Source organism: Drosophila teissieri, chromosome 3R, assembly GCF_016746235.2.
Source record: "Drosophila teissieri strain GT53w chromosome 3R, Prin_Dtei_1.1, whole genome shotgun sequence".
Classification (NCBI taxonomy): domain Eukaryota; kingdom Metazoa; phylum Arthropoda; class Insecta; order Diptera; family Drosophilidae; genus Drosophila; species Drosophila teissieri.
In genome coordinates this window covers 9,173,512-9,234,459 of record NC_053032.1, presented here as the reverse complement: position 1 = coordinate 9,234,459, position 60,948 = coordinate 9,173,512, and the positions used below count along the sequence as shown (strand labels likewise).

General features: G+C 41.5%; 4 protein-coding genes across 10 annotated transcripts; 2 read left to right on the top strand and 2 right to left on the bottom strand.

Annotated features, from left to right (window-relative positions):
- Positions 1–8,254: 8,254 nt before the first annotated feature.
- Positions 8,255–13,441, bottom strand: LOC122621978 (opsin Rh3). 3 transcript variants are annotated; one of them, XM_043800041.1, is made up of 2 exons: positions 13,416–13,441; positions 8,255–9,359 (listed from the first exon to the last, which is right to left on the bottom strand). In XM_043800041.1, the coding sequence occupies exons 1-2, from the start codon at positions 13,439–13,441 to the stop codon at positions 8,255–8,257; spliced, it is 1,131 nt and encodes a 376-aa protein (XP_043655976.1). The 3 variants fall into 3 exon arrangements, with proteins under 3 accessions (XP_043655976.1, XP_043655975.1, XP_043655974.1); XM_043800040.1 differs by lacking the exon at positions 13,416–13,441 and adding an exon at positions 10,313–10,320 and having other exon boundaries at positions 8,255–9,380; XM_043800039.1 differs by lacking the exon at positions 13,416–13,441 and having other exon boundaries at positions 8,255–9,406.
- Positions 13,442–34,063: 20,622 nt separating this feature from the next.
- Positions 34,064–35,117, bottom strand: LOC122621304. Of its 5 annotated transcripts, none has more exons than XM_043799131.1 (4): positions 34,957–35,116; positions 34,690–34,892; positions 34,515–34,631; positions 34,064–34,458 (listed from the first exon to the last, which is right to left on the bottom strand). In XM_043799131.1, the coding sequence occupies exons 1-4, from the start codon at positions 34,999–35,001 to the stop codon at positions 34,248–34,250; spliced, it is 576 nt and encodes a 191-aa protein (XP_043655066.1). In that variant the 5' UTR covers positions 35,002–35,116; the 3' UTR covers positions 34,064–34,247. The 5 variants fall into 5 exon arrangements, with proteins under 5 accessions (XP_043655066.1, XP_043655067.1, XP_043655070.1 ...); XM_043799132.1 differs by having other exon boundaries at positions 34,690–34,877; positions 34,957–35,110; XM_043799133.1 differs by having other exon boundaries at positions 34,444–34,474.
- A 1,199-nt stretch (positions 35,118–36,316) lies between these two features.
- LOC122620758 (another transcription unit protein) lies at positions 36,317–38,927 on the top strand. Its single transcript, XM_043798365.1, has 3 exons — positions 36,317–36,473; positions 36,543–36,582; positions 36,639–38,927. Exons 1-3 carry the CDS (start codon positions 36,428–36,430, stop codon positions 38,860–38,862), a joined length of 2,310 nt encoding a protein of 769 aa, XP_043654300.1. The 5' UTR covers positions 36,317–36,427; the 3' UTR covers positions 38,863–38,927.
- A 4,156-nt stretch (positions 38,928–43,083) lies between these two features.
- On the top strand, positions 43,084–44,298 carry LOC122621929 (putative gustatory receptor 92a). Its single transcript, XM_043799946.1, has 2 exons — positions 43,084–44,082; positions 44,140–44,298. The coding sequence occupies exons 1-2, from the start codon at positions 43,084–43,086 to the stop codon at positions 44,296–44,298; spliced, it is 1,158 nt and encodes a 385-aa protein (XP_043655881.1).
- Positions 44,299–60,948: the final 16,650 nt, after the last annotated feature.

Here is a 60,948-nt window from a genome sequence, read left to right as displayed (position 1 = left end):
AATATTACTAAAATTGCCTACAAAATTATACAAACGATACTGTTCACAACGCTTCATAATTGAATAAGAATGTAAGGTTTATATACATATAGAGTACTTTTTGTGTGGTTATAAACAAAATTATTATGCCATCCGTTAAGTTATCTGTAAGGTATGCTATTTTGCTTGTGTGTTTACAATTCTTAAATAAAGCACATATAATATGAATTATCAGCAGTGTTCTATATAGAAAACACGCCTTTTGAGAGTTTGATTTTTAGGTTCACAAATCATTTTGTTCATTACTGACCACAGTTCATAAATAAAATAAGTGTGAGTCGTTAGCAACAATCGGATAAGTTGTCACACACTGAACTGCAAAAGACTCTTCACAGCGACTTACTGAGAGACTGACAGACTGACAAACTGACAGACTGACAAAGTGACAAACTGACAGTCTGACAGGCAGACGGCGATTTCGTTTGCAGTCACGATTCTGTGAACTTTCCCATGGCCAGACTGGGATCTCCCAGATTTTGAGCCGGCGGCAGGGCCGGGATGAGTCGCAGCCACTGGTGGACTTTATGCAAATTTTAATTTTATACATAGACACATAAAAATAAATTGTTTTTACTCGTTTTTACTCTGGCAACACTTGCCAGCATATGCGAAGCTCTGATTCGAATATATGTATATACTCGTATATGTGTATTTACGTGTGAGTTGTGGGGCTACTTGTCATGCAGGCATTGTGTCTAACCCCCGTTTTTGGCCCCATTGCGGAAATTACTGGCCCAACTTTCTCTGTGGCACTGCAGCATATTGATTTTCTATTTTAAGGGATTAAAAGGAAAATTATTTTACCAGAGATTTTGCATATTTATTGAACGTATCTGTGCTGGGAATCGGGTTGTGTACATCTGTGCTTAGTGCTTATGTAGTACGTAAGAGTATTTTGCATTCACTTTGTATGAATTCTGGTCTTTCGTACGCAATATGCAAAATAGTGGACGTCCAATGAGTGCGGCTTTGTTATGGAAATATGATTTGTAAGTTCTGTAAATTAGTCGGGTCCGTGCGGCCTTGGGTGAATCGGAAAAAATAATATTTATTCAATTGCATACCTTTACATTCGGTAGTCCAGAATAACACACTTTCTTATATGTCATCCATGAATCGGCAATTGATTTGAAAACACAAAGCCGAAAATCTGCTTTGGAAGCTCAAAGGCATTGGCCATTTCCTGTTTATACAGAGCAAACCAAGCAAATCCAAGCTTTTGTTTCTAATTTTGGGAATACTCGAAACTCGAAAGGCAAAAGTTTCGGTTCAGTTTCCTTTGTCGTTCGATTTAAGAGTAGCTCGGGGCCAAGTTTTTATACTTTCTGGCATAACAAATCAATTTCGTATTAGACTTGGGTCCTCTCAATCCAGCCCAATAAGCTTTGCCCGGAAATAACTTTCTGTTATTGTTGCCACAAACTATAACAAGGCGCTTAAAATATATAAAATATTGTTTTCGTTTTGTGGGATGGCAGGGGATGCATGGATTGAAATTGAAATGTGCCTGCGGGCAGCACCAAACTCCCCGAACGAAGAAAGTCGATCAAAACCAGCAGCCAAGGAAAGTAATAAAAACTTGCTGAAAGCTCGGCATTAAAAATATAACAAGCTAAAGGTTTTCTGTGTCATCCGTGCAACTTGAACTTGAAATTGAACTGCTTGAAAGTTGAGCGAGCATAAAAGGCAAAACGCAAATCAAAGACTTTCAACCCCATCTGGAAGCCACATGCGGGTCCGTAGCTCTGGATACACCGCCTCCTTTGCAGGGCTGTTTCCGATGTTTGCCTAATGCAGCTGCCAACATTGTCAACTAAAACTCGATGCTAACAAGCAGAAAATGGCAGGCAACTACATACCAAGTTGAGCTCGTAAAACTGCCGCCCAAGGGTAACTTTTTAACAACAGCTCGTGGTAGCTGGTAGCTGGAGCTGGAGATGGAGCTGGGAGCTACGAGCTTCCTGCCTAACTAGCAGCAGAGCAGATTGAGCCTGGGTCCTGGTTGACTCGGGATCGGGCAATTTGATTTTTACGAGGCTGGCTAACGAGCTTCAGCTGCAGTTTGCAGGGGGAACAAATAAATACAACGTGGCGTATGAGCCATATGACTAGGCAGAACGAAGGCAATCACCAGTGGGGCCACGTACACCGGGGACACCGGGGCGTATGCGTAGTCCGGCCCACTCCTAAGTGCCTCCAAGGCTGTGGTATCGGGTGGGTGTGGATATGTGGGCTAATCTGCCATTGCTGAGGTGTGTTAATTGCCTCAAATAAAGGCAGCTTCAACTTGGTCCGCAGGCATCTCTCATTTTTGCATGTGACCTCTCATTTCACCCATTTAAATGGCTAAGCAGATGTGTTTCGCACATGCGAAGACTTGTATTATTATTAGTTTTAAATGCAATTTTTAATGGAATTCATCTTCTGCTATGGCCAGGCGTAGAAGTGGGTTAACATCAGTTGTCAGCCGACAGGCAGACAGCACGCAGCCAACACGTGTCAGTCCTTAGTTGGCGGCTATGGAGAGTTTCGACAATCCGGCTAATTGAAAATATTTATGCAGTACCTCGAAGGCAAGGGGAAATAATTTTAATGTTCACTTAATTTGTCAAACAAAACAATTTGCATAAATTAGTAGCTTGTATTTCTGCTCTTTGCCTCTCGTAATTTTATTTATAAAGCGAAAGTTTCCCCGCGCCCGCTGTTAAGGATCTGGATCTGCCTCAAAGTTTGACATTTACATGACACGCGGACGGACGCGGAAGGGAATGGAACGCTGGGGGCCAGATGAGACCAGGAACGAGACCAGGAACGAGCCCAGGAACCCACGCGAAATATGTCAAGCAAGAGCAAATTTCACTTTGAGTCAATTAGGCGCATAAATTAGAAAAGTCTACCACAAGTTTAGCCGGCATCGCTGCCATGGTTAATGCGATTAGAGGCAGCCCCGAACAATGAACAATTTGCGTATAATTAATGCGCATAGTTGGCATTTTTATGACGCCTGGCGACGTCATTGCCGCGACTTTAAAGACGACATATCTTCACCGACACAGCGAACAGAGAAAAGTGCTCCCCTGACTCACTTGGCAGCGGAAATGAATGTGTTTATGTGCAGCCCATGGATTGGCTTGGCCGCCAGCCAAGTGCCTGCCTCAGACAGGCCAACACTTTTCTTCATTGTTTGCCCGGCAACAGCAAAACCAACATCAACTCAAGTCAAGGAAAAACAACAGGAAAACCAGTACTGGAAACAAACTGTGAATAAAAAGTTCTCAAACGAATACTTTTTGACGCGCCTGGGCCGCATTGCAGTTTGTGTCATTTCAACTTCCTAACCAAAAATGAACTTGGTGGCAGAGGTTAGGCAATGAAGCCAAGAGGTCACGTCAAATGTTGCCAATTCGGCGACTCTACTTCACTGTTCTGTGCCTTTTAAGTCTTATTTATCTCCAAGTATCTGGAGGGATACTAAATAGTTTCCACGCCTTAATAATTTCATTTAATTAGTGGCTTAGCTATACAAACGCCAAAACTGCATAGTACATGAAATTTTAATGCAGTCAATTATTTAGCTGTTTTACCTTTCTAATTTGTCGCCATTTGTATCGCCCGGAAATTGGGACAGCACTGGTCAAGTTTCGAAGAAACTTTAACAAAAATAAAATAAATAATTTGCATGCGGGCCAACGAACTCTTTTCCATTTGCAAAGGGTTCAAAATCCAATTTGCAGAAGTCAGCCACAGAAATTAAACGAAATTCGTTACTTTTGATAAAGTAAAACTCGTAGTTGTAAAACCAACACACAGATTCAGAAAGACATTTTTTATTCTAACTCTTCCAATCCGAATTGTATGTATATAATACAATTTGTATTGATATTTTTGATTGATTGCCCTGTCCAAAACATTACAAATACAAATGTTGATTGACTTAGGAATAAGTAGTTAGAAAGTCCTTTGTTTACTGAACTTAATGTCAGACATTTCCTGTAATAATTCCATTGTGGCCTCCGCCATCATCAATCGATGTGAGTACCTACAATGGCTCCGTTCGACGAGTCATTCAATTGGTGGAGACCGCTTTTGCCCAGCAGGCCGAGTGCTCCATGACTTGCAAATGCAGGCGCTAACCAGAAAGATTTGCATATTCCCATTTCGAGTCCAGACCATTACCGACCATCCTGGCCCGCCGACCGTCTACCCATCCGCAGATGAGGCTCCGACCATTTTAGCCCTCCACGTAGCAGGGCCTAAATTATGTCCTGTTGCGGAGTCTCGCTGTTCGCCGAGTTGGTTGAGTTGGTTGAGTTGGTCCGGCCACTGTGAGTCTGTGGCCACATTGCGTATACGCCCGCTAGTCCCTCGTTAATTGCAATGTTTGTCATTTGCCTGTCAATTTGCATTTAAATTACAAAATTTAAACGCTCTTTTTTGTTGCCATGCCAGGAACTTTACGACTGCCAAGATATGGACGAGAATGCCATTCACGAGGAGGAGTAGTACCGGCAGCCGGGATGAGGCTGTTGCGCCAGGAAAAAGAGGTGGCAACGAGGCATTTGTCATGATGGCCCATCCATGGAGAGTCACTTAGACGTATGCTCCATTCCGGATTCCCACGATCACGCTTAACCCAATCTTTTGTTTATGTGGATTCTGAATGAGGCACGGCCATGGTCGCGCAACGTTTTCGGGCTAATTTTGTTGCAAATTGCTGGGCTGTAAAAAATTGTGACGGCAGGGCGAAATGGCTGTGAAGCGTCGACTGGCAGATGACCTCGAACTTTGCTCTCTGACGCGCTGGATGTTGCCATTTAATTAAAGCGACACACAACTAGGCGCCACCCAAAACCCACCACCCACCACCCACAACCAGTTGGTCCTTAGTCCTGTGTGCGTGTTGACCTTATTATGTTGACTTTGTGTGCAGTGCATAAACTGTGATAAAAATCGCATATTCCACGCCGCATAGCTCCCTTCTCCGCCCTCCGCCCTCCGCCCACGTCCCCCCATCCGATAAGTGAACGTGGCATCCACCACCCCGTTTTTAAATGTCTATAATTTATGTTGGCCGTTAAACTCACTGCCTGACTTTAGCCTTCCCGTTTGCTGGCTTTTGCTATAGCTTTTGCCTTGCCTTTGCCGCTGCCGCTGCTTACAACAATTTGATGGCACATAATTATTAGTTCGTATAATTTATGGCTTCATTTTGGCTCACAAAGTTGTGAGCTGCCTTGTGTCTTGTGCATTTCAAGTCGAGTTTGCTGGAAAACAGCAAGGTTCGCCCCAGCTGATTTATAACTAATTTAGCTGACATTTTTATGAGCTATCGAGAATGCAGCTGCAAGTGATTTTAATCAGTCGAAGCAATATGCAAAAATATGAAAAGAAATTGCCTTTCGCAAGTCAAAAGGAAATCGAGTTTTGCTTCATCAAAGCCGAGTCGGAAATATAAACATGGCCAAGTGGGCAATGCAAGCTGGGAGTATTTAGAGAAACTTAAAATACATATATATATGCATACACTTTATTTAAATGGGCATCATTACTTGATAATTTTGTTAATGTTAAGCTGTTATGTAACAAACGGGTTATTTTAATCATAAATAACTTCATTTAGAGGAAACTGAAAGAAGAAATTATGTTTAACGGAAAGTTCTTTTAAGGTTTTTATTTGAAATATTATAAAATATTTTGAGCAGATATGTACTTCGTTTAACGGGTTGCGTCACTGTACAGTGAGCTCTGACGATGACAAATGGTTGGATTGCAAGCCACCGTGTCCGCAATTTCTGTTGCGGTTGCATTCAAAGGCTCCTTAAAATATATCTCTGCACAACAAAGGTCCTTGAATAAGCGGTTTTGCGACCATGTGGGGCAATCAAACGCAAGAAAGCCGCCAACCACTCATTAAGGAAAGCCCATAGAGAGTTTCCCCACGCGAAGTATGTATGTACTGCATGTACCCTATATGGGTAAGGGCAAATTGTTGAGCCCACTTCTCGGGAAATACTGCAACATGCGACGCTGAACTTTGAACTGTCACAAAATTCGCCGTTCTTGTTGCCCACATTTCGTTGTATTTTTGTATTCGGGTGCGTTTTCCATTCACTTTGGTCTTTTTTGCACGTTGAACTTTGAAGGCGTCGAAAAGGCCTAATTATCTTAATTAATGAGAGCCAAAGCGAATTTCGTGGAAGACAAATGTGCCGTGCCGTCGTGCGGTGGCTGCTTTTCGCATGGCCTGTGTGGGGGGCTGGGTGGTTTGGGTGGTTTGGGTGGTTTGGGTGGTTTGGGCGGTTTGTGTGGCGTTGCCTGGCGGCATTCACTCAGCGGTGCAAGGACGTTCTGTGGGTGCCATTTTAATTGTCTCTGCCCGCCGACCGCTCCGTCTGGCTGCCTGTCTGTTTTTGTATATATAAATATCAGGCTGGGTGTGTGCGTGTGTGTGTGTGTGATTTTCATTAATTTTACTTCGTTTTTACCATTTGCGCGCGTCGGTGGCTGCGACCGATTTTGGTTTATGGCCTCGCTACTCGCTCAGCGCTTTTCTGCCGCTTCTGCCTCGTTTCCCCCCTTGATATTCCCTGGCTTTTCCACCATTTTCCCAGCTCGTTTTGCGCTGGCTGTCTGTGTGCGGTTTTTGGGTTCGCCGCATAACGACGCAGGGAAAAGGCTCTGGCAAATGCCCGCCAGGCAATAAGTGGAAAAGCGTGCTAGGCTAGGCGCCAAGGAGAAAGGCAGAGATAGGAAAACTCAGGGGAGAAAGGGAGGGGCTTTACGAAAAGTGTGAAGGAAATGGTAGCTGGGAAAACAATAATAATGAGGCGCCACACAAACACACGGTGCAACACTTTGGCCAACAATTTGTTAAATGCCATTTGGGGTGGTGGTGGGCGTGAGCCAAAGTGGAGGCCATGTGGAAGTCGTGTGGCACAAAAATCTAGGCATCCTTTGTGGCCAAGGTTCTGCTGATTTACAGCCAGTTACCGCAGGCTCCAAAATCCAAAGGACGTGTTACTAATGAGACCGGGCTGCAAGTGGACTCCATGTGGACTTCGGCCGTTGTTTTGTTTACTCTGATGGCTAGGATACAAATGCAAATTCCCTAGGGTGCCACGTGCAGGTATTTGAGTGTGTGTGGATCCCAAGTTCGTTATTTATCAAAATTCCTGTAATATTCGGCCGTGTTCGATTCACCATTCCCAGATTTATGTTTCATTCCCAAAAATGTTTCATTTTTCCAAATGCGCAGGATCCTTCCAGCTGCTAAAGCTTTCGCTCTCCGCAGAAAGAGAGAGAGAGCACAAGAGAGAGCCGCTTTCCCGTCTGTGGATCCCATTGGAACTGGCACAATTCCCCCATTGTTCTTGGCCAACTCTTTTGCTGTTGGCCATCTCCGCTCCTGGGAGCATCGAGCCGCCTTCTTCGGCTCGTCTGAGTGCCCTGCAATGGCCGCGTCAAGTGCCCGATTGACAACTGACAAGGGGCCAAAGTTCAAAGCGCGGTTGGGTTCACTCCAATATTTTTACATAAATAGGGGAGAAAGAGGTTTTCCCCGGTGGATGAATGCACATTTTCGTTATCAGCTAAATAATAAAACTAAGAGTCACTTTAAGATTTCGATACACATACATGTAAGTAAAACTGGTGCAGCAATAAAGTTGTCTGCACTTTGTCTATTGAGTATATACTGATTATATACATCTTAAAGATTTGAAAGAATTCATTTAATCAATGTTATCAACTGAGTAAACATAATGCTTAGCGTTACCTACGGTTTACTTATTAAATTGATACCTGTGTTGTAAACCTGTTAAAGCTGTCACTGAAGATTAAGGTTCTTAACTTCTTTACTTTAGTTGCCTAACTTTGCTAGTAATTGAACATAAAGAATGTTGTGTAAAACTAAACCATCTTTGAGTTTGCCCATCATCATTTTAATAGTTCAACTTCAATTCAAAAGACCATTCTTTATAACGCTTTTTTCTGTAGCTTGCTGTAATTTTACTATATTTCTTTGATAAACACAAAAGTGACTACAAATCATAACAAGAAAACAGTTTTTACTCCTTGCACCAAGAGTGCTCCTGAAACTCCGTGAAATATTTATACAATTTTCCCTGGCGTTTGGTATTACGAGTTCGTTGCCGTTTCAGTTCATCATCATTGTCAGCATTTTTTGGAAGGGCTGGCTGCTGGGTGGGAATTTGCATTAGGCGGCGGTGGTTTGCTGCGGTTCCTGGGTGGTGCTGGTGGAGGCGACAGCCGACGATTCCGGCGCCTTTTCGTTGAGCGCCAGCCAGGGACATCGCTTTTGCAGCTCCATGCGGTATCTGGGGTGACTTATGGCGTACACGAACGGATCGATGCAGGCCACCATTTTGCAGGCACAGGCGGGAATCATTGTGGCTCCGGGCGTCAAAAGGGTCTTATCCCCAAAGGCGCCAATCAGCGACATAACTCCGTACGGCGTCCACGAGCAAAAGAACAGGAAGCAGATGGTGATGGCCGCTTTGGCTATCCGGATTTCCGCCGTCTCCTTGCTTTTGTCCACATTCGAGCGCAGAGACTCCACGTTCATCTTCTTAGCCTGATCTCTCAGTGCCTTTTCGTGGCTGAAGACATGGCCCACAATCTGGGAGTAGTAGTACGTGATCATCGTGGTGGGGCACACGAAGCTGAAGAAGAAGATGCAGCCCACAAAGAGGCGCGTATCAAAGTTGTCGGTTAGATAGTCGAAGGTGCAGGAGGTCAGATAGCCCTCCGGCACAAAACGACCCCAAGTCTCCGTGTAGCAGGCTACCACCCAAGGAGTGGCGTACATGTAGATGAATATGATCATGGCAATGGCCTTGCCATGCGTCATCTTGCCCTCCATGGGTCGCGTGATCACATTGAATCGATCGTAGGCTATAAACGCATTCGTGGCACCGGCAGCGATTCCCGTATAGGAGCCAATGATCCCAAAGATCTGGCATCCCAGATGACCCAGTGCGTATCCCTGGTGGAAACTATTGTAGATGAATATTGGAGTCTTGACCATCATCATGAAGTCGCAGAAGGCCAGATTGATGACCAGTATATTGGAGGGAGTGCGCAGCGATTTGGCTGCCGAGAAGACCCAGATCACCAGTCCATTGCCCAGCATCGACATCAGGGTGAAGAAGATGTACAGCGTGCCCAGCAGGTAGTTCATCGACTCGGGCGGCTCCGGATAAGTTAGCCAGTGCTCGGGGATGTGACGCAGCTCCTCCGGCGGCACATTCCAGCCCAGCAGTCGCGTTTCGGCGGAGAGCCGCGCCTCCGGCCGCAGCGCGGTGGACACGTTGCCAAACAGACTCGACGACACGTTAGCGGACTCCATGCTCCGGTCTTCGGGCCAAGACGAAATCACAGCCAGCACAGCTTGGGCCTTTTATACGTCCCATCGGAATTGGATTAGCAATGTCGCGGCGGGATTAGCCGTTTGGGATTGGCCTAGTCCCTTGCTGACATTTTCGCTGGCACTGCATTTGCATTGATTCTCGATTGAGGGTGCAGTGCAGCTCATCTGAAGGTTAGTGTATTGGCCTTTTTGGGTTCTACTAGAACAAACTGATTGCATAATAAATATTAGTTAACAAAACCTTTTTACACCGAAGCCATTTATCTTCTGATAGGAGTTTCACCTTGAACAGTATATACAAATTAGGAAGGGAAAAACAACTTATATGAAATATTTGAATGAATTTATATTAGCACTAATAATAATACTGATATCTGGTTGCTTTATTTGATTATGAATTATGTTAGTCGCGGTGCAATTTAGGGAATTTAGTCGGCTGCTCCATTAAACTTGAACTCGAAGACTTCTCCACACGGAACGAGGTGGTTCGATCCCAAGAGCGAGTGCAGCTCAGTCGACTGGTAAAATAATTTCTCCGACACCGAGGTACATTTTCTAAATTGCGTGCCCCAAAAGTATACTTGAAGAAGTTTGTGCTATCTGATCTACATACATCTGCACATACGTATATGTAGGTTTGAAAATTCCCCATCTGACAGTGAGGTGGCTGGGCGGCTATGTGGGTATCCGGTGCCCGGTGCCATAATCAGAGTGTAGCAATTGGGCTGGGGCCACGCCTACTTATTAACTCATAAAACAAAAAGTGTAGCATACTTTGGCGCGCGTCCCAAGACGACACACACACACGGCCAAAGCGATGTGTGTGTAATTATATGTACGCGAGCAGTAACAATTCAGGTCATAAATCATATGGAAAAAGTACACAAAGGCATGCAAATATTCCCCAATTCCCCGCAAAGCCGACAACCGCACACATATACATACGGCCTTGGATGTGTGTGGGTGTTTCATGGGGAGGGACAAGTGGGTGGGGATCATACGTGTGCATATGCTAAAAGTATGTACAAAGATTGATTTCCCTTTGTTTGCCTTTTAGTGTGTGTGAATGTGTTCTTCGCTTATTCACCTCGATTCCGCAGGTCTACAGAGCCCAAACCCTCGATTCTTCAACCCCCCAATTTACCACAGCTCTCAAAAGGCCCAATCCCCACCCCATATCCGCCAACGTGGGCTCCACATCATAGACTACGTACATCAACTACATAAAGCTCCATGGGTGGTAATATTATATGCTGAATGAGTTGCCTGTTGAAATAATATGTTATATTCACTTGGTTTCGATTTTTGCTTGCGCCTTTTGGCTTCCGCCACGTTTTTGCATTCCCTAACATAGAGTATTTTCATTCAGTATCGGTCGAGAAAATGGCATTATTTTGTGTTTATTTTATTTACTTATATAATTTCTACAAAGTATAAATATTATTTGTAAATGCATTTTGATAATCCAAAGAAAACTCTATTGTTAAGGTAGGAAGTCTAAAAAATATAATTGTTTAAGAATATTAGACAAATTTGGTTAGGCGCAATTTTTCGTATTATACAAGTCTTTTCTGTGGTAACAAAAATTCAGAGCGGTGTCAGAACCATGTCAAGCATTGCAATGGTATTAATGTTATAGAGTATCTAATTATACTTGCTGTAGTATAAAAGGCGAGCTTAATATGAAGCCAGAAAATGGGGCTTTAAGGGTATCCCTCAGCCTTCGAATCGAACTTTCCCTTTACTTGCCTTCGTTTTTTTGGTGGTGGCAAGGTGAATGACTCTGTGGGGACTTCGGTTGCGAGTGCGGGGCTGGGGCACGAATCTAGTGTGGATTTCCATGTAATTAAGGACAGCTGTCGGCGGCCCACAATTCCCTGGTGTCACTGGAGCAAGCGATGGCGATGGGGAGCCAAATAGCACTGAGCTCGCAGTGCCAGGTTGATTAGTGTGCAGCATAAATGGAACATGTGTTCCTAGAGAACTGAGCGGGAGAGCTGCCACTTCCACTTTGTCGATTGTCGCCGGCACTGATTAAATGATTTCATTAAGTGATTGCTGCCAAAGCTGACAGCGTCAATTAATGGCAAGCGGAAATGAAAGTTGCTGCTTAAAAAGAAGTGCCATCTAAACGTAATTGCCACGTAAAACGATAAAAAGCCAGCTGGGCTTTAATTTTTTCCGCCAGTCCAACTTTGCAGATCGAAAGTTAACTAAGCCAACTGTGGCGCATTTATTTTAAGAAAGTAATTACGTAGCTCAAATGTATCTTGAAGATAAGTATTCGATAACTAAGCCTTTAAATGCACTTTTTCAGATTTAAGAACCTTTTTCTTGGCTGGATCTACAGTCAGCCATAAATCCCTGCCTTTTGAATGCAAACAAGATTTGAGAAATGTTTAGCATTTGTGGCTGGCAATCCATTAATTGGTTTTAGATATGCAGCGACAAGGATATATTTACATGAACACGGCCAGCGGGTAGCAGCTGTTGGGCAGACACAAGCCAATTTGCAGTTTGTAATGAACATTTTTTGGTAAATCTGGGGGAATCCGGATATTTATTTGCATTACCACCTGCAACTGTGTGTGGGTGAACACATGCCCCTTGGCATAGACAATCCCGCATATTACTCATACGAGGCGTTACACAAAGTCGAGTGTATGCGGGGCATTTACTTGTGTTTGGGGTCATATGTGGTCCCCACAGGACCTCGGTCCTTTCCTTTCGGCTATGGCACGGTAATTGATTATCAAAGTCAGCGTTGCCATGGCTCCGGGCCATAAAAGGTTGAGTTGCAGCATCGCAGCATCGCAGCATTGGCCACAACGACCCCTTCTGCCGGCTGCTCCTTCTGAATCCCGTTCCTCGATTTCTTTTCCACATTCACTTCCTTTTTTTGCCCTCGTTGGCACAAAAAACTTTACTCGTCCTTTTTTTGGCATGCAAAAAATGGGCTCATGGGAGGCGTGGCATAATGTGTGCTTGCGTGTGTGTAGCTTGTGGAGTAGCGAACATATTTTTAATGTGCAAAAATCTGTGAAATTTGTGCTATGTCGCTTTGATTGCAGTTTGGTGAACATATTTTACTGTGCGTGTGTGTTTGGTATGTCATGCGGCAAAGGGAAAGATGTGAATTCACTTTGGGAAAGCTTATGCTCGCCAAATGGGAAAAAAGTTTGCAAAACGGTTTGCCGCATTAGCGAAACTATTTAAGGAGTGTTTATTTTTTATGATTTGGGAAGCAAAGATGGTACTTAAGCATATTGTTTTTATTTTCCTTTGTTTTGACTTGTCTAATTTATTCGTTTTTCCGGTATTTTTCTATTATTTTTATTTTTCTATTTATTACGGGAGAGAATTTTAAATTTCCATATTAAAGTCTATTTTTTAATTTTATGGCAAAAACATTAAGAGTTACCATGAACATTTAATTCTGTTTTTCAAAAACATCTAGGTAGCCAGACTATAATAAATTGTATTTATCCCAAAAATTGATAGTTCAGATAATTTTTGAACATTATAATCTGCTTATATTTAGGTAGAAGCGTCCAAGAGATAGCAGTTTTAAATTCTAGTTAAATTGAATTTCGCGTCAGCCAGTTTATCTTCATGCAATGAAACGATTAATCAAAAAACCAAATAAGTATACATAAATATTTTCTGTTTAATATTCTGTGTATTTCCCATGCGAAATTCAAGAACAGGCTAACGCAATTTACGAGTAATAATATAGTTCCACACAAGCTTTGATGCAACTACTGTTCTGTCAGCATTTAATAAAGTTTCATTGACAATTTGATTATTTTGATATCTCGGTAAATTCAATCAATAATTATCCCGGACATTCGTGGGTATATAATTTTGGCCCTAACCCCGATTTTCCAGTAATGATTTTTCCGGTTGGATCTTGATGGCGACTCCATAAAGTGATACCTCCCTCCTCCGCTGGCTAAAACAAATATAAACCCATTAAGGCATTTATTATTCTACGAGGTCAAACAAAAAGTGCATGGAAGCCCGTTATTGTTATCAATTCTAATTAATTAAAATGAAATTTGGTTGCGGCACCAAATTGAACATTTTTGCAATCAATTGAAATTCAATTAAAATACGTTGCCAGCTGCCAATAGCTATTGTAGAAAGCCCACGAATACAAATGCGTCAAGTGTAAGGGTTAAGTGGGCGGAGGTGGTGTGTGTTTGAAAGCCATTAGGCAGAATACCAACGGTTACATGACGCAAAACGAAATCCATTTAGTTCAATTAAATTTATTCATCAATAAAAAATAAAAGCTCAGCAACGGCAATTTTACAACAAAGGGGGCCACATAAACCCGAATTTCGAATTAATTACGTAAAGCGGAAACGGAAATGCGAGCACGCCACTTAGGCGAGCCCCAGCCAAAACATTCCCCCTTTCCCCATGGAAACACGCCTCGGCGGTCCTAAACATAATAAACTTGGTTATGCCGCAAATTATTCAAGCGAAGCGCTCGACTGAATCCGTTTTCCAAGCGAGCACTCGAGTCTTTGGGGCAGCTTTACCAGCGACCTTGAGCACAACTGTACTTCGGCCACAAGGACACGCCCCGCTCTTGGGCATGTGGCCATCAACCGCATGATTGTGTTCATCAATTAGTTATAAATCACACGCCTTTGGCCACGGCTTTCGACTCGGACTTGCGGAGCCAAAGAGGGAGATGCAATCCGCTGAAGCTAAGATCATTCCACAGTTGAATTCGGAGGCACACTGAGCAAAACTATAATGTTATCCTTCAATATATACTTCCCAATGAAAGGACGGTAAACGGAAGGTTATAATCTTTCAAAAGCCTGCAGCATTTAAAGCGCTAAAACTATTATTACTATAAATGAACTTTTTCGGGTAGTTCCGATACAAAGTAAGCCTATGAGATTAGGAGTGTATAAAATCTGTATAGTTATGTTCAGCACTGTGTGCCATAGAGTTTAGATGGGCCCTAACAAATTGCAATGTTTACAGACAATTGTGTGCCGGCCCATGCGGCGTATGCGTCATTTGTTGAGATGACCTCTGATTATCCTGTTACGAATGGGCGATTTATGATGTTCTTTGAAGAACATCGATGTGATTTTTCTTCCCCCATACTTCAAAATGTCAATAGATGATTAACTCGACCGTTGATTCGCATATCCTTGTTTGTAGGTTCATATAATATGTACACAAAGTGTCTCTGATATGTTTTTACATCCTCTTTGCAGCTTATTTATCTAACCCTAGAAAAACTCATCACACGACCATTGTGAGCATGTTGTTTGTGCCCGTGTGTACGTGGTCAGTAAAATAATCACTGCACAATTATTTGTATAACTCATTTAAGTGCTGGCCCAGATGCAGATGACCATGGCTAGGCTGTTGTCGTTGCTGTTTCACTGTCCGCTCCACTGTCAGTTTGTTTGTGTGCACTTTTGTTATGTAATTACCGCTGCGCACGAGCCCTGGATTGGCACTCTGATTCGGATTTGGATTCGGATTCTGACTCTGATTCTGATGCGAACCGGGCGGGCTTGTACGGCCAACTGTTACAACTGTTTATGCTGGCGCTAAACAAACAGCCCAAATAGCCGCCCACACATGGCCAAGGACACAAAGGAACAATGTGGCAGCAGCACAGAGAAGTTCGTTTTCCAATGGAAAATAATATTTTACCTAAAAACAGGGGACATATAAGGTTGCCTAGTTTTAATGTGGTAGCAGTTCGTTTCAACAAAGCAGCAACTTGTTACTGATGGCAAGTTCGCAAAACTGTATCCAATTCTGATAAGGCTATGAAATTATTTATATATTTGTGATATAGAAAATCTTTTTTTGTTAAATGGTAGAAAATATACAGCAAACCTTTTCTCTGTGTGCATCCAGTAGGATCTGTTGTTGCCCCTGCTGGATTTCCTTTAATTTGCCCACTACAAATGCGAAAATGTCAACAGGCAAGTGCGCAAATGCATTTCAGCCGAGGGGTGGAGAAGTGGGTTTGCTGCCACTTCCTGCTGGACTGTTTTCCGTTTGTTACGAAGAGTGTGTGCCTTGTGCTGATTTTTCACGGATAAGCCGGGAAAAGTGCGAAAAGTGAGAAAAGTCGGGCTATCTGGATGAGCTCGCTCAGAGGCTGATAAGATGATTCCTTCGATTTGCATGATGGCCCACTTAGAAAACAATTTTGCCACAAAACTAATCGCAAATCCAATTACTCGTACCAATCAACTGCAATCCCGAGCCAACTGGAACTATTTTCAACTTGTTTTGGCTTGGTTACTGTCGAAATTTATAGTTTTGAACTTGGCCGGGACGACCAGCGGAGAGGAGGGAGACAGTCTGAGTTGCCCATAATGTTGTCGTTAATTTTTACGATATTTGCCAAGTTTAATGCATTTTGCCGATGTTTGCGCACAAGTTTAATGATGGCAAGCGCACGGATGGCCCATCTCTCCGACTTTCTGCATATTTCTTCGTTTTCCTCCCGGGAAAGGACCGCAAATGTAAACTTGCTGACGGCGCAAGGGGGCAAAGGGTGGAGTCGGATGGCAAATGCTTATCATGAAATGTTTCCAAAGCACTTTACAGCAAACCAAAGGGGGACGTGAGGCCGACTAGACAACGCTAAAGGTTAATGGCATAAAGTTTATCTGCAATTACGATATGGGTTGGCAATCAGCCACGCCCCGAGTCTGCAGAAATCCACTCCACCGCCACCCTCTAGTAAATATTTATGGCTCTATTTTAAAATGCACTTTAATGCATTGACGACGAAGCTTGAGGACAACGATAATGGCATCGAAATGGAGACATTTGCTTTATGTGCAGTGAGCTCCCACCACTTTCATCAAGATGAAGATATATCCGTGCGCAATCTGATCTGGAACATCAAAAATGAATTTTAATTCAATTCAATTTAATATTTCTCCCCAAAAAAGAGAGCGACAAAGTTGTCACAACAAACAGTCGGTCCCGCAAATAGAAACTGAAATGAAAATTTCTATTTGTCTCCCAGGGAAATCCAATTAATCAAAAATGCGAATTAGATGGGGCCGGGTCGAAAGGATGTGGGCCCAGTAAACTTCGGGCACAGCGGACGACATCATATTGCATCAGGACGTAGACAAACGATAATTTATCATTTTCAGGACCAGGAAATACAATTGCCGGCGGTGGGCAGGGTGGGCAGATTCCAGTTTCAAGGGTTTTCAGATTGTGAAATTGGAAGCGTAAATGAAAATGTGCAAAAAGGCTTTGCCAGCAGGTGGAAGTGTAGGACTAGGACATGTCCTCAGCCAGAGCCCAGGCCCCAAAGCGTGGGCAAAGCCGAAAATTCTCGTTACATGCAAACTGGCTCAGCCTCGGGGCTTGTCACTTGAGCTGAGGCTGACACAAACATGTCTGCATAGGATAGTTGACTAAGGAAAGCGAACGGACACTCTTTTAGCCAAACAGTAGGGTGGGATGGACTACTGCTGCTGGTCCGCCGCTGGTGTTTGTCATGCAAACGATTATAAAATCATCATTTATCACATTAAGTCACTCTCCCCATCGCTGGCAACAGTCCGAGGAGACGTTCTAGGCTCTGACCCAGACTGAACTCGGTCTGAACTCAGAGTTTATGCCTGAAATAATGACGTCTCTTGATATATGACAAGGTAACCGAAGCTTATGCTCTGACATTGTCAAATATATATAATTTAATTTGAGAACCTTACGGCGCTCACTAATCTTTGTATGATATTGATAATGTGTATTTAATTAATTAATATTCACAGACATCAATTGTATTTAAAATCACTCGTAAAGCTGTATTGATTTGACGTGAATTTGAGTAAACGTAAGGATTTCTTGGGTTCTCCATGTCCTTTTACAAAACTAGGAAAATTTAAGCAACTTTTTCAGACTCTTCTGTATAACTCTAGAATTAGGAATCCCGCAAAATCCCGATGCGCACTTGCTGGACGGCGTCACATACTATATGACGAACTTTAACGAAAGAACAACTTTAGCATGACATGGGAATACGAATATATGTACTAAACATGTTCCATTGCACACAGCCCACATCGGAGGAGTGGTCCTTGAAGTCGTATTCCCATTCGTATTCACTGCAAAACAATGGCGAAGCGAAACTATTTCACATTGTGGAGAAGCGGAGGAAATGCAAACGTCGCACTTAAAACTCTCGAATATCCTTCGGGAACCCTTCAATGACATTAAGTAAAAGTAATTTTCTAACTGCACCACTTTCTTTTTCGCCCATCCTCTGTTTTTTCCATTCTCTGTCTATCTTTCGCTCTGCTTTTCTTGGCCCAAATGCAACTTTCACTTTCGGGTTCGTGTGACATTAAATTTTACGTGAATTGCTTCATCTTCTACAAGTATTTTTTGCACCTTGGGCCGGCTACGCGTTTGTCTGTGTTTTCTCAGCTGGAAAACTGAAAATGTTGCCCGCTGGCGGTTGGATAAGTTTTCTGAAAGGGGAAACCGAATTACGTGGGTCGCTTCAATGCCAGTGTTGAGAAGTGCTACATAACAGTTTAATGATGATGGAAAAGGGGAAAGATGTTAACATGAACGGATACTAAAGTAACTTTGAAATGGTTTAATAAAGTTACATTAACTCGATTTATTCAGTATTGGTAGGAACACAATTGCCATTTAAGCTCAGTGTTGATAAGCGTTATATGTTGTTGATACTCACTAGAGAGCAGGAATTTCGATTCTAAAAACTGATCCTACAAAGTATCAAAAGACTCTTTACTCCGACTTTTTTAAATAACTATTTTTTGGCTTTAAATACAGAAGAAAAGTCGGATAGATAAGCAATCGCTGGTGGAAGGGGTGGGAGCGTAACAGTTGAGTAAGCCTGTCAACATGTCAGTCGTGTCCAAAAGCAATTTGTCAACCAGTTGTGATTGGCAGCTAAAGCGAGGCAGAGGACCACTATCGACCACACTTACACACACAGAGGCACAGATACAGATACAGATACAGATACAGAGATACCCACAAATACACGCAAGCACCTAGGAAGAGAAACCGGAAATTCGCAGCATAAACAAAATGGTGACACATGAGCCGAAATGCCCAACAGGCTTGTCAGGAGCTAAGACAATCTCCTGCCCATGCCATCGACTTATAAATTTGATTGCTGTCGCCCTGATGCTGAAGTTAGCGCAACCGAAGCGTACACAGTTAATATTCAATAATGCACAAATAGATTCCTGGCAATTGTTATTACCTTTCTGGCTCCTTCCAGTCCGAAAATTAAAGTTATTATGTAAGCCACTTTGAATCAATATCTTGTGTAATTGGCTGAATTGATGGCCTCTATTGTAAGGTAATGTTGTTGATTCTACGTATATAATTGAATTATGTGAAATGCGCTTACGTAATTTAATATGTCTATAAGCGATTTTGAATTGTTATATCATGCAGATCTAAATTACATCCAATAGGACATCCAATAGGGCTGACCAAGATTTGCATTTTAATATAAAGTAATACCAACTTATCAGCAATGCTTGAAGTACCAAAATATGCTGATAAAAAACAAAAAACTATGGAAATGAAAAACTTTATAGCTGCTAAAAGAAATGATATGGACGTGCTATACTAGTTAATATTAAGGTATATTCATAGAGTGGCTAAGAAGATAACGGTCCGTTTTAACGACATCCATTATCTTCAAGATGAGATGGAAAGCAGCTGAAGTAAATAAACTATTTTCTAAACTGTCTGCTTTTATGGCTACCGATAAAAGCGATAAAAAATGTCATTCTTTCAACCATTGAGTCTTGTAGCTGTCACCTCTTTTTGTCAATCTGAATAGACTTCCGGGGACGCACTGGCAGTAGAAAAAAGAATGGCGCTCTTGAGGTGCAAAGCATGGACATAAAAGTGTATGGGGTCAACGGAAAGTATCGAAAGTATAATTAGAAAGTGGGGGGTTGTGATACTGAAACTGAGATTGCACGACGTGGCCATAGAGGAAATTGAAAATCTTTAGAGTGGAACACATTTCAAAAATTAATTTAAACTTTTCCCACATTTACTCATTAGCAGCAAGTTTTCGACCAAATATATTAGAAGAGCGCAAACTTGTAGCTCAACAAGTTTGCCCGAGAGCGAGAGGGACAGCACTAGGAGTGGGAGCGAGAGGGGCGAAAGCAACTAATTTGCCTGTGATTTGTGTGGGAGGCAGCTCCTTGCACACTTTGGGCCAAGATTTATTCGAGTTGGCCAAAGTAACATAATTTGCAAATAACGGCAGCGCGAACGCAAAACGCCATGGCGGCCGCCATTGTGCAATTGCAAAGTGGCAAAAGGGCGAAATGGCGAAATGGCGGCCAAGTTAGGCTCGAAAAAAGTTGCAAATGCAAAAGAGAAATGATTTAAAAACTTGGCTAGCTAGGTGGGAGTTCGAGTGTTTGGGCCCCCTGAAGTCAACAATGACCCCTCCAGCCACTTTTGGCGGAAGTTCGCCGTAAATAACTTTTTTCTCCTATTTTTTCAACTTGAAGCGGGAGAGCAACAATGGCGCTCAGTTGCATTAGTTGCATAAACCAAGACCAGGCTCAGACTTCACAAAAGTGATGGCCAAAACCCTCCCCTCTCTTCACCCTTCCTCTCTCTTTCTCACCAGCTTTCTACACACTTTTCTTTATTTTTCGACTGCAGTGAGACCATAAATCATGCACGCGCTGCCTTTTGGTGCTAGTCTGCACTTGAGTGCGTGTGTGTGATGGAGTAAATTTTAAGCCGATTTCCGCTACATGGCCGAAAGCCATATATATGGTCGTGAGTGTGTGTGTGTGTGTGTGTGTCGCATGTTGGCCATCAACGCCATTGCGGTCATAAAGTTCACAATAACAAGGCAAACAAATGAACAGATATCGTGATTCCGTTGTCAAAGTTTATGGGGTCGAAGTTTATAGTTAAGAAAGGCAGGAATATATCGAAGGGTTCAGTTTTCAACAAAATATTGACGAAGGGCGTGAAAAACACAGGAAGAGAAACAAGTAGGACACTTTCTACTAGTCCTCAAAAATGTACCAAAACGTCTTTTGCAAAATTAATTTTTGATTCTAATATAACTTTTCTTCTGGCATTACTATATGTCTAATCATTTTTAGGTTCTGATAAAACATGATAAGTAATTAACTTTAAAGTAATTGTCATTTCATCTAAGTTAGTTTAGGCGTAACACAAATTTATTTTTCATGCTACAGAATTTTTGATTCCCGTTTGATTTCAACCCTCTTCGCAGTCAAGAAAATCAAATAAATATCACACATACGACGCGTGGCCATCAGACATGCCGAGAACCATATAATTTTGTCATTTCTACGCCCAATAAACAAGTCTCAGACGAGGGTCAGGAAGTGAAGGACTGGTTTTATCATACATCGCACAAGCCCACATCCTCCGAATGGGTCTTGCGATGCAGAAGAACAACAAAAATTTTAATAGAGCACTTAATGCATAAAATATGAGCGTCAAAAGTTGCCAAGCCCGGCGCAGGCGAAAACCACATCGTTCGGCGAAAAAATGCCATAAAGCAAAATAAAACCGCAAGCAAGTTGCGTGCATCATGGCTTAAACGGAGGGCCCAATAGGATGTCGCCTGCAGAAGAGCGCAGAGCGCAGAGCGCGGCACAGCTCCAATTTAATTGCGTTCCAAATAGTGTAAATTGAATTTTTAACACCAGGGCACTCCTTCTTTTGGGCGCAGACATGCATAGTTACACGCATGTGAACACGGTGCTTCCCGGACTCCCAACTTCCGACTCTGGAGTCCTGCCGAGGGCGGGGCTAAGCGGAAATTAAGTTGTTTCACACGCAGCCAGTCAAAAAGCCACAGGAGCCACTGCGTCAGCACCACCCCGAGAATCTGAATCACTGCCACAGCCATTCCCATGGCCCTCCGACCGACTGACTACTGAACCGGGTACAGCGTCTGGACGGGATTCCGCTCGCCATCTTGTTATGTGGCTTGTCGTCCGCCATGTTTTATGCCCGCGAGCCGGCAAACAATTCACTATCTTGGAGCCCAGCACGTTCCGCGCCAGCATGACGGTCATGTCCGAGTGCGAATAAAAATTGGAGGAAGTCTTCTGGTCCTGGAGGTGACAAATAGTATACTCTGCTTTGAATCTTTGACAAGTTGCTGTCCCTTTCTGTAGTCACTTTGCTAAAGGTGGTGGTTATTTATTTAGGAAAAACAGATTAAGGATGTGGAGGGGTTTATTCAATTTGGTATACATATGATTATCAATTACACCTAGATAGGCCCTAACAAGCCTTACAGTAACATTAAAATACCCTCTAAAAGAGTATTTAAAAATGAAATCGTCGAAAAAAGGGTTCGCAGTTCTCTCGCCCGACTGGCCGTTTCTCCATTCTCTGGCCAGCGCCGCTTGCTTTATGCAGACAAATGGGCTTTTAAATTGCTTGCGTGTAGCCAGCTGTCTGTCTCGAATGTCTTGGCTGTCTGGCCTGTCCCACATTCATCCCACACCCCCCCTGCCACACTCAATCCCCCCGCCATTCTGCGGCCCTAACGCATTTACATGATGATTTGATATATGAATCGCTGCCGCACAATCAATCAGCGCCTTGAATGCCGAAGAGCCAAATGCCGAGCTAAGCTCACATCGATCGCACAGTAATTGTCTTTGACAATTTGGTAGGCAGTGAGGGGTTAAAGATGCTCGCATGAGGTGTCAAAGGACCCACAAATTAGACCAGGGATTCAAAGTTAAGCGGAGTAAGGACTGCAACCATAGGGCTTTAAAAGCTTGAAGGGGAACTGTAAAGTAAGTAAACAATTTTTGTTTATTCAAACATCAAACTCTTGACAGTCTCCAAACAATCATTTTTGGTAAAGTTTTTTGCTCATTTTTGGGAACCTATATCCCTTTAATACGATGTACGCCACCAAATCATTTAAGCACTCAAATAATTGCTACTTATTTTTCAGTCCCCATCAAAATGATAACCCGCAAACCGATTTCCAGCACATTATAATGGCGACATATAAATGCCGTAAACACATAATTATTCCAATTGAATCGCAAATCAGAGCACGGACAGCGGAGATTGCTACACTTGCCCACACTCGTCCACCTAGTGGGATGTGGGGAAAATTGCCGTCATCAAATTGGTTGTCAGCGGAACCGCAAAATGTTGCAGGATCCGCGGGCGGATAGGAAGGAAACCTAATGCTTCCGATGGAGCGGCCCAGGGCGAAATTCGCAATCCGTTGGAGGACACGCAACTCGCTTGATTAATTGCGCCCGGTAATGTGAGGCATGAAAAGCGGGTGGGCGCCGTCCTGGGAGACACACCAGGATTCCCATGGCCTTGGCCGTACCGAATAACTAATTCCAGTTGGCTGCATTTGCCACTGGCTTGACTGGAAATCATTTGATCTGCTAACAATTTTTATTTATTTTTTTTTGTCTGGGGGTAATTTAATTTGAGGACCTTGTCCAGGCAAACGTGAAATGCCTGGGGCATTTGGGCGTGCCAACAAGTTAAGGCGTATTAATCGTCATTCGAGGGCCAAAGGACAGACACTCATACCCGCAGTTAGAGCAGCCGAAAAGAACAAAATTGAATGCTCTGAAAAATGCCGGAAAACGAAAGCAATTTTCCTGTACCCCATCCACGAACACTTGTGCCTCCCTTTGACTTTTCACATATATTCGTTCGCAGCCAGACTTTTATTGCAGTTGCTGTTGTTGTTAATGGTCAGTTATATGGCATTGTTATACTCAGCAATTGCTTCATGTTCAGCGGTTGTAGAAATAAAATAAAGGGCTTCCCACCCACAGAGGCCAAAGAAAAACAAAAACCAATAAAACAAAATGGGGGGATGGGCAATGGGCTGTGGGCAGTGGGAAAAACGCCGATGTAACCAGTCAAGCCCTTTGTGCCGCTATTAAATAAGGATTAAACCTATAATGTTATTTTAAAAATCCCTAAAAAGAGAGCTAAAGAGAGGTGTATTTATATGTTGATCAAATGTTTTACTTGAATTGTGAATTGGCAGTGAATTAAATAGATGACAACTTGGTATTGGAATAAAATTAATAAAATCAGTTTACGAAATGCATTTTTCTTCAGTTCTGTTTCGGTAGTCTATAGCTTCGAATAACTTTCTATTTGTTTCAAACATACACATAAAATCCTTTGTGCAGCAGACCTCATTGTTTCATTCAATTCTTTACTGTAATGTGCATGTATGGTTTATGCCTTTGTTATGAGCATTTTTGTGCCTTTTGTCTACGTCATTGATGCCTTCTACTGTTTCACTCCCATTTGCAAACAATAAGCCACTCAAAGTTTTCGCTACACAAAATAGAATACCAAAATGTCGATATATCTTTTGTTTTTAACTTGAACACAGCATATTTTGGTTAAAATATCAAGGGATTTCCATAGGGAACCCCTTTAAAACGCGTTCAGGTTATTCCAAATGCCTGGCCAATTTATCAGTTGGGGCCGTGACAAAAGCTCAACATTTTCTGACAGTCATGACTTGCTGGAAAAATTAAATAAAAATGTAAATAATTTAATAAGAGTAAAACAGAAACGAAGTTAAACCAATTCCGAACCCACCGGATACCACCATCATCTAGCATTATGCAGATATCGCGTTATATACCCATATGCAAATGTATTTATGCATTTTTAATATTGTTTTTACAAACAAACTTTTGCATTTGCCCTGAGAGCAAATTTGTCTACCCAATTGGCCAAACAGAAATGTGAAAAAATGTGAATATGGGGGAGAACTTTTTTGTTATTTGCTATGTAACGCATTTTCCAGTTGAACAAGGCAATCAATAGAAATGCATGGCCAGAAAAAATTATTATAAAGAACAACATCAGAAATATGGCTGCGGGGCTGGGAAATGGAGAGCAGGCTGAAAAGCATATTACAAAAGCCAAAAAGTCTCCGGCCCTTTTGGCCGACATATTAAAAACGCTTTTTGAAATTTCCACTTGACCAAACCAATTAAAATCATAAATTTTCAGCGCCTGTGGTGAAATTTCATTCAAATATAACAAGTCTTTTTGTACTGCTCTCCTTTTTTACGATATTGCAATATATGCATGCAGATAAATTCTGGGCGGCTTCCAGTGGGCGGTAAAAAAGAAGCCATGGATATATCTGGGTTTCATATTTTTCGGTTCTGTTGGTTGTGCGAGCTAGTGCGAGCCTGTGGGTGTACACAAGGCATTTTAAAATTTCACACCAGAGCGCGAAAAAATGGCGAAAAGTCTCAGGCAAATTTCACTTATAACCCTTTACTTTAATACTCATAGTAGTATAGTATGCACAACGCAGGAGGATATGTGCAATTTTGTTCGCTAAACTTCGCACAAAAGGAAAAGGACAAAGCTTACAAACGAACTGAGTCCACATACTTTAGGATCTATAAATCAGCCAGCAAACAACAATGTTAACTATTTAACCATTCTCTGACACATATATGCATTTTTTGTCACCTACTCCAAACCCCAAAAATAGTCATCGAAAATGACCTTTAATTAAAAAAAAAGGATTGACTTTGGTTCCTTTTTTTAAATATACTTCCAAAAACAATAGAGAGAATTCTCTTATAAGAGATTCGCAACCGAAATGTGACCTTAAATCATTAAAAATTGCCTATTCACACATGCAGCAATTACAGCTTTATAGGGGGCATACATGTGTAAATATATATACAACTTCCCTTTCGGGCAGTTTGGTCAATACAAATTGTAATAATTGTTTGGAAAATTGTAGCTCTTAAAAATACATTCCCTTTCCCACTTTTTTGCTCTCCGGGGAGAAAAAAAGGGCTGCGTTCGTGTTTGCAACTTCCGGTTCGACCACTCACACAAACACACATACGTTTATGTAGTATTGGTCGCCATATTGTTTTCGGCATGTGCATGTTTTTGATGTCGAGTGGCCGTCTACTTGAAAACAATTTTCTCTGCGAGTGTGTGGGTATGCGTATGTGCGCTGGTGAGTTTGGGACTTTTTCCGAGTCTGCCAACGCAATTCTGTTGTCGTCCCTTTGATTGTTCGATTGAGCCCGTTTCGGTTTGAGCCTTAGTTTCAGCTCTAGCTTCAGCATTTGCTTCTGCTGCTGCTGTTGCTGTTGCTGCTGTTATTGTTGTTTTCGACCCAATTGCGACCATGGCATCCATTTTGTTGACGTCGTTATCAATTAAGCGACACGTTGCGTAGTAGCCAGGCCACAGTTGGCGTCAATTGACTGAACGAAATGGCCAAAATGGGCAATGAACTATGGGCGGGGGCGAGTGGTTGAATTGTACAGGGTCAATTGGACCGTCGAAGGCGCATAAAAACAAGTTGCAGTTAACATGGACAGGCCACTTTCATCTCCCCCATATAGCGTTATTGTCCTGTAAATAGCTGTTGGCTGTGTCTGAGCGAAATATTACCCGTTACCGGCGTTGATTCCACTCGAAATAATTGAAGTAAACTTCCAATAAGGGAATAAGTAATGATCATAACGCAGCACGCTATTTATGGACCTGATAGCGGAATCCAGTTTCTTGTAAGGGGAATGGTGTTGGTTTCATCATTGATTTAATACTAAATTAATTGTCAACGGCGTTTAAATTTCTTATAAAATAAAATGTACAGTAAACCAAAAGTTTGCAGAAAGTTATTCATAATACATAGTATTATTTGTGTTCTATAAGCACTTGTCTTCAGTTAAAGATTAACTAACTAGTCTAACTATTTGGTTACACTATTTTCGATAAATGAAGTGCCAAAGTTGAAATTGGCCCACCTATAGAAGCGTACCGAGGGGCTCGCCAGTTAGTTAGAAGTGTGTTACCAAACACACGCACAATTATGCATGTCAAATTAAGTGCAAATCCGCCCAAGTAATAAAACCTACTGGGGTGACAGAAGACAGGGGAGGAGTGTTGAGGGCGGGTCATAAATCTTCACGTTGCTAGTCTGGAGAATCAGCGAGCGGTAACTAATGATGTTCATAATCGGAGTGGCATGTAAAAGGATAATGGCGAAGGGCTGATTAACAAGGAAGGCAAGCCACAACTTCATTTAAGCTCCCTCGGCACACTTGTGCGCTCTGTGTGTGTGCTTTTGTGCGCTTATGCTGGTGTGAGTGAGCCGGAAGTGTCAGTAGTGGACGCCATTAATTTAGCGGAAATAAACAAACAAAATCAACGGGGAAACAGTAAACCGCAAGAGGGCTGGGGGAAGCGGGTGAAGTGGCGACTGAGAAGCAGGCTGAAATCTCAGTACTTGGCATGTGCTTGTGTTTGAACAGGATATGCTCGTGCTCCGCTTATAATTGGAGCATAAAGTGAAGCTGTAAGAGATGTGCAAGGCCGTAAAAAAGGCCAGGAAGTGGCAACAGAAACCAAAACCCAAACCGAATCAGAAAAGGGCAGCTGAGAAGGAAGAACAGCGCCAGCAAAGATACATTTACAGCATGGCCTCGTTACACACACTCAGCAAAAGAATTCTAGAGTCTCCCCCTATAAATAAAATCCCCAAGCGACTCTATTTCTTTTTTTTGGATCCTGCTATACACGGCAGAGTTAATTTATGACCTACAGCCATACACATACAGAAACACAGATTGTTCCTCCACTTAAGTGTTATAGCCGAAAAGACTTTCCAATGCCATCCTGTGCCGAGTCATGAATTTTAAGTAACTCTGTCTGCCTGCCTGCCTGCCTTTGTTTCTGGGCCTTTCCGTTTGCGTTCTTTTCACAATTAATGTAAAATTTAATTTGGCTGGGCTTGAGCACACGTTGCGTGTGAAAAGGGAATGGATAGGGCCGAAATAAAAAGGATTCTCATATAAATATTTTACTTGTCTGCCATGCGAAAACAATTAAAAGCGGTTAGGAATTGTAAGCAAGGCTAAGCCTAAAGGAAAAACTTGTTTAAATGCTTACCACCATGCCGATAACTTGAGAAATAGCTATGTAAAAAACAAATGGCAATTAAGCTAAGCCATATCGCAAGAAATCAAAAATCATAAATATTTAAATAATATGATTCAATATAAAGTATTGTTACTAAAGACATTGGTCAAACTTACTCTTCCATTGTTATCATATTCATTTATTTTAACCGTAAGCTTAGCAAAGCTCTTGAGACTTGAATTCTAGCTTGTGTTATGCCAGCCTTATGTCTTTTTTCATGCTTATGAACATATAGCGTCCAATTAAATTTACGTCTGCCAAGTTATTGCTCACGTATTTATTAAATATTTGTTTTGATTCAATTATTTCATTACGGAATGCAAACACTATTAACTCTGTCCCGGCATTTATATTACATATTAACTGTGACCGAAGCAGCAACAACTACATACGAGTATGTATGTACACAGTAATGTTGTGGAGCCCGTTGAAATCCTGGTCCATACAGACACACTTATAGTAAATTGAATGGGCAATTGTGGTTTTCTATTAAAAATGAGTGGGCTTCTCACACAAACTGCAGTGAGTATGGAAACCGCACAGGCACATCGACAAATTCCGTTTCTGCGTAAGTGTTAGCCAGCAATTTTATGGCTTTGGCTATTATTTTACCATTTTTTTTGTTTTTGTGTGAGTGTGTCTGTGTGTTTGTGTGTTTGTCTGTGTCTATAAATATTTATTACAGTTTTGTTGGGAGCTAGAAGATTGAATAGGAAACGCTGCAGCAAGGCAGTTAGTTAGTATATGTAGACAGACATATACTTGCGATGACAGCAAAGTTTGCCGGGACCTTACTCACCCGATTTGGCCCAGACTTCCCAATCAATTAGGCACACATAACTCAGAGTACACCAAACCCACATCAGCGCACCAAATTGCTGATTCAATTGTGGATGCGGGTCAACAAATTTTTTTGGGGTAACGAACGGTCAGACCCAAGATTTCCATTCAGACTCGTGCCACAAAACTTTGTACAATTCCTTGTGTAAATAAATTAGAACGCAACGCGAGCTGGGGAAAATCACTTTTAATTATTTGCAAATAAAAGGCGTCCGAACTCTTGCAATTAAGAACCAAAAAGTACCCACCGAAAAATGAGCAAATCATAATGAATAAATGTCGCTCCGGAAGTGAGCGGAAGTCTGGCCAAGAGTTGCCCTCCTCCGTTCGCCATTACATTTCCGCTCAAGTAACGGGATTTATCAGGAAGGGTTGTCGCCGGGCTTATTCCTAATGGGAAACGCTGCGTGGCATAATAAACCGTTCGCTTCTTTTCCCTGCCTTTGTTGTTGCCCTGAAAGCGTGTTGACTTTGTTAATAAGTTTAGTAATAAGTTGCCGGCCAGGCCAAGGGACTGTCCAAGGATATAAACAAACCGCAAGGGCATAAATAACCTAAGAATACGGCTAAAAAAGTGCGGTGCAAATGGGAGTTAAGAAAACTGATTATTAGGGGCTAAGGAAATACCAAAGAAGAGAAGAACATTTGTTTCTGGTCTTAAAATGTCCTTGGTGTTCTGAGTTTTAAGAATGATCTAAGATATAAACCCTAAGAACACGGCTTAAAGGATTAATCAAAACTTTTTAGAATACTTACTATCTTTTTACCTATTCTGCAACTGCGCACCTCTTCTGATATATGCCCCTTTTTCGAGCAGCAAAAAGAGAAAGTATCATTTAACTCTCACCAAACCGCAATACCGCCATCCAAAGCCAAAGTTCCAGACTGTGCAAAAACTAAAGAAGAATGAGGAGAGCGGCAAAAAAGATGATTAATTTACGCGTCCATTGGTCTATTCGTTGTCCTTCCTAGGGACTGTCGCCCTCAATGGGAATGGGGCCCATTGTTTGCCCAGATTTACAAAAGCAGCCGAAACTTAATTTGATTAACTTTGAGTAGGTTTTTTTGTCGTCTTTGTCTTTCCGGCTTCGGTTCATCAGCAGATGAGATGCGAGCGGGAAAAGTGGATAGAAGAGGATTGGATTGGTGTGATGGTGGCAAAAACGGGCGGCCGAAGTACAAAGGATGGGATGAAGGCAACGTTGACGTTGATAATGATGTGGCCAGCCATCATCAGCGCTCGTCCGCTGGCCATAAAAAGTTACAGACTTTTAAGTGTCCTGCGTTGGCATTTTATTTTAGTTTATTGGTTGGCAATGGCAAATGAAAATGCCAGCTGAGAGGAGAGGTGGAGCGTGTTTACGGCCGGGGCGTTCTACATAGATGGGTGCTCGTAAATCGGTATTAGTATACCTAAATGATGTCCACGGCAATGCACAGACACTGAATACGAATCGCGGGCCGAAGGCAAATTGAATGCCAAATTTATTCGAACTTAATTAAATGGCGAAACTTATTTAGAAAGGAAAATGGCTTGAAAAACAAAGTTTGCAACAGCTGCTGCCCTAGCTTGTAGCAGTATGCTCACACGAGCACAAAAGAGGCGCCACATTGAAATTTTCGACTTTATACTTCAAGCTGAAATTTGAAAGAACAATATGAAATGTTGGCTAGAATCAATTCTATTAGTAATCATATAATCGAATTATATTTATGATGTTTTGAAAAGGAGCATGTTTATTAGAACTCAGTGCTGAATTTTAGTTCATATCCCATCTAAAATGATCTTTAAATTAGTACACTATCAGTGTTTCTCATAGTGCTCTTGTTGTTCATATTTTATTCCAACAATATTGAACTTTTCATAACTTAATTAAACAACAACGAGACTGGAATTGCCTTCATATATGCATTAGTTTGAGTTGCTGTAACCCGGGCTAAAACTTTGCCCAGTCTGTGTGGTCTAATGTCTTTGCTTTGGCAATTTGGCTAAGGGCGTTTTGCTGTTCTGTTGGTGCTTTTCAGCTGATGCGATCCTTTCTGTTTCCCTGCTGCTGCGACGCTGTTCTCGGTAATGTTTGCTTTCATTAACATTATTGTTGCTATTGTTGTTCGCCCAGCAACAACAACAAACATTGACGCAACTACACTTCAATGCATTTTGTGCAACAGCTACAACAACACCGCCAGCAACCCCAAGAACAATAGCAACAACTCCGAAAAGCCCCAAAGGTATAATTTCAATTTCAACACTTTACAAACACGCCACAGTTGCGTCATTAACTGGGAAGTTTGCATGCGCGTCTCGTCTGCAGTTTTCCGTCGCTACACTGAAATAATTAATTGCACGCAAAAGGTATTTAGTCGAAATTTTCTGAAGCCAGCTAGCATAGCCAAATAAGCACTTATTAAGTGGTTTCGAAGATAGCCATATACATCTTTTTTATATTACTGCAGACCAGATATAAAGAACTAAAAGTTTAAATTGAACATCGCAAAAGATTACAGATTTAAATATTGCATGTTTTATAGACATTAAAAGTGGCTTGCAAACAGGTTTGTACACTACAAGTTAATGTGTAAACTTCTACGTTGCTTCGTGACTAATTTTAAGACTTATCAAAATAACTTCAGAGATACTACTATTCAAAGATTTTGAATAGCCAACCAATATATTATTTTTAATAAGTTCAAATAATTTTTGTAGTGCCTCTGAGTATTTAAGTCCGTATCGCTACGTGGCACTAAGTGCGCTGGCTGACGGAAATGGCCGAAAGCAACAACGGCGACAGCAACAACGGCGGAGATGAGTTCAACGCGGCGTCAGGTGCAGCAGCACGATGGTCGCAACTGCAACTGCAGCAGCAGCAGCGAGAACAACAAGCTCAAAAAAACACTTTTCCAGTAGTTTCTGTTGTTTCATAAAACTTTATTGTTGCATGTTTGTCGCTTTGTGCCGCTGCTATCGTTGTTGCTGTTGCTGTTGCTGTCGTCCTGTTGTCGCGGCTGCTGCATTGCTTCGAGCCATACATAAAATCATTTGTGCCACCCCGCCCTCGAGCATTGACTAATGCTGACACCCCGCCAACACGAACCCCGCAGCAACGGCAGCAGCAGCAGCAGCAGCAGCAACAGCAGCAATAGCAACTGCAACAACAGCAGCAGCAGCAACATTACAACAGTTGTGGCCCATTAAGTTGACGCTTTTCCGTTGCATTTGCTGTGACATTCGTCCCAATGCCATCGAGATGCTATCCCGACTGTCTGTCGGGGGCGTTGATAGCCATCTAACTGGGCGAGCAGCCACCAAGCAAAGTGGAAAAAGGCCACAGTTCCGCTTGGTTATACACGCCAACCTTCAAGGTGAGTGGGGATGAGAATGGAGATGGCTGGCGGGGAAGTGGGGACGGGCGAAAGCCCTTGGTGTGCACTAAATCGATTTCCAAGAGAGATGGACCAGGAAGGAGGGAGAAAATCTATTTCAGTCCTGATGGAATAATCTAATTTTTAATACCGCTGCATAGCCATTCGTCATTTGCTTATTCCCTTGCATACAGAAGAACAGACCGGGTGGGCATACTAGCTTGTAGACCATCTTGTATTATATCATATTTTGGCCTACATAATATGAAAGTAAATATAGCCAAGTAAACCTGTTAAATATACGGATATGGCCATTTCAACTTTAATGGATCTAAAACGTTTCTTATATACTTTTAAAAATCTAGTGTGCCGTTTTGTGTTACGAACAACGGGTATGAAAATGTTTGTTTTGAGTAAGAAGATTTTATAAGATGCCTTAGATGCCTTATATTATTGCCACAACTTGGATTTGTAGGATAATTAGAGACTTCTGGCTCTCACCATCGATCTGAACTAAGCAAGAGAAGGGAAGACAATTCCATGACCCGCCTTATCCTCTATTTAAGCGCCAACTTCGCATGAATTTTACAAAATGCAGTTTCTCTTAACTGTTGACAGTGCTATTGTTTTAACCGCTGTTGTGCCATCATAACTTTTATAACTTTTATCTACTTGCACCATTTCTCATCGACTAAATGCTGCCGGATGCACAAGCTGCAAAAACACCGCCAAACAGGATTGCACATTTCTTTTATGCAGTAATTATTTGCGGCACTTTATTGAATTCCGAGCGGCAGCGGCAACCGAAAACAGCCCGCACAACAAGTCCCGCCCACTTCCGCCCTCCGCTGGCAGGTGTTGGCTTTCCATTCCCCGCCCCTGCCACCAACCGTATCCTTCGCTTGGCATTTTCCCCGAGCGCTTTTTCCGCTTCGATTTTCCCTCTTGTTATTCTTTCCCACACATCACTTGCTCGCTTTGGCTTCTTGCTGCCTCATCGTGATGTTTGCCTTGCTTTGCCCTTCCAAAAGTGCAGCAGAACGCTGCATACTTTAAGGCGAAAGTCAACCGCAAACTGAATTCCGCCTTCGACAAGCGCCATCTTGAAAGAGCGCGATTCTTGGCTACTTTTCAGTTGGATTTTTAGGAGATGAGCAATTGGCTGAAAAATATAAAAACAAGAAAACTACGCGAATAGATTTTACAACGCTGGCGTAGTTGGGAGGTATTTTATAATAAAATAATGGTCAAAACTACATTTAAATGTGTTTAATTTTTATAACCTATCCTGTATTTTGGTTTATTTTGATTATTCAAGCAGTTTAGTTGTTGACTAACATCCCAGTCGTAGGCGTTTTGCATTTATGCACTTATATTATTTTCTCTGACTCAGATCCGTTTTGCTACTTACTTTTCTAGCCAAAAATGTGCCAGCACTGCACGTGTAGAAACCCAGGGTGTGTTAATCTTCGGCAATCTTAATGCGGATATATTAAACTTATTTTTACAGCATTTCTCTCGGCGATTGCTTAGCCCCCTTAACGATCTGGATTCTTTATTTTCATATACTTTGTATTACTTGTGCCGCGCACCCCGAGCCCTCCCACACTCGCATCCTGCCAGTTGCTCAGATTTCGAAAGCGCGATAAACTAACTGCCTGCCAGCCCCACCCCTGGGCGCTTTTCAACACTGGCGGAGAGACAGTAAGTGGTGCAGTGGGTGGCATTGGGAGGTGGGCTGATGGAGGGTGGTGATGGGCCATGTGTATGTATTTCGCAACTTGAGGCGCTTGCCACTTCCGCTGACGGTCTATAAGAAAACACCAACACACTCGCTGTGTGGGGAGGATAGTACTTCTCGACGCTTTCCATTTATTTTTTTGTATATTTTGGGTTTTCTAGCACTTATTTTAGTTTTATTGCTCGGCATTTTATTGCACAAATTTTAATATTTATTTTTGCTGTTGGTTTATTTTGCACTATGCCTGCAGGGCGCTTCCTGTGTGTGTGTGTGCATGTGTGGGTTGAAGTGTGTTTGTGTTGGTTTTACCGAAACACACACTCCCACGCACACACTTAGAAACGTGGGAAGCTTTGTTTGCTGTCTGCTCGCGTTTAGTTAGCGTTTTTCTATTGCAGCTCCATTTTAATGTTTAACAAACTTGAATGGCGCAGTTGAGAGCTCCAAACAAACAGAAAGAAAATACAAACGATTTCCGCTTTTTTCGCCTTTTTCACATCGTGTTTGCCCCTTGTTTTGTGAAAGAACTTCTGTGAAAAAACTTTTGTGAAAATGATTTTAAACTGTTAAAACTGGTTTTGTGTCTTTTTTGTTTCGCTTGAATATTTATCTCATTTGGAAAAATTGTGAGTTTTATAATGACACTCAATGAGAAGTCATTCCATGTCATTATATTGAAAACCCGTTTATGATTTACTGGTTTAAGTTTTGTATATAATTTAGACAGTCACCACTGAATTGTGATACCAAATAATAATTTCGATACAGAATTACACGCAACGGGTAAACTTTTCAACAACCAAACTTACAAACTAGCGAATTTATCATTATTAAATAGATTTGCCTGGGAAATGTGATTTAAAGCCAGGGAAATCTGGGTCCAGGTGGAGGTGGATAATAATAATTCAGATGCTGATAGTGCTGAGTATTGCAGTGCATTTCGCTCGGATTATGGGTTCCCGATTGAGCGGGTCTAGCAGGATATTCAGGTTTAGAGCTCTGCAAATTTGCCGAATGACAATAGTGGTCGCCACAGCCTCTATGCAGGGCCCCAGATCCTTGAGAAGCGCTACAGGATAACATTACTTTAAGCAATAGACCAAATCCCTTATCTCTCTTACATACTTTGTAGCAAACCGGGGACTACCTTTCAAATATCGATGCTGAATCGGTGGTGGATTTCCATGAAACCTGCACAGACCCACCATTCCCGGTTGCGGATAGGATGGGGCCTGCACATTACTAGAAAGCTTTAAAATATCGACTGCGTCTGATACGAGAATGTACATGCAACACTTACTTAGTAGCATATCGCTGATTAACTTTTAAATTTCGATCGTGTGATTTTGCATTCCCATAAAACCTGGACGGATTCCCCTCCATCATTCCTGGAGGCGAATGAGTTGTGGCCTGCACAGTCCTCGGAGGACTGTTCGTGGCCATTATCATCATTTTGCTAAAATGATCACTTCCGTAAAGTCTTGCAAACTGCTCAATGCTTTCCTGTTAGCCATTATACATTCTATATACTATACTTAATTGCAAACATTTAATTGCGAGTTCTTACATCCGGACAAAAAATTCCGGGTAGCCGCACGCCGCTGTATTCCATGTTCTAATTTATGAAATAGTTTAAAATTGTTTAATTTGGATAGTTTAAAAACAGAATTTTGGAGTGGATTTGGCTTGTTGTAATGGAGACGAAAGCCGAAAACAAAATGGCAATTTTTGACAGGAAACTTATGGAATTGAACCAACATTTGACGTAGTTTCCTTGGCATGTATTCATTGAAAGGAAAACGAAGATGGCATTTAAGCGCAGATACACTTTGCACTGCAATTTAATGTTGTATTCAGATCAGTACATTGAAGTAAGTCACTTTTATTAATTTGATTACCATTCATCTGACCTTTCAGTGCCTCTGGCCAAGTTAAGCGTTAAACAGTTGACAGGCAATTATTGCACCCGCATAAGGACATCAACTACTCGGCACATTCGTTTAATTCTCCGTTTATTAATTTACGTTGAAAATCCTTAACGACAGGTTCATATTTTTATGGCTGCCACGGCAACCTCATTACCGGCGACTTGTTGTAAATAATTATTTGCGGCTTACAAGCATTTTTTGTGCCCTTAGCGTATGCGGAATTTATGAATAAATCATTTGATCCGCATTCGCCAGTGGCTGTTCTGCTTTCGAGTGGATGACCTCTTCGCCGGATAATATGCAATATGCATTTCCGTGGCGCCACAGATTCGCTGGGCAGGTGCTTGCCGTTGAGTTTTAATTAATCGAAAACTCATAAAAATATTAAAATGCAAAAAAGCACAGGGCTTATGCCCATACGGCAATTCCAGGGCCATATCGTCAAGAGTCGATGACGAGTGGGAAATGGCGATGCATGTTTTATTGCCCGGCATGTGGTGCCACATGAGTATGAGTGGGCAAAAGGCATGAAGCGGAGAGGTTCTTGCTGTCTGCAAAATATTAAATTAAGGCAGAACTTTATTTCTGCTTTTATAATTGCGCATAATGTGTCGTGGCTCGACTTTTTCATTCTAGATCATTCCATCTAAGGACTTTAATCTGAGAAAATTATCCGCTTACCAGCATTGGTAAAACAATAATCAAGGCAGAACACTACAGTCGATTGCCTCAACTATCAGATACCTGTTTTCTTAGTAGGATTGCTGGGAATTCTGAACATTCTGAACACAGACAGACAGATAGATGGACATGTCTAGATCGGCTCGCTAGTGATCCTGATCCAAAATATATATAAGGTCAGAAAAGAATTATTATGTTTATGGACTTAACATTAATCTATAATTGCCTACCAATTTTAAACCCAAATCTAAGGGGTTTAACGCAGCACTGATTGTTAGAAAAGCTGACAACTCCTAAATAGACAACTAAGTCAAACAATCGATAAGTCAAGTCACCTGGCTCGGCTGTCATTACGCAAAAAATTAGGTTTTTCCTGTGAGGCCTGCGAATATTTTCATCATTTTTATTTTTCGGTATACTACGCTAACAATGGTTGACCCCGATGTTCACCCGGAATACAAACAGCTGCAAATAGGTTTGAAGAAACACTATTCTCTAGAATGTTACTAAATATTAATTAACTATTAACTACTGTTTAAATTAGGGGATGAATATAATGAAAATAGCCATGTATTCTATAGAAGGTAGGTTTAGATAAATATATTCAGCTGCCTTTAGTAATCCCACATGGGCTTTTCAGCACCCCGCGGAACATGTCGCCCAGCATTGAAAGAGATGAAAATTACACCAAGCCAAGTCATCACATAAGCCGTTCACGTTCCCGTCGACTAACAACAAATAGTGTTAATGCAGATATAAATCATCAAACTGATCGGTATGCTTGTAGTTCTGAATCTGAAAAATCTCCATATGATCTGAACGCACAGACATCGTCGCCGATAAGTGGACAATCAGATGTAAAAAGTGCCACCTTGAGCTCGAGCACAAGATCTATTTTCAGATTCGGAAGCTCTGGCTCCGAGTCAAAATCCTCAAGTTCAACATCACCATCTTCGTCATCGTCGAAGTCAACTTTGACACCAAATGAACAAAATGTAGAAACGAATGTCAGGGACACTTTGCCCTTGATGCAAGGTTATCCAGGACCGAAATCTATTAACTGCAGCAACCCGAACTCTTTTTTCATTATCTCCAATGAAACAATACGTTCGACAAGTCAGATTGGCGGCATTCCGAGCTCTATGGGAGAAAGGGATGACCAGGGTAGTATCGATTCTGAACTAATCCATAGCCTCAGGGAATCAACTTCACTAATTGAACTCAAAGACAATTCCAATGCGATCATTGACGAAGATCATAATCAAGAATGTAATGTATTGGGGAACGTATTGCCTACGGGTCCCGTTTCTTGTTCCCACTTTGATTGCCAACCCAAAGAAAGTATCCCAGCTCTTACGTCCCAGGACGAGTTGCCTACACAAATTTACAGACGAAGCTTGACACCAAGGTCGAAAGAAGTAGCAAATGGAGCAAGTAATGAAAAGGAACTAGAACTCCGCTCGATGCAATATTCTTCATCGATGATGATAGAAAATCAGCAATATGGAGAAAATAATGACATCGAAAATGATTTGCGCCCATTTCAACATTCATTAGTTTTACCGTCACCATCCAAAAGTATGACTGAGATCTTAAATCCCAAGGTCATTTTTACGCCTAGAAAAGGGCCTTTCAGTCCCAGCTCTAACGAATGCCCAAACTCGAATTCAGAGTATAAATCAAATGGAGGCAATTATAGCCAGGAGAAAACTTTGTCCGCATTGCGATATAGTACGGATCCAATGGGATCCAATGACGCGGTGTATGCCTCTTCTGATAGTCTCGATGTTGTTTCCGATTTCGATGATAATCCAGAGAATCAGCAGCCTGGTGGAAAAGTAAATGCTGATAACAAGTCGCCCGAGAAGGAGTTGTTCTCCAACAGTAGAATGCAAGTTTCGCAAGTTCTAGATATATCCCATTCTGTAGAAGGCGAACAACGTAAAATGTTTGGAAAAGAGGTAGCAGTTAAGTTTCAGTCCAGCATACCAACTGATAATTGTGAACTTCTTAAAGGCCCAACTCATTTTCTGAAGATGCCTTCTTTCATACCCGTGGAATCCAGGGCATACGTGCCTCAAACCTTTGAGAATCGCATGACTAAAGACGATTTAAAGGACGAACAGGCGCGCGAGGATTTCATAAATCGTCTAAAGGCAACTGTTAGGTGGCGAGAGGACGAAAACAAAATCAAGGAGTCTAATTCGAAAATTGTTCGCTGGTCCGATGGCAGCGAGACTTTCCATGTGGGCGATGAGGTGTTCGATGTAATGCATCACCCGGTGACCGATAACCAGAACCATTTGTATGTTCGCCTGGCCAGCTGCTACCAGCCTCAGGGATCGATCAAGGATAAGATGACGCTGCGTCCCATGCTGGACTCCAGTTTCGGGCAGAGTCATGTCCAGGGCTTGCGTAATCGAACCACCAACAAGCCACAAACGGGGTGCGTCAAGGTGATAATGGACATGGGCTCCAATCCCGAGCAGGATCAAGAGCGGCTCATGAAGCAGGAGCTGGCGAAGCTTCGCCAGGAGGAGCGTGGAAACCGGCGTGAGATGATCAAGAATCGGCATTTGAAACGTGGCAAGCCCAACCAAGGCTCAGATCGCAGTGTGGCTAAAAAGTCAGGGACTTTCCAAGAGGACGATTCAGTGGAAGGCGAGGCAAACTCTGAGGACGAGGATATGGATGAAGCAACGGGCGCAGAGGAAGCTTCCGATGATTACATGGACGATGGACCTTCTTGCAGCACACCGAAGTCCAAGGAGGGAAAGCAATATTTTTCCGAAGACGGTTTTCCGATCGGAGGTGCTATCCGCAAGGCCAGGCGGTTGGTCTATTCCGATTTAAGCTCGGACTAAATATTAAATAGCCGCTGGATACGAATCTGAATAAACATAAGGCATTAGCCAGCCCACAGCAAAGAGTAGAGTAGAGCGTAGCTGCAACTGATAATTAATTAACAATTTCTCGCCCCCACGGGGCGTACGGCCATTGCCGTAATTAGGGGGCGTGGCAGCAGAGGCACTCATTGGTAGCCTGCGCAGAAATTGCTTAAGGTCACAATGGGGTCGTGATTGCAGCGCGGAGCACTCTAACCCAAATGCCATTGTCCGACTGCCAAACTGGCCGGCATTCCAACGCCCAAAGCAATTAGTGGTAGGTGCATTGGATTGCTGCCTGGTGTTTTTGGGAGATTGGACTCGTGACTTGGTGGGTCGTATGTGGATTTTGGGGCGGCAAGTGGGTGGGTTTCGGGTCAGCGGCTCAGTCGGATTCTGCTCTATGATTCCAACTTGATATTTGTCACCGCCCAAAAGCTGACTGCACCACAGGTAGCCGAAATAACAAGAGTTCTAAGGTTGATAAAAATTTGAAATCGATTCAACTTTACATTGAAACAGTTGCTCATAATAAATACATTTTCTGTTAATTATGAATAGAATTTAAAAGTTTTTCTCGTTAAAAAATAGTTTCTCCTTGAGTCAACGTACTTCACTGCTTTTGAAGGAACATATACGGTTAAGCTCAGGGCATAAGTACATGAATAAAATAAAACATATTGCAATATTCAATTTTTAAGACATTTTTATACACGTTGCTCGTAGCAAGGGGTATGCTAGATTCGTTGAAAAGTATGTAACAGAATTAGGCGTTTAAGTTCTTGATCAGGATGTCCGTCTGTCCATATGCATGTCAAGATGTCGGGAAGTATTCAAGCTAGAAAGTTAAGATTGATACAGAAGAGGCAGTTTGATTCAGAAGACTGCCTCGCCCACACTAGCGTACGCAAGTCTCCCAATATATAATGCATTTTGTGCAGTAATTAGATTCATAACATTTTATTTTCCTTCAAGCCTCTATGCTTAACTTTCCTTTTCAGTTAACACCAATCATAATGGGAGACTTGAGCTGTGATGCCTATTAATTAACATTGGACCCAGCCTTATTGATTTTCGAAATGCATTCAGTCATGATGTGGACGGAGAGAGTTGTATTTGCTCATTTAACTGGTGAAATTTGATCAGGAGCTCCTGGAACTTATGGGCTTGCATGCCACGGGGGAATTGCGTGTCCTGACAAGGCTCGTTTGCTTCAAAGGCACATAAGCTCATTACAATGCCAGTGTCTTGACGTTGCTGCCTTCGCATTTGGAGCAACGCATTCGAATGTAACCGAGATATACGCCCCCCCCCACATGCTATGGGCCATAAACTAAACTGTCACGGATTTTCGGGCTGGGCCGAAAATCGAGCAGCTACACGACACGCCCGTAGGCCAAATATCTTGCACACATATTTGTCGACAAGTTGGCAAACTGTGCGGGCGAAAGGTGCAAGTGGGTCGGTGGCATGTCAGCCTTTGTGCTAATGCAATTTAGTGCCTCCTGCAGCAAATGAACCTTGATTATGTGTTTATTAGACACCAATTTACGCCTGCTGCAATGTTGCCTCTTCTCCGTCGGCCGCTTCTCGTATACGTAAAATTTCATTCCTCCATTATCATAAATATCATCTGTCGGTTTACCTGCATTTATACATCCCAGCTATGGGCTCAGCCTCTCAGAATTTAATTACATCGATACTGCTGATCAATGAGGCGAAACTGGGAAAGTGCCGCTTAGCATATCTACTTGTGGTCCACCTATTAATTGCTTAAAAATATTATTTACCGTGTAACTTTCGTTCAGGGACAATGCACTTAACACATCTGCGGACCTCAAGCACGGACTTTGTACGCTCTAATGAATTCAGGTGATTAGAATAAATAGCGCACATTAGAATTACAACGCCTTGCAGAAATTAATTGGTTATTGTGTTAAAGTAATATTATTGAAATGTTTTTCATGTAAGGGTGACAAACTGAAGAACCTAAAACCATTACACTTCAAAATTAATTCACTGAAAGCTTGTGCCTTTATGATCTAATAAAATTATAAGTAACCCACTTTTCATGACCGACCCATAACCCATATCAAATTTCGTTCCCTGCCTGATGAGCCCGAAAGGTATTTTGACCACTTACAACCGTCAAGTAGATACACTCATTAACCCGAAAGTCTTGGTTTTATAGCCATTAAACATATGCGTGAAGGCTGTTCTTGTTAGCCAAAGCAAACACAATTACACTTACGCACTCAAATTTATTTACAGCACATAAAGTAGACACTCGTTTTCGCACACACACCCGCAAGTTTACATACCTCAAAGGCATTAATTATTTATGAAGCGACAGGCTGAAATGGAAGCCGCTGCACTGGAGAAATGAATGTAATAAAATTACAAGCGAATGCCGTAAACCCGAAAGGTTTTGAAATTCGAGCAAGAGAAGGCCGTATTAAATTTGCTGGCCGTGACAACTGGCAAACCGGCTAACTGGTAAGCTGGCCCCCAGTAATTAGAGGCTCTAATAAAGCTAACGTTCCTCCAGACAGTAGATGGGACAGTGGGCACATCTCACTTGTCAACGCAGCAATTTGACAGGACCCGCACTGAAAAGCCCAGATACACTTATATATACATACATCTGTATATGTACTATATTATCCTACAATGGCAAGGCGTAACCACAAAAACGCAGCAAATGCTGACCGAACAAACCGATGGAGCAGGTCATCGTTGGTAAAGTGAAATTCATAACTTTAATTTTTAAAAGGATAAAATTCCTTTAAGTTTGATGAGCTTTAAAAACACAGAACGGTTTTGAATCCATACTATAGTAATTTTATATTGATTGGCTTTAGAAATATTTTGTATACATATTAAAAACGACTTAGTTTAGCCAGTTATAATAATAATGAAAATTCTTTATTTTATTACTTCTAATTTATTTCAAGAATAAAAGAAAACATTTCTGTTTATCGGACAGCAATGAAGTAAATTGGTAGAATCTTTTAGTTTACCACAACATTTTCGGTAAGCTCTGCACTTATGGAGCGCGCTGTATAGATGTGTATGTATGTCGCTATGTCTCTCTTCAGATACTCAACTTGTATTCTCAAGCACTTTGGCTTTGTAGATTTTATGTCTTGCGGCTTGCATTATAAAATTAGTGGCATGCTCTAATGTGGCAAATAGTTGATGGGTGGTTCCTAAATGGGTGGTGTGACAGTAGAGGTTTGTGGGTCAATGTGGTCCCCTGGGCGACTTTAGAGAATTTCTGTATGTGACCGTTGTTGAAATTTTACTGTCTCTCATTAACAATTGGCAATTATGCCGCAAACTCGAAATGCGTTTGTGCACATGTATTGTGCTAATATTTGCTTAAATCAATGAGCGCTTAGGCAGCGAAATTATTTCCTTTTATTTCATTCCATATGCAGCCGAAATGGTATTAATGGCATTACCATACCAATGTTTGCGGACACTAAAGAGCCCGAAAATCGAATGTGTGTGTCATTAGTTGAATATGCATTAACGTTCATAAATAACTTTACACTTAATGCGAAACGGGTCGAATGGACACCAACGAGCACATATACACATATCCTCCCGTAATGCATTTAAGCGGTTTTCGTTGATCACATTTATCATTAAAGCTGCATTCATTGAATAAATAATTCACAGAAACAAGCATAACTGTAAATTGCAAATCTGCTTGATTTGACTAATTGCTAAAATTGATAGCAATAATTGAAATATTTGGGCGTTCAAGAGCTATTGCATTACATAACCCTATTAATTTCTCAGCTGCCGAAATAGGATAAATTATGAAATCTCTTTACAATAGCTCTTTGTTATAACCACAATTTTTGCATCCACTCCAAATGTTAAACGAGACTATTAGACAAGTTTTTAGGAAAATTAAATTAAACTGTATATTACCGCAAAAACCAGTTTTTTTTACCTTGCTATACCTGTTTTGAATTTTTTACTATTTGTTTTCTAAGCCATCACATTTTGGTTATTCTGTTAATTAAATAAATACACTTTGGAGAATTCCGATGATAGTTATATGTCACCTGCTGTCACCTGTCAGCTTAAGATACAATCCGGTACTGGGTTAAGTTTTCATCAAGTAATGCACCGCTTGTTCTGTCCCTTATTTTTCAATTCCAGTCGAAACTCAAACCCAAAGTGGTCATGTTCGAGTTCTTTCATCTGATGAGCGCACCCAAACTTTCCACCGGAATTTTGAGATACAATTTTCGGTACGGGCAATTTATTGGAGCTATCTTTTTCTGTCTGCACAGTAAAAAGGATGGGGAAACTGTATTTAATCGCAATTGGCTCAAGTGGCTGAATGTTACGCATCGGATATTAACCTTCTGCAGATTCTTTTGGCTCTATTTGACGACCGTTTCAATAGATACAAATGTGCAACACATTCTGTATGGTATGCGACTTGTACTGAGCATTCCCAACGTTGTGGTAGTCTTGGTCTACCAAATTGTTCGAGGCCCAGAAATAATCGATCTTGTCAACCAGTTTTTGCGTCTCTTTCGGCAAGTGAGTGATTTATTTAAACCGAAAACACCTGGATTTGGCGGCAGACGAGAATTGATATTAATCCTACTGAATTTGATTTCCTTCGCCCATGAGCAAACATATCTGTGGTTTACGGTACCCAATGTATTTTCTTGGCGGTTCTTAATCGATTGGTGGTGCGACTTTTACGTAGTCAGTGCCACCAATATGTTCATCCACATCAATTTTATCGGCTATCTCAGTCTGGGTGTTCTTTATTCCGAGGTCAATAAATATGTTCGTACAAACTTGCTAATTAAATTACAAAAATTAAATACTTCGGCCAGCCAACAAAAAATACGAAGAGTACAAAATCGTTTGGAAAAATGCATAAGCTTGTATGGAGAGATATATAACACCAGCGTTTTGTTTCACAAGCTATTTGTTCTTCCCCTTTTTCTGGCACTGATATATAAGTTTGCACTAATCGCCTTGATCGGCCTGAATGTGGCTGTAGAATTGTATTCAAGCAGCTTTGTTTTCTGTGTACTTTTGCTCAAACACGTGTTAGATCTTTTTCTGGTAACTGTCTCCGTTCAGGGTGCTGTTAACCAATATTTAAACATTGGATTGGAGTTTGGAAATGTCGGCGAACTCAACAAGTTTCAAACTACGGTCAGTCAATTTATTTTGATCGATTTTATACTGATTTTAATATTTCATTCATTGCAGCTGGATATTTTATTCATCCATCTAAGGCTTTGCCACTTTCGAGTCAGCATATTGGGTCTATTTGATGTCACCAATAAGCTTTTTTTAAAGTTCTTATCAGCACTTGTATCTTGGCTAGCTTTTATTGCACAATATAAAATGAGGAAGGGAAAGGGCTAGGCCACTTTCTTGGTAATTCGGTTTCAAAAAGTATTATATACAGAAGTCCATATGATTAGTTTTTCCTTCAGCACAATAATATGTTGTAATAGAATAACAAAACATATCCTTAATAAATTAAATTTGAATAAATAGTCAGCCCCAATTCGCTGTAGTATGCTGTAACATAATATTTGCCGTACCCTGTGAAGTCACTTAATAAACTGCATTTACGTGAAAGCCACTAAATTTTGAAAGATCGCACCATATGCCCGTGTGCCCACCTGTCAGGGGGCACATAGCTCATTTTAATGGCTGTGGAAATGAACTTTTGCCACGTGATTTGCCCAGAAGTTGGACTCTGGGGCCAGTCACATCAATAGATAATTTTTCATAATTAAAGTTCATGTGTATGTGGTTCGCTTATCCAACACACTTTCCTCGGTAGAGTAATCCCTCGACTCGCTTTGGCTTCATTAAGGATCATAAAATGTTTCATTTTCATTCCAGGAAACGTTTCGTTTAGTGGTGATTATTGTGTTGCTTCCACAGGAATTTCAAACCGAAACGAAAACTTAGCTTTAGTATGTCGTCATTTTCATACACAATTTACTTTGATTTATTAAATTTCATGTTGATCCTTTTTGCCTTAGCTCAATTTACATACATATTTTTAATGTATTAAGCCAATTAAGGTTGACACGCAGACGGAAAACTGTAAGACTGACCGTTGTCCTTCGAGCAGGTTGTCCTTGCCGAGAAGATTAATTTAGACGGAGCTGTCTTTGTGTTTCATTAAACAGATTTGGTGTTATTTACTTAAACACTTAAAATAAATGTGCAAATATTTCTATCGGCTGCTGAGTTTAATTGAAATTCCTTCGTCCAGTCCCTGTCCTGGTCAGCCTGCTATCCTTGAGGTGACAATTTAAGCACGCTCAATGCCAACGGATAATGACGTTGATTGTGGCATCTTCTTGGTAGTTTCTTCCGTCTCGTTCTCGTCCTTACAGCCATCCATCAATCGCAGGACCCGGCTTCCTGGCCTTCCTGGAAGCCTGGTCTTCTGAGCAGCAGCTGCAGCAGCATCGGCAATAGCAACAAAGGCACATCATGTTGAGATGTTGCCATTGCTGTCCTCATCCCTCATCCCTCTTCCAGGGACCTGCGTTCTGCTTCCCATGTGTATCCTTGTGCCCATGCTCGTTCTCCGTTGTTCTTGTTGCACTTTGCTCTGACATTTTGAGTTTATGGCATATTTGCATTATGACTCTGCTGCCTGGCCCGGCCTTTCCTACGTCCTACGTCCTACGTCCTTCTCGTAGCTGTGTGTGTCCTTTTCATGGTGCACTTGAACAATGACGTTGACTTTGTCGTTGAGGTTGCCATGAATGCATGGGCCAGGACTCTGAACCCGACTCCTGCTGACGCAGCTGTTAACAAGGCAAATAACAACGCATGCTTGCATAAAAATTATGCAAGGCTTAACAACCTAAAACTATTTCGACCCCGCCCAGCTCCCTTAATTGGTCAATTTCGCTGCCCTCTCTTGGCCCATGCACGACTCAAAATGGGATATTCTTGAGCGCTTTTTAAGGCTCAATCTGTGTCCACCCATCCAGCCCATCAATGGGTTCCGCCTGTCAGTGCCCAGTTAGAGTTGCATTTTGTCATCTGGACTGCTGCATAGCATGGCAACGAGAGTAAGCCGGCAGATCACTTGGCAAGGCCTTCATCTATCAAGCATTACCGTACGGCTTTCGCCAAATCTACTTAAGTTCAATCCAGGCACGTTTTGGGTTGCACAGTACAGAGCGAAAATAGGAGAGAAATAGGTCATTAGTCAACGTACTTTCAAGATTGACGAGGTTTTCAGATGTAACAATTTTATAAATTTAAATATATGTGTTTATGTTTCGTGAAATTAATCGGGTATTTACAGTAATATTACAAAAACGCGTTATTAATGTAATATTACAAATACGCGTTATCACAGTACACATTTGATATTTAATACTTATAAATAAATTACTAAGCAATTGTCAACATATTAAATTTCAAAATTTCTTTGGATATTACACTTAGTGTGAACACTGAATGCTTCATGTTTTTTCCCGTGTATATGAAACGATGGGGCGTAATATAGTTTATGCCTTTTAAATATTGCCAAAAATTAAAGTCAAGCTTAGTCCCAGCAAACTTCATAAGCCGTTTAGCCGTTTAGCCGTTTTAGTCTTTTGTTATCCCTCTCTAATGCCAGACTTTCATGTGGAGCAACTGACTGTGTTGATATCACTTTTAATTGGAAGTTCAGAGATTCGCATTTGACTCAGTATAAAATGCTGCATGTCTCACTGCAAACGCTCTGAGTGACCACAGAGAAAGCTACGGTTTTGTTTCACAATTTGCCACGCTTTTGCTTTTTTTTATGCTTAACAAACGTGTCTGCTAACCAAATCGGGTAAGGAAGAAAGAACTTTAACAAAACCCCACCAATGTTGATAAAGACAGTGATGAGAAGGATGTTGCAGATACACACACGCATACAAACCCGGGCTAAAACAAAGTTGAGCAAGGCTAGGGCCCACAATGTCTACACTAAACCTGAATGTGTAGCAATTTGCTAAACAAGAAAATAATTGACTTGCCACGTTGTGTGGCAAGCTATCCCACACATGTCCCGGACGAATGAGAGGCATTCTTAAAGAGGGCAAATTGAATTTCAACCGAAGGACGAACGGCGCGCCTAAGTATGCAACACTTTTTTCCAGCCCTCCACTTGAGCGGCTAATGGCGTAGAAAAACGGGTCGCGTGAAAAGCGCATGGCATAAAAATGTATGCCCTCAAATGAAGCCCGTGATGGCTGCCAGTCATTGTTGCTGCTTTTATTGCTGTTGATGCTGATAAGTGGAACTTGAGCGTCAACAATGCATGATGCCAGCCCGGCCCCCGTCATGACCCTATTTTTCCCACTCCCACTGAACTCGGCGATAAGATAAATTAATTCAAGTAGTTGGCCAGACACTAAGCCCAAACTAACGCCCACAATTCCACTCCAATGCCACCCATGGCCAACCCGACTGGCCAACTGGTCAACTGGTCAGCTGGCCAACTGGTCGACTGGCCAACGAAATTAGCTTCATTTTCCAACACCCCCCGCCATCAAAGGGCATGCATAATGACTTGACCTGCGGCTTATGAAATTCGAAAAGCGGCTACAGCGTGCGGGTGTCCACCGATGATGATACGGAGTGTGGGGCAGGACAATCAGGACGACGATGATGCCATGTCAACAGGCCCGAGACACGCGTCGCCAATTGCCGTCCCGTGATTTAGTATCCAAAAATTGTGGCCTTAGGCCGCCCAAAAACTCAGCCGTCGCTCGTCAAACAACGCAAATTGAGAGCGCGTGGGGCATTTTCATTCTGGTGCCAAAGAATGTAATCAAGCCACGAGCTGCAAATTGCGATCGAGTTAACTGAACCCCGCCGATATGTGACTGACATTAAAAAAGAATATCTGTCAAAAAATAACACTCGGTACGGTAAAGCAAGTTTCTTAGCTATCTTAACATATCGCTGTAGTCTAAGCTCGAAGATCCAATGCCTACTGAAAATACAGTTAAAAATTTATTGACAATTTCATGAGCTATTTAAAAAAGCATTCATCTTATTTTTTTTAATATATTTCTATATTTTTCTGTATTCCTTGCAGAGACGAAGATTAATTGAATTTTATTTACTAATTTAGTTGCTCGATTACTGGTCTTGGACATTTTATTTAGTACCATTTAGTCAGAGTCCAAGAAGAACAAAACTGTGTCCTTTGGGCAACGGGAAAAACATTTAAATGGACTGAAGTGCATAGGAGGCCTTTAAAGCCTGAATGCTTCATCGACATCGTTATAATCAACTCTTATCCAAGCATATCCGTAATTTCTAATCAAATTTTAAATGAATAATTAAACTGTTACGTTGATTTTCAAGCCGTTCAAACGGAAATTGCGTCCGACGGAGAGCAAGTAAATTTTCCCTACCCCAACTGCTTTGAAACTGTTGCTCCTTGAATATAGCCAGTCCGGCCACCTATGTAAATGTGAGCCAAGTATACCAGGCTGTGGAATCCTATTGGTAAACAGACTTGAAAGCTTAACTGAATTTGAATTAAGCCCAGTCAAGTAAAGGAATTTAAGCAGGGTGGGCCATGCCGGAAGCCGAAAGTCATCATATGAATTTATGACTTGCTCCTCTATCAACTCCATTAAGCTGCAAAATATCTTGCAAAGTACCATATAATGCTTGATATTTTGGATGTGTGTCCAAATCGAAAGAGAAATTTTAAAGCCGAGAATAATAGGACTGAATGCTTAGCCATGACAGCTGGAAACTGTGCAGTTTTTGTTTTTCCCAGCTTGGGACTGGGCAGCTGCTCTCCCAATGTCTCTCTCTATTTTCCAGGACCTGCCAGCCACTTCATGTAAATTGAAGGAAGAGACGAACCGGACAGGACGTCAGAGACCCCAGAGCGCACTGACGGATGCAGGAATAGCCTCCAAAAAACTAAACCTAGGGATGCAAAATAACAACCAGAATCGAGTGGCTCCATAGCCGACGATGTACTTAACCCATTTTCCGAAAAAATAAATATATATATACGAGTAGTAAGCCTGAGCAATCGAAGTTGAACGATTGAAGTGGTGGCTCTGCTTATATACTATAAGGTGGGTCATTGAACGAGCGGCTGAATGTTTTGCCTGTTTAATAATTGAATGCAGCATTCAGAGTGTCTGGAAATTTCATTAAAAAGTATAATCGAAATGTTAGCAGGCAGTGAGGAGCCGGGCTATGAAAAAAGAAAAATATAAATATAAATTTTAAGCACTCTCCAAGCAGCAATGCCGGATTCACTTCCAGTCCGCCTGCCTAAATCGCTAGGATGCTAATGTCCGTGGGCAGCGGGCTCCATCGGCGCTGTGCATCCTCCTCCGAACTCCAGGCCCGGTATCACTTGGTCAGGCCCACTCGAAGACTTCTGCCCTTTGCACATGGCCTGCATAATGAATGGGAATTTGTCTAAGAGCTTTTTTCGACCGGCGAAACTCTGCGGTTGTTTTTGCAGTTTAATTTTCCTTTTTAGCTGCGTTTTACATTGCTTGTTTTGGCCTGGCTCTGCCAAGCCATGTTGATTACAATGCGAAATAAAAGCGCAATTTGTGGGCATATTGTGGACGAGCATTATTCGGAAACATCAGGAAAGGCTCTTTCGCAGAGGAGTAGGAGCGAATATATATGTATTTCTGGTAAAGGAAGCTGCATTGAAGAAACTTTAAGGGCAATGCAAATAAGGGAATAAGCTTTGCAGAGTTGAGCACAGGCAGAAAAAACACTATTGAAATATTGAATGATAAAAACACTAACATAAAATAAACTTAATGTTCTTAAAGTGCTAGGATGCATTTCTTAAGTGTGCACCTATCTTATAAGGAGACTTAATAAAATATGTGGCACACATGAACAGCAAAATGAGAAAGCTATCAATACATAATTTGAAAAACATTTAATAGAAACGGGAAACCAAAAATATATTTCTCATAATGTATATGCCGAAACCATAAATTTATGTGTATTTTGGTTACCAAATCTCCACTAATTGCTGAAATAACGCGAGTATCATGCTTTCCCAGCTTATTGCATTATCAACTTGGCAATACACTTGGAACTACGCCAATTTGCGAATTACAAACATTGAAGGCTGGAATTCACTCTGGTTTTCCACCAGGCCTTAAGTGGCCGACGGTTAAAGTGAGGGATTTCGTGTACATTTTGTTAAATATGGTTCCACGTCGCCCATCTGCATGACAAGTAATAGATGGATATCCCCATTGGAGTTCACTTCCCTCCGGTTATCAGTCACAGCTTTGAGCAGTAAATTTTGGGGCAAATGAGTTGACTGTTTTGTGCCTTTGTGTTTTGCTACTTTTGCTACTTTTTCGATTTTTTATACTTTCCTTATCGGAATAATAAACGCTAGTGGCTGAAGGCCAAGCTCGTAGTGTGTGTGGCTGAGTCAAGGGCATCCGATTTCGGATCTGGTCACATCCCTCGACTGACCCAACTAATTTTATGCCCATTTGCAGAAGGCTGCCTTGCGGCAAAAGCCCTTTACAATTTGAAAACAGAAAAAAAAACAGCCGAAATGTGTTAACTTTATCTAAATTGTTAAAACATTTACCAAATGACCTCACGTAGCTAAAAGTGAGTTTGTGTGTGTGTGTGCGAGTGTGTGGTATGCTATCGCTCGATCGTCCTGTGGCCTTTTGCATGTCGCATGTCGTCCTTCCTGGAACGTGACTCCTTTCCTGTTGAAGCCCCTATTCTTTTTCATCCCTGCGAAGTTCATTTGATGCTCTCCTTTAGTCCACCGACTTTTCTCCTCCTGTCTACGCTTTATTGGCCGGCCAACATGTTCTTTATGGCATTTTGATGCATGATGCATGGTAACCCTTTAACTTCCTCCTAGCTTTTCGGGCTGCTTTGACGGAAGCCTTCCAGTCTGGCATTTATTATGCTTATTTCGGAGCAGGCTCACGTATTTTGCGTATTAAGCATACGCCCCGTATGACGTTTCCTGCCAGTCACTTAAAGTATTACAAAAATGCCAGATGCCATGCCAAAATTAAAGCTGGATGAGAGAGAACAAGCAGATTAGGGTGTAGGATAAACAGAGACCATAAGCTTAAGAAAAGTAAGAAAGGGGCTTAGTATTTTGCCCCAAGTACTCAGAGGCCCATTCTAAATGCTCGAATGGGTGGATTGGGGAAGAGCTTTTCAAATCGCAAATACTCCACATAAAAGAGTAAATTGCACATAACTCTGTTGGGCAAACTATGCTAAAATATTTAAACAAGTTTTAATAATAAACGAAAGTAAAATTTTGTGGTAAAAAAGTTGTACAAGTCAAATGTCTGACAAACATTTGCATTTTACCGCATTCGGAATTTCACAAATGTATCTGTATCTGGCCAACCTTTTTGTATCTCTACCTACCTTTGCATAATTTTTAACGCAGCAGAGCATATTCATTGACATCTCCAGCGCACATGCTACAAATGAGGGCCTCATGGTATGCTAAACCTAAATTCTGAAAGTTAACAGGATGGGTTGAGACAAATACATTTTTTCCTTTCCCTCCCCTAAATTATCCTTTGTAAATTGACAAGTTGATTTAATAGACGGGGGAGCAGGGGTATTTTTCGGATCACAGAAACTAAAAAAACCAGAGCTTAAATTGTTTAAATTTCATTCGTGGTTGCCTTTCATCATGAAAATGCAAATGCCACTATGGATCTGTGTGTGGATGTTTATGTGTGCTTAATGCTTTTTCTTTTGCCGAGCATTTACAAAATGTTTTTGGCCTGCGCCCGAAAGTATGTTATAAAAATATTTTATGACATGTAAAAAGCATCAATAAAAAGGTTTCGGGCTGGTTTATTTTCTCCCCACCCCACCGCACACCCACACTTCGCAGCCTGCTCTTTGACCCCCATTATTTTCTTTTTCGACTGTGTTTATCGCAGGCCTCATTGTTGTTGTTACCGCGCTTTATCCTTTTGGCCAGGATCTGGGGTTATATTTCATGCGAGTGCGGCTGGCTTTTGGCTTTCGCTTTTCGGCCCGTTTTACGGAAAATTACATTTAAGTATGTGTTAGAATTCACGCTGTAACAGGTTGTAAATAAAGAAATTTGTAATACATTCGACTTTATTCCGTCTGCATATTACATTTATCATTCTAAGGTCAGGGAAGTTAAGTGTTTAGTGGCAAAATAGCCATCAAATATTTGCAGCCAAGCCTCTTTATACGGATTTGGATTTTGACATCTCAATTGCAAGCCATCGAATTCCACTTAATAGCACATGTAATTAATCCTGAGAAACAGGTTAAAATGCATAATATTGACTCACTAGACTGGACCAAAAAATGAAAGCCAGCAAAAAGTGTCGTTAAAAGTTTTTTCGAAAATACATTTTATGCACTCGAACGCACAGCTAATATGATAAAAACGGAGAGCGGTCCCAGGATGGGAAAAAGTATTTTGATAAGCCGCTTACGACACGCCCCCTTAGCTGATGTCACAAACGGGCATTTGTGACAATTTTCCCACCGCCCGCTTTTACTTCATTTTTTGGACGGCGCAGTAACTTTTCCATGTGCATTTCGAACTTTTGTTTTCGTTTTGCTAATTGCCAGTGCAAAGCCGCAAGCGGTATAAAAACTTTTTCCGTTTTTTGCCAGTTACTTTTTTGAGCCGTGTTTGTCAGCAACTGTAAAGTAGAAATTAATTTCACTGTAAATGCACATAATCAAGTGTGTGCATAGAAGGGGGTGGGGAAATTCTGGGGGCACAAAAAAGAAAATGAAAAGGAGCCTGCTCTTGAGGCAATCAGCACGACTGGTGCAGAAGCCGTAGACCAACTCCATCAACGCCATGTAAAAACTTTCCCAGCAAACAAGAGAGAAAGAGACGAATGCGGGTCGGCAGAAAGAGCCAGAGTATCAGACGCACAAAAAGATGAAGCACTTGGGAGCAGACATTCCGCGACCCAACTCGGATCTTAATGAAAATGCAATCCCATCTCCTTGTCTGCCCTGTATGCTCTAGACATTCGAAAAACCACCAAAGGATGCAGAACGGAGTGCAGCTCGGCAAAACCGAAATGGCGGATGGAAGATGGAAGTTGGAAGATGGAGGGTGGGAAGTGGGGGGTGGCAGCCCTAATTGAAAAAAAATTAAGCAGACTGCGAAATTAATGGGAATTACTTGATGCCCGGGTAAGATTTGTCCAAACCACACAAAAGCAAAGCCGCTGAGTGCAGTTCCATGCGAGTGCGTGCTTAGGTTAACATCAAGCATACGCCGCGTGTGCAGGGTCATGCATATTCAAGCGTTCAAGCGTTCTACGTCATATGCACTTCAAATTCAAGATTCCAGCTAGAGGAGCACTTCCTACTTGGTAAAGGCCTGCGCATGGGAGATCAGCAGAATAGAGAAGCTACTAATACGTCTATGCTGTGAGGCTTACGTATGCCCTGAAGCCAATTCATATTTGCCCCTGTTTATGCTTTAATTTGGTTTATGCTAATGGGGGTGCCTGATTGTTAGGAACAGGTAAGTTTTACTACAAACTCTGGCAAATCTATTAGAATGGTTTTTTGATCTTAAGTTTAAAAACAAAAAAGGTCATAAAGCAAGATGTTTATCTCATAACATTTATTTACATTTATAAAGCAGACAGTACATTTTTTTCTTCTTTATCCAAAATGGTGTAACAATGTACCAATATTAAGTATTTTACTTCAAAGCATAGTTTATTATATGGATAACATTTCCTTAATGTTCCGCAAAATACTTTGCCTTACTGCCTTTATTTACACCTGTATTATTTCGACTCAATCAAGCCAATAACCTTCAGATGTGAATCTCTTTTGAAGCAATAAAAAACCGCAGCTGCAGCCATAACAAGCTCTTCATCATGGCGAACAACTTGACTTCAACAGGAATCAAGCCGAACAGAATGCAGTGCGGGGAGATGAGTATAAGAACCTGACACTAGCGGTTCATAATCTATGCTAATTTTCGCCTTCTCTATGGCCAAGAGATTCTCGGACAGCTTTCATTTCTTTATGCAACACGCAAAAAATACAGCGAGAGAGAAGTGGCATTAAAATTAATGAAGTAGAGACAGCAACAACAATAGTTAGGAGGGACATACGAAACTTACTGAACTAAAAATTACCCTGCAACCTCAAATAAACAGAAATTAGTACTCTTGCTATGTTTATTTGTAAATGTTTATTTATGTTTATTTATTAAAATTAATATAATATTGCATAGTTGCGTTATAATTAAACATTAATATTTCATGCTTGCAAAGACACATAACATAATTTATTGTTTAAACATTTTTTATATCGCCTCTGATATTTTCCTTTTCGAAAATAAAAGCATACCCATACATTTCGCGAGTACCTGGAATAAAAAACAACAACAGATGAGACAGTGTCCAGGACTGTAGTCCTTTGCCAAGCATGTTTCCACCGCTGGTCGAGAGAGAAAATCTTAATCGTGATCTTATTACGCGCGTTAATTACGAAATACAGCAAAAATAGAGAATAGCGAAAAAAGTCGGGTGTAAGCGAAATGCCAGAGCTGGGCAGGATACCACTCTGGATTATGGCCAAAGAGGCGAAAATGAAGATGCCAGTAGAGGGAGTCCGGCGATGAGGAATATTTTGTTGGCGCCGAGGGATTGTAAGAAAAATTAAGAAAATAGACGGCGCATAGATAAGCAAGTGCAATCTAGCACATTTTGCGGGTTGTTCATTTATCCTTCGCTGTTGTTGTTGATGCACAAGTTTTATGACCCGCTGAGCAACATTGTTGCCACTGGCCATTTTTCATTAGAACAATGCAATGGAGCTGCAGCAAAATTACATGCACAGCGATGGCCAGATGGCAAAGGGCAAAGAAGGACGAAAAACACACACAATCTACAAGTAACTTTAATCAAAGAGGAGAAGTGCACGGAAAATGAGAAGGATAGAAGTTGGAGAATTCAGAGTGAAGGCTATGGAATGCAATGATCAATGAACCGATTATTTCTTTATTTCTTGCAAAATATGAATTGGTCACAACTAAGAAACCAATTGGTAAATGCTTATCTAAATAAATAATAACGCAGAGTCTATAATACTGTGAGATTTCATCAAGACCATATAGAATTGTTCATATAGATCGTATATATAATACCCACAGATATCGTTGTTCAAATTATATCTTCATAGGAGCAGAAGTTTCTTAGATATACATATTTGAAAACACAATGTAGATTCTACATATGTTTCTAGATATACCAAAACTTTGTTTTAGCAAAACTCATTACCAGCTACTTAACATAGTTGACCAAATTTAAGTTGGAAAAGGCCGAGAATTGGAAATCAGGTAGCTGTTAAATATTTTATGCAGCTCATGCAGGGAACCAAAGCAAACAAACGCACTAGTGAACCATGCAAAAGCGAATCAAAAACTCGAGCAAAGGCAAACAAATTTTGCAAAAATAAAACAATAAGGTGGGTTGGTAGTATTTTTTTGACCAGCACGAAGGTGGGGAAATTCAAATAAACCGCTGGCCTGGATTACACACATAAGCGGCTTGGCTGTCACCACTAAAACAAGCGATGCAACAATAAACAGCCAACTGAACGGCACAAACAAAAAGGGAGTTAAGTCTTGCCAGGCAGCGGTTTGAAATATTTATATGGCCCGTTACTGGAGCGGAACGGATAGATTCAAAGCTGGCGAATAACTCACCAGAAGGCCACTTAAAGACCCGGCCAAGGATATAATTATAAATCACGGGCCGTCCACAGTCGCCGGCTTCGATCCGCTTGGCCACACTCAAATAACTTAACGCCAAGTTGATGCATTCAACGCAGGATTTAATGCCAAACAGAGTTTGAAAAGCCATCATCAAGTGCATGTAACCGAGCAGGACATGGCCGGCAGTGGCAGCGAACCACGACGAACCAGGACGAACCAGGACGAGCCAGAACGAAGTAGATGAACCAAAGATATACATGGCCTGGACATTGAACGACAAGTATAAATGCTTGACCATCAATACCAGATACCAGGGTGGACGTGGACGTGGAGATTCAGATGGAGCTGGAGCGATGGCAAAGGGCCCGGCACCGAAATGAAATTGGCGTTGACACAACACATCCACAAACATACAGATGCACTGAAAAACAATGAAATGTATAAGTTGGATATAAGTGCTGTCGTGGTTGCTGTTCCAGAAAGAACTTTAGCTTACTAATGACAAGGCTCCTGCAATTATATTTTAGAAGCATATAATATGTTTCACAGTAATATGACTGCTCATTGTCATACTGCCTTTCTAGGAGTGTACTGGGAATATTGGAAGCAGGATCCTGGTCAGGATAAATGGTCACAAAAAGCGCAACAAATGGAGCTGCCATGCTGGGCAATGCGATGATGTGTATCGCCAGCTCTTCTAATGTTTGCGGCTGCGGTCGAGAAATGTTCTTGCGGCCAGGACAACTGGGAAAGGGTTATTTCCTATCAAACTCCACCTCAGCACACATTTCCGGAGCGGACAAAAGTTCATTTTGCGTTTATCAAGGAATTCAATTAGCATTTGCTTTATGCATGAAACTGAAACCCGAAAACATTTCTTCCTTAAAACGAAATAACCGCCCGTCGGTTACCCCCATGCTCACCCTTTCTCTCGCTTTTTTACTGTAATTGCCCTACAAAACTTTGCTATTTGTATTTATCTTTTGGCAACTTTGAGACGCACGTGTAGCGAAATGGGGAAGAGGGGGACCCGATCTGCACATATGTGCCAGATGCTGCAGTCCACGGGGCGTATGCGTAATTTTGTGTCGCACTCCTTTTTTCGTGCTTTTCCGAGAGTTTTTCTCTGCTCTGCGGGTTTTCCCCACCATTTTATTGTGGGAAATTGTGGGCGGTGCCACATTGTAACAAAACGGAATGGGAGTGAAGGATAGTGAGAAGTATCCTTTATTTCCTTGACGCACACCAAAATGTCTCGTATTTTAATTGTCAGCCATCTCTGGCAGTTTTTCTCTATAATGAGTTTTTGCCTTGTTAAGTCGTAGTAAATAATTTTGTATAAAATTAAGGATATGGAATTCAAAAGTATTTATTTTTAATGAACACGCCGGTTTTTGCTACTCAAAACTGTCAGCAAAAGTAATATTTTCCAATTTGTAACCTGCACATATTAATGTATGGAAAAACACTCCAATCATAGCAGCAAATAACTATCGAGGTCTATGCTGAAAAATGTCTACAAAAACATAATCAGAGTTCGTTTTTGCTGCCAATGTCCTGCTGTTAAATTGATGAATGCGTCGCCATCGACAGAGGCGGTGAAAATGCGTCAACTTTTTTATGTGGGATTGTGGAAAAAATTGCCTTGCATGCGATTTGATAATCAAAGATGGAGGCACAAAGCTGTTTCTGCTTTGGTGCTTGTGTCGCTGACAGCAAAAAACAGAGAGCAGAGCAGCAAATGGAAATCAGAAAAGTTTTCCATGTTTTGAGGGGCTGGCTCGGGGTGGGGTCGACAATTGTGATGCATGTAAACAATAAAATGAACAAATCAACATTTTATGGATTATTGACAAGTGATATCAATCTTCGTGGCTGCTTTTTCCGCCCCTGGCTGTACTGCCCCATATATTGACCAACTCTCGTTTCCAGTTTGCTTTTAGCTGTTTTCGAAACTGCAGATGGTTGTGGGTGTGGGCACTTTTCTCTATAGCATTTTGCTGGTTGTTTTCCACGCTTTGGTTGATTAGCTGTGAAGTTGTTTATGGCCTTTAGAATACAGTTTTCCACTGCAGTTATGACCGTTTGCGCGGCTCCAAAATCGAGCTATTAAAATTGACCCGTTCAAAATAAACAACGTGTGCTGCCGTATGAGTCTGAAAAGTTTTCAAAGGGTAAACAAACCGTAAAACTCCAGCACAGGTGCTAAAAATTTAGAATATTACAAGACGGCAGATGGGAGATGCAGAACTAACAAAACCCCAACCGCGCAAGTCAAATTACCCAAACAGACTCGAGTATGTGTGCTGAATGGAAAAGTACGGGTAATTGGGAAAATAAGAGCAAAGCTAGAGCAAAATGGGAATGCGAACTTTAGCAGCTGCGTGAATGGTAAACTGTTATTATCTTGCCAACTAAACCAAAAAGGCAAAACAAAATATTTCCATAAGACTAAAATGAAACACAAGTACGATTTGGAGTGCGGAAAGCTGTTTTGGGCAAACATGTTCTCGCTAATTAAATGGCAGTACACAAAATCTAATCAAATTTAAATACATAAGCTCACGTGCACCTAAAAGTCGGACAAGCGTTTTCGCCAAAAATATAATTGGCAAAAATCATATTTCGAATGGTTGGAGAATATGCACCGCAATTTTGGGCTCATTTGGCACGCACCGAGCAATTTTATGCCACAATGCGCAATTTGAAATTAAAAATACTTTGGTTTCTAACAGCTCTTTATACAAATGTACCGTGTGTACGCGTCCTATCTTAATAAAATTAAATGAAATTCGCCAACAAATTTTGCGTCATGGGCAATATTTGGTTAATTATAATTGCGGCTGAATAACTGCTAGTTAATTAAGTTTCATGGTCATGATTGTTCTTTCGTAGAATTAAATAAACTGGGTGGGCAAGGGTTTTACATTACTTTGTTCAATTTTGCATCAATTTTTTCAATTTGTTGAAAATTAAGTAATTTTAGAATTTCGGTGCCTTGGAATGGGCTGTTTGGAATTCAGTCAGAAGTTTTAAATGCAGTAAAGCAGACATTTCGACCATATAAAGTATTTCTATATATGATAAGTATCAACAACCGAGTCGATTTAGCTATGGATGTCTAGCCAAACTAGTCTTTTAGTTGTAATACCACTTGCATGAAACTTTTCAAAATTCATTTTTGTATTGCAGGTAAAGTGTTTAAATATATTTTAACAACGACATTTCCTGTGCTTCAGTCTCCGAGGTGTCAAATATCTCCTCGAGCATGAATTGTAAATTGCAAGGAATCATTAGTAGCAATTAAATATCATTCAGTTGCTTAACTTCGATTGAAAGTATCATTTTTGGGTAAAGTCTAGAATGTTGTACCCATTTAAAATGGGGCCATGGTCTAAAAACTTCGCGTAGATTTGTAGAAATTTCTGTTTCGAATTTACATAGTACTAGCACATACATATATGCACACACGGCGTATATACCCAAATGAATTGCTTCCGCCTGCGCTTTGCTTCCGTTTCCCTTCCGAAAATGGCCAAATTCTGCCGCAGTCTCTGGCCCCCCAACATCCTTGGCTACTTCCAGCCCAAAGCCCCGCCCAGCGCCCAGCGCCCACTCCACCCACCACTCCAGTGCACTCCCCCTTGGGGACCCCCTTTCGGTCCTTCACGTTCGCTTCGCTGTCACTTTTGTTTAATTTTATTTGTTTTGGCCGACGGCGCGTATACGCAACGCACTGCAATATTGAAAAATTCCTTTGTTGTCATTTGCCGTGCCCTCCGCCCATTTCTTCTTCGCAGTTTCGTTGTCGCCCGTTGTAACTGGTGCGATTCTCAGCGATTCTCAGCTTGCGGCAGTGTCGGTGACTTTGTTTGCATTTGTTTTCATTGAACAATCTTTTGTGTCAATGCAATATAGCCATTTGGACTGGCATATATATCTTCAAATAGCTATAATTAGATAATTAGATAAGGTCTTTACTTTTCCTTAAATAAATAGTTAAAAAAGTAAGCAATAAAAGCAAAGCCGTAATAAGAAGAAATTTAAATTATTCTTAAATTAGTTACGTGCAAGATGTACGGGTTTTGCTGGTTTTGCTTTTATAAATAATTGTTTTAGGAAGAATTGCTTGTAAGAAAGTACTTCAGATGCTCATCAAAGTATACTCCAAACATTTTCCCGCAAGCGCATTAAAAAAATTAAATGTAATTGTCACGGCCACTTCCATGCAAATTCGAGACGCGTCCCCAATTCCCCGAAAAGCTCCGCCAGAAAACTTCTATAAATACCTGTGAGCGAAAGCAAAGTTCATGGGTACAAGGACAGTGGCCCATTTTCGATCATTAATCATGCGGACTCGTAATTTATCTTGGCACTGGCTTTTTATTTTCCCCCCCTTGATGAGTTGGCCACGGATCCCAGGGAACCGCTCCCACCTGGCGGGAATGAAAACTTCGCCCCCAGGCGGTTGGTTGCCTCGAAAATACTTTCTAAATACTTTTTTAATAGCTTAAGCGCATTTCCTGTTTTTATTAAAATGAGACCAAGACCAAGACCGAGACCGAGACCGAGGCCGAGGCCGACCCCGAAACATATGCCAAACAATTTCTTTTTCTCCCCGTAAGTAGGGAACTTTGTCACCGTGGAAAGTTTCGTCCTGGGACGGCATTCCTCGCCGTGATGGGGACTTGCACCTGCAGCCACACGCCTCGATAGGCAAGTTTTGGCTGCTTGGCTGGGCACTTTTATGTAAATCTGCTAAATTAAGTGCCAGTCGCTTGTCATCTCCCTCCAGGTGATTGTCGGTTGCCTTGTGAGAGCTCTCGTTTCCCTGTTCTTTGCCTTTGGCTTCCATATCATTCCCTTTCCCGACATCATTTTTTTCATTAGGGGAAAAATTTAAATGAAATATTTGATGGTCTCCGCCGAGTGTGCAAACAGAGAGGGAGAAAAACGAACTAACGAAGAAATTTAAAATTGCATTGAAAAATATTTTACCTACGGGCTAGCCATTCCTTAACGTGGAAGTACCTGCTCCTAGGTAATTCAACCTTGCAACTGGCCTCAATTAACTCTGTTTGATTGTCATAATCTTGGAATCTATTTTAAGCAAACTCCCCCTACTTCACGCTAATCCCCTTTACAAATTTGGGAGCCGTTTAAATACCCTTCACAATGCCGGCGGGCTAATGACTAAGCCCGCCCAAAAGCAAAGAGCGGAAATGCAACAAATAAACACAAAAAGGCGACTTAATTCCACCAGCCACAGTGGAAACTGAACTGAAATAAAG

Excerpts from the sequence above, each read along its gene's own strand:
- LOC122621978 (XM_043800039.1), bottom strand. The coding sequence starts at position 9,406 with ATGGAGTCCGCTAACGTGTCGTCGAGTCTGTTTGGCAACGTGTCCACC.
- LOC122621304 (XM_043799131.1), bottom strand. The coding sequence starts at position 35,001 with ATGGAATACAGCGGCGTGCGGCTACCCGGAATTTTTTGTCCGGAT. Across the intron at positions 34,893-34,956 it reads CCGGAATTTTTTGTCCGGAT|GAAAGCATTGAGCAGTTTGC; the intron begins GTAAGAACTCGC and ends AATGGCTAACAG. Across the intron at positions 34,632-34,689 it reads AATCAGCGATATGCTACTAA|TAATGTGCAGGCCCCATCCT; the intron begins GTAAGTGTTGCA and ends AAAGCTTTCTAG.
- LOC122620758 (XM_043798365.1), top strand. The coding sequence starts at position 36,428 with ATGGTTGACCCCGATGTTCACCCGGAATACAAACAGCTGCAAATAG. Across the intron at positions 36,474-36,542 it reads ATACAAACAGCTGCAAATAG|GGGATGAATATAATGAAAAT; the intron begins GTTTGAAGAAAC and ends TGTTTAAATTAG. Across the intron at positions 36,583-36,638 it reads AGCCATGTATTCTATAGAAG|CACCCCGCGGAACATGTCGC; the intron begins GTAGGTTTAGAT and ends TGGGCTTTTCAG.
- LOC122621929 (XM_043799946.1), top strand. The coding sequence starts at position 43,084 with ATGTTCGAGTTCTTTCATCTGATGAGCGCACCCAAACTTTCCACCGGA. Across the intron at positions 44,083-44,139 it reads TCAACAAGTTTCAAACTACG|CTGGATATTTTATTCATCCA; the intron begins GTCAGTCAATTT and ends CATTCATTGCAG.